The following is a 72,089-nucleotide window of genomic DNA, read 5'->3' as shown; positions in this document are numbered from 1 at the left end:
TTGTAGCATCAAATGTCATATCCTTCGATTCTCTTCCCTTCCGGTTTTCCCACGGTTCATATTTCATTACCATACAAAGGTATGTTTATTTAAATTAGGGCCTATGTTTGATACAAGTGGACTTTTCTGGACCAGGAGTGCCTTTCTTGCCAGTGCTAGTCTACTTTTTATGTAGTTCTTGCTCCGTCCATCATAGATTATTTTTCTGCCTAGGTAGCAAATTCTCTAACTCCATTCCGTGATCCCCAGTTCTGACATTAAGTTTGTCACTTTTCTCATTTCCGCTACTTCCCATTACTGCCTTCTTTTATTTACTATCAATCCATATCCAGCACTCATTAGACTGTTCATTTCATTCAGCAGACATGTAAATCTGCGTCACTTTCACTGCAGTTAGCAATGTCATCAGCTAATCTTATCACTGATGTTCCTTCACCCTATTTTTAATTCCAAGCTTGAACCTTTTTTTTTTATATCTGTCATTGCTTCTCCAGTATATAGACTGAACAGTAGGGGGCCAAAGACTACATCCCTGTCCTACACCCATTCTAATACGAGCACTTCGTTCTTGCTCTTTCAGTCTTATTGTTCCCATTTGGTTCTTGTAAATATTGTATATTAACTGTCTTTACCTGTAGCTTGTCCCTATTTTTTTCAGAATGTCGAACCTTTTCACCATTTTACATTGTCTAAATCTCTTTTCAGGTTAACAAATCCCATGAACGTGTCTTGATTTTTCTTCAATCTTGCTTCCATTTAAAGAGCAACAACTGTTGCTCTGGAGCCTTTACGTTTCCGTAAGACAGACTGATGTTATGTAACAGATACTCAATTTTCTTGTCCATTCTTCTGCTCATTATTCTTGTCGGCAACTTGGATGCACGAGCTGTTAAACTGATTTTGTCGTCATTCTGGCGCTTGTAGTCTCTTCGAAATTCTATGAATTTTACAAACAATCCTGTTGGAAGAACATCCGCAACTGAGCATTATACCAGAGGTTGTAAATACCGCTTCAATTGCAAAATTCTTTTATTATCACGACCGGTTTCGATCTCTCGTAAGCCCATCCTCAGGTGTCACAACTGTGCTGTGGCCACCGAGCGCCGCGGTTGACGTGTACTAGGCGCGCTGTGCTACCTATGTGCGCAGAACAGGGACTTCTTGCACATTGTCCTGTTGTAAACTTTCTTGAGGGTCCAATTTTCTTTCTCTGCATGGACTTGTCCCGTTTTCTCAGTCATTACAATATTGCTGTCATCGGCAAGGAGAAGTTTTTCCCCGTGAAACACTATTGAAGAAGGCATTCATTTATATCAGGGACCAAAATATTCTATGCTGAGGTACTCTTATAATAATGTAGTATGCTTCTGATAAAGGCACTCATTTTACTAAGGTCTGAAGCTCCTCTTCTCGTTCTTCCGTGTTTGCGATTTAAAAACTGAGTTATTTTGGAGATCAACCTTATGCAAACACAATTAGTTTCTTTTTATATTTCCCCAGACATGTTTCGACACCAATATGTCATCTTCTGTGGGTTAATTTTTTATTTTCTGTTAAGTACAATATCACATTTTTAATAATTTAACTACTGTAGGCCTAAGAAATACAGTATTTGTAATTTGCTTCGTTTTCTTTGGACACTCACCTTAAAATTACACCACTAATTGGACTGTATTATTAAACATCGATTTTAGTGCTCGTTTTCGTCTTTTTTTTTTTTTTTTTTTTTTGACAGCATGTCATCTGAAAACTAGCTATGAAGAAAAATTATTGAGCACATGTGGAGAGCTTTTGGAAGTTAGAGGTTATGTACGTTTCTGTACTTACATTTTCCGTCCTGTTTCGTGTTCCTGGTTTCTGTCTCTATCAGCTACTATTTAGTGCATTGCTTTCACTCAGTTCTTCATAAATTTCCGCTCACTACCTCACCTCACAAGCACTTACACAAAATGTGATCTGAGCAGACACTTCTGGCAATACACTCAGTGAGATGTGTCATGTTATTGTCATTGCTCACTTGTTTATCGTTGTCTTATGTCCCATGAACCATGGACCTTGCCGTTGGTGGGGAGGCTTGCGTGCCTCAGCGATACAGATAGCCGTACCGTAGATACAACCACAACGGAGGGGTATCTGTTGAGAGGCCAGACAAACGTGTGGTTCCTGAAGAGGGGCAGCAATCTTTTCAGTAGTTGCAAGGGCAACAGTCTGGATGATTGACTGATCTGGCCTTGTAACAATAACCAAAACGGCCTTGCTGTGCTGGTACTGCGAACGGCTGAAAGCAAGGGGAAACTACGGCCGTAATTTTTCCCGAGGGCATGCAGCTTTACTGTATGATTAAATGATGATGGCGTACTCTTGGGTAAAATATTCCGGAGGTAAAATAGTCCCCCATTCGGATCTCCGGGCGGGGACTACTCAAGAGGACGTCGTTATCAGGAGAAAGAAAACTGGCGTTCTACGGATCGGAGCGTGGAATGTCAGATCACTTAATCGGGCAGGCAGGTTAGAAAATTTAAAAAGGGAAATGGATAGGTTAAAGTTAGATATAGTGGGAATTAGTGAAGTTCGGTGGCAGGAGGAACAAGACTTCTGGTCAGGTGACTACAGGGTTATAAACACAAAGTCAAATAGGGGTAATGCAGGAGTAGGTTTAATAATGAATAGGAAAATAGGAATGCGGGTAAGCTACTACAAACAGCATAGTGAACGCATAATTGTGGCCAAGATAGATACGCAGCCCACACCTACTACAGTAGTACAAGTTTATATGCCAACTAGCTCTGCAGATGACGAAGAAATTGAAGAAATGTATGATGAAATAAAAGCAATTATTCAGATAGTGAAGGGAGACGAAAATTTAATAGTCATGGGTGACTGGAATTCGAGTGTAGGAAAAGGGAGAGAAGGAAACATAGTAGGTGAATATGGATTGGGGCTAAGAAATGAAAGAGGAAGCCGCCTGGTAGAATTTTGCACAGAGCACAACTTAATCATAGCTAACACTTGGTTTAAGAATCACGATAGAAGGTTGTATACATGGAAGAACCCTGGAGATACTAAAAGGTATCAGATAGATTATATAATGGTAAGACAGAGATTTAGGAACCAGGTTTTAAATTGTAAGACATTTCCAGGGGCAGATGTGGACTCTGACCACAATCTATTGGTTATGACCTGTAGATTAAAACTGAAGAAACTGCAAAAAGGTGGGAATTTAAGGAGATGGGACCTGGATAAACTGAAAGAACCAGAGGTTGTACAGAGTTTCAGGGAGAGCATAAGGGAACAATTGACAGGCATGGGGGAAAGAAATACAGTAGAAGAAGAATGGGTAGCTTTGAGGGATGAAGTAGTGAAGGCAGCAGAGGATCAAGTAGGTAAAAAGACGAGGGCTAGTAGAAATCCTTGGGTAACAGAAGAAATATTGAACTTAATTGATGAAAGGAGGAAAATTAAAAATGCAGTAAATGAAGCAGGTAAAAAGGAATACAAACGTCTCAAAAATGAGATCGACAGGAAGTGCAAAATGGCTAAGCAGGGATGGCTAGAGGACAAATGCAAGGATGTAGAGGCTTATCTCAATAGGGGTAAGATAGATACTGCCTACAGGAAAATTAAAGAGACCTTTGGAGATAAGAGAACCACTTGTATGAACATCAAGAGCTCAGATGGAAACCCAGTTCTAAGCAAAGAAGGGAAAGCAGAAAGGTGGAAGGAGTATATAGAGGGTCTATACAAGGGCGATGTACTTGAGGACAATATTATGGAAATGGAAGAGGATGTAGATGAAGATGAAATGGGAGATACGATACTGCGTGAAGAGTTTGACAGAGCACTGAAAGACCTGAGTCGAAACAAGGCCCCTGGAGTAGACAACATTCCATTGGAACTACTGACGGCCTTGGGAGAGCCAGTCCTGACAAAACTCTACCATCTGGTGAGCAAGATGTATGAAACACGCGAAATACCCTCAGACTTCAAGAAGAATATAATAATTCCAATTCCAAAGAAAGCAGGTGTTGACAGATGTGAAAATTACCGAACAATCAGTTTAATAAGTCACAGCTGCAAAATACTAACACGAATTCTTTACAGACGAATGGAAAAACTAGTAGAAGCCGACCTCGGGGAAGATCACTTTGGATTCCGTAGAAATACTGGAACACGTGAGGCAATACTGACCTTACGACTTATCTTAGAAGAAAGATTAAGGAAAGGCAAACCTACGTTTCTAGCATTTGTAGACTTAGAGAAAGCTTTTGACAATGTTCACTGGAATACTCTCTTTCAAATTCTAAAGGTGGCAGGGGTAAAATACAGGGAGCGGAAGGTTATTTACAATTTGTACAGAAACCAGATGGCAGTTATAAGAGTCGAGGGACATGAAAGGGAAGCAGTGGTTGGGAAGGGAGTAAGACAGGGTTGTAGCCTCTCCCCGATGTTATTCAATCTGTATATTGAGCAAGCAGTAAAGGAAACAAAAGAAAAATTCGGAGTAGGTATTAAAATCCATGGAGAAGAAATAAAATCTTTGAGGTTCGCCGATGACATTGTAATTCTGTCAGATACAGCAAAGGACTTGGAAGAGCAGTTGAACGGAATGGACAGTGTCTTGAAAGGAGGATATAAGATGAACATCAACAAAAGCAAAACGAGGATAATGGAATGTAGTCGAATTAAGTCGGGTGATGTTGAGGGTATTAGATTAGGAAATGAGACACTTAAAGTAGTAAAGGAGTTTTGCTATTTGGGGAGCAAAATAACTGATGATGGTCGAAGTAGAGAGGATATAAACTGTAGACTGGCAATGGCAAGGAAAGCGTTTCTGAAGAAGAGAAATTTGTTAACATCGAGTATAGATTTAAGTGTCAGGAAGTCATTTCTGAAAGTATTTGTATGGAGTGTAGCCATGTATGGAAGCGAAACATGGACGATAAATAGTTTGGACAGGAAGAGAATAGAAGCTTTCGAAATGTGGTGCTACAGAAGAATGCTGAAGATTAGATGGCTAGATCACGTAACTAATGAGGAAGTATTGAATAGGATTGGGGAGAAGAGAAGTTTGTGGCACAACTTGACCAGAAGAAGGGATCGGTTGGTAGGACATGTTCTGAGGCATCAAGGGATCACCAATTTAGTATTAGAGGGTAGCGTGGAGGGTAAAAATCGTAGGGGGAGACCAAGAGATGAATACACTAAGCAGATTCAGAAGGATGTAGGATACCGGGAGGTGAAGAAGCTTGCACAGGATAGAGTAGCATGGAGAGCTGCATCAAACCAGTCTCAGGACTGAAGACCACAACAACAACGACATGTGTGTTATGGCACTGATTTTGAATGTGGGTGTGTGTGTGTGTGTGAGAGAGAGAGAGGGGGGGGATATGGAAAGCGGGGTGGGCAGAGAGCCAAGAAAACAGAATTTCCTTTTCCTGTTATGTTTCTTGCAGTGAGTCGCGTTGTATAGTTCATTGAGCGTTCCAAACAGTGTTTTGTTGCACAGTGTTGTATTTTCATTCTGGACTCTCTTTCCGTGTGTTATTGCTTTTTGTATGTGGTAGTTCTCCTCTATTGTGAGTTTTGATAGACACTGTTGGTTTCTCTAAGAATCTTAAGATCAGTCTCCTCGTTTTTTGGGTGGTGGTGTTCTAGTAATAGATGGTCCGCAATAGTGGAGTGTGTACTATCACTTCCTATGGCTCTGAGGTGTTCTACATAGGCCAAACACACAGAAGTTTCAAAACGAGGTAGTCCGAACAGTCTCTGATAAAGGGTTTGACTACACATTTAGCCTTATTTGAAGACCACAGCTGTAAACAATGGTAAACGCTTTTTTGACTGTTTTGAGGAATTGTGCAGTATATTTTTCAATAAATTCTCATAAATAAGATATTGCAAATACACCCGATCCAAATTTTTTCACAAATATATACCGTAACGATATATTTTTAAAATGGTCAAGTCTATCCATAATTTTATTCTTAAAATTTCGACAATGCTTACTTAACATCGTTTACTTGTAAACCCAGTGTACTTATCATCATTTACCATTGACTTACCAGTGTTTACTTCGTGACCTAGTAAAGAAAACATTACCTGCGAAAGCTCCCCAAAACACAAATTTAAAAGCCTTTTTACGATAGTAATTTTTGACTATGAACTACTTTGTAGGTACTCATTTTGCTTATGGCAGCAATTCAGCTGCCATATATTCCTGGAGATGCATTAGTTGTCTTCTTTACTCTCGAAACACGTTTACAGCATTCTCATGGAGGGCTCATTTGTTTTCATACAACAATACCCTCTTGGGCCTGAATGTTCTATATTCCTTTTCTTCGTTTCTCTTTTTCTCCTTATGTTCCTGGAGACCTCCACATTTGATCCTGTTCCAACATGACTGTCCGTTCCGCTCACAGTTCGCTTCAGCTGTTTTTGTTTGCAGAATATGAAGACCTGCCGCATCTTCAGAAGCACTCATTTCTATTATGCTCCTCTGGACTTACAAAAATTCAGAGCTATAAGCTTAACGTACTACACACATCCCAGAATAATTTTGCGCACGAAAGTAAATTCCTGGATCGATAGTTTGTAGTATGCACTGGTTAACTCCCTCATACATACGCCTAACATAAGTATACACCCAACACGTGCCTTACAGGATATATAAATGCCGCAATAACGTGCTTAAGCCGGTAAATATATAACTGACTTTCGCTAGTTTCGTTTTCAGATATAGACGCAACAGTAGACGATGCTTTATAAGATATCAATGCAAGCGCCTCACTACAGAATGTTAACAATGGTAAGGAAGACGCTTAATATGCCTGCCATTGCAGTGTCTCGTAAATAAACAATCGTAAGCGACATGAGTTAACATTGTTCCCAACTTAACGAAATACGCGCAAGTACCTCATTAATAACGCCTTTTGATGAGCATTTCCGTACAGGAACATAAGCAGCATCATTATCGGAATCGTATGAATCCACATCGTCCTCCGGTTCTCACAGATCGTTCCTTTACAGCATATTCTAGCCACGGCCATCGCAGATATTGCAGCTAAAGACAGCCATGTATGTGGCAGTTACCACTATTTACATGAACACATCCTGCCATACACGCCACTTAGTAAAATCTAAATTTCGAGACAGAGCTTCCACCTTTCGTATTATCGTGAAACTTTCAACTAAACGGCTAAAGCACCTCACTTATTATGTTTTGCATGCAACAAGTCAGTTTACCACCGACTATCGCTTACTGCCGAGGTCTTCATCTGAGGTACCCTTTGTACCCTACCTGCTGGGTACTGATGGGAACCAGTCATTAGCTACAAATCCCGGTTTCTCATTCTCAGCTACAGACCCTGAAGCAATGTCTGATGTAGGCCTACTTTAGCGCAGTGAAATAGGACCATTTTCGTTAAGGGGGAACGTTGATGAAAAACACACATTATTTCAAAAATGCTCCAAATCCACAGTTTTGGATATATGACAATGAAATTTTGTACAACGCTTTACATGAAACTAACACATTTACATATAAAATTCCTTGATTATATACACACCTGGAAATGGAAAAAAGAACACATTGACACCGGTGTGTCAGACCCACCATACTTGCTCCGGACACTGCGAGAGGGCTGTACAAGCAATGATCACACGCACGGCACAGCGGACACACCAGGAACCGCGGTGTTGCCCGTCGAATGGCGCTAGCTGCGCAGCATTTGTGCACCGCCACCGTCAGTGTCAGCCAGTTTGCCGTGGCATACGGAGCTCCATCGCAGTCTTTAACACTGGTAGCATGCCGCGACAGCGTGGACGTGAACCGTATGTGCAGTTGACGGACTTTGAGCGAGGGCGTATAGTGGGCATGCGGGAGGCCGGGTGGACGTACCGCCGAATTGCGCAACACGTGGGGCGTGAGGTCTCCACAGTACATCGATGTTGTCGCCAGTGGTCGGCGGAAGGTGCACGTGCCCGTCGACCTGGGACCGGACCGCAGCGACGCACGGATGCACGCCAAGACCGTAGGATCCTACGCAGTGCCGTAGGGGACCGCACCGCCACTTCCCAGCAAATTAGGGACACTGTTGCTCCTGGGGTATCGGCGAGGACCATTCGCAACCGTCTCCATGAAGCTGGGCTACGGTCCCGCACACCGTTAGGCCGTCTTCCGCTGACGCCCCAACATCGTGCAGCCCGCCTCCAGTGGTGTCGCGACAGGCGTGAATGGAGGGACGAATGGAGACGTGTCGTCTTCAGCGATGAGAGTCGCTTCTGCCTTGGTGCCAATGATGGTCGTATGCGTGTTTGGCGCCGTGCAGGTGAGCGCCACAATCAGGACTGCATACGACCGAGGCACACAGGGCCAACACCCGGCATCATGGTGTGGGGAGCGATCTCCTAAACTGGCCGTACACCACTGGTGATCGTCGAGGGGACACTGAATAGTGCACGGTACATCCAAACCGTCATCGAACCCATCGTTCTACCATTCCTAGACCGGCAAGGGAACTTGCTGTTCCAACAGGACAATGCACGTCCGCATGTATCCCGTGCCACCCAACGTGCTCTAGAAGGTCTAAGTCAACTACCCTGGCCAGCAAGATCTCCGGATCTGTCCCCCATTGAGCATGTTTGGGACTGGATGAAGCGTCGTCTCACGCGGTCTGCACGTCCAGCACGAACGCTGGTCCAACTGAGGCGCCAGGTGGAAATGGCATGGCAAGCCGTTCCACAGGACCACATCCAGCATCTCTACGATCGTCTCCATGGGAGAATAGCAGCCTGCATTGCTGCGAAAGGTGGATATACACTGTACTAGTGCCGACATTGTGCATGCTCTGTTGCCTGTGTCTATGTGCCTGTGGTTCTGTCAGTGTGATCATGTGATGTATCTGATCCCAGGAATGTGTCAATAAAGTTTCCCCTTCCTGGGACAATGAATTCACGGTGTTCTTATTTCAATTTCCAGGAGTGTATATTCAACTTTTGAAGATTTATTTTCAAAAATGATATATGTTCCTTTTCCTCACAAAGTATTCAATAGATTTCTACAAAAATTTCTCTGTTTCATCTCTTTATATGTTGTAAGCTTCTCTCATGAGGTTTTTAGAATAGGTCAAATAGAAGAATTTTCATAATTTTTTAATTACGATTCCAGAAGTACGATTTTAAATCCATGCCAAATCCCAAGCACTTTGCCCCATGTCGCAGCTTGCAATCAGAATTTCAAACTTTTGTTTTAGACAACGTTTATTAGGTTTACAGAAATATATGTACAAAATTTCATAATTCTAACATTCGTAGAATCTGAGGAAAAGGTACATAAACTTAAAAAAAAAACTTTTCAGGAAACGCAATTTAAAGTTCAACCTAACTATTTTCCTTATGTCACTTCTTCAGAACGCACCACGTTTGTACTCTGGGTCGTCTTTCGCTTCAAGGTTTCTCTTCTGGTGTCTTGTTGTCTGTCTTCTTTCCTTAACCAGGTCTTCAACTGACTTTTCAGCTGCAGAGACGCGCTGTAAATCTATTTTCCTCAGGATGTCTTGAGTGAAATATCCTATCTTATAGCCCATTCTTTATAATACCTTCATCCTCACGGCGTTCCCATCATTAAATACAATAATTCCATAATAAGTTGCAATTCTGACAACTGTGTTTTTACGGCATCGTTTCCATATGAGTGAATTTAGAGACTCATTTGGATTTTGGGTTTTGCCATGAACACACTTTTCGAGAAGTGCAGGATCGGCCAAAGATGATCTATAAAACCAAAGAGTATGTATCGCAGCCTTCTAGACGTATCCCACACACGTTTGGTTGAACGTAATACGCAGAATCGTCGCTCACTGAGCCGGTACTGAAGTGCTCCTTCAAAACGTGGGCGTGGCAGGGAGGCCGCGTCACACTTTTAATTAATTTTTGGGCAATTCGGATGCGATTTCAACATCGAAACTTTGGGAACTTATTGTCCGTGAGTTGTACTAACAAATAAAAAAATAAATCGAAAATTGACCAAAAATGTCAATTTCATCAACGTCCCCCCTTAAATAATTACTTGACGGACAGTATTAGTTGCACTGTCAGGGTTTTGCAAACAGTAGAGTTGCGTAACATATTAGTATTACTTCCTCCCAGCCTCCCAGATACACTCTAGGAAAAAAAAGGAACATCGACACACGCAAAGGAACTATCTTAATGGGACGGAAATCGGTAAATGTGACATACACGTACCGCCAAACAAATTATTGCAGCTTCCGAAAAATTGGAAGATTTGTTCAAGAGAAAGAGATTCACAAATGGTGCCCGTCAATAACGCGTAAGTCCACCTCTCGCCCTTATGCAAGCAGTTATTAGGTTTGGTACTGATTGAAAAAATTGTAGGGGTGCTCCTGAGGGATAACGTCTCAAACTCTGTCCAATTGGCGAGTTAGATCTTCAAAATCCCTGCTGGAAGGAGGGCCCTGCCCATAATGCTCCAAACGCTCTCGATTCGGGAGAGATTCGACAACCTTGCTGGTTAAAGTAGCATTTGGGAGGCACAAAAACATGCAGTAGACTCTCACGTCGTGTGCGGGCTATTGCTGAGATGGGAGCCCATGATGGTTTGCTATGAAGCACAACAAAACAGGGCGCAGAATATCGTGACTTACGATAGTGATGTAAGGATGCTCCTGATGAACAGAATTGGCACCCCAGACCATCAGCACTGGTTGTCGGGTGGGACGGTGGACGACCAGTCATAGGGGCACAGTTCGAAGCGGCACTCATGACTCAAGACAATTCTGCTGTCGTCAGTGAGATTCCAGACAGAAGACGAGTCTATAGACCTTCAGGACAGTCGTGCGATACCACCCTGACTATTGCCGACCATACTGCCCGACAATCAGACGCGATGATCGTGGATGCCATTTCTTTTCATAGCAGAATTCTCTTAGTTGTCATCTGCAGCACACTCACGGCACAGCAGTATGTCAACGATAATCTAAGCCGCGTTTTGCTACCTTTCATAGCAAGCTGTTCTGGGCTTACATTTCAGCAAGATAATGCCCGCGCATACACGGTGACAGTCTCTACTGCTGGTCTTCGTGCTTGCCAAACAATACCATGGGCAGCAAGGACGCTGGGTCACCCTCAACTAGGAACGTTTGAAGTATTATGGACAGGGCACTCCAATAAGCTCGGGATTTTGAGGTTCTGATGCGCCAGTTGCACAGAATTTGGCACAACATCCTTCAGGAGAACATCCAACAACTTTCCCAATCACTGCAAAGCCAAATAACTACTTGCGTAATCGCCAGATGTGGACCAAGGCGTTATTGATTTGTTCAATTTGTGAGGTTTCTTCTCTTGAACAACAATGTTTCGGCAACGGTACTCATTTGTTAGTACGTGCTTGTGCATCTCAACCACCGATTTCCATCTCATTTGAAAATTTCTACGTGGTGCATCGAATTTATTTATTTATTCTCTTAGAGCGTACATCTTATGAAATTATCACAAGGAGAAAATCCTAGAAAATTAGAGGTAACCCGATAATCGTTTCTCCTACGCGCCTTATGCAAATGAAACAGGGATCGGATGAAAAATGGTGGTTGCAGCACTCCACCACACACTGCAGGCTTGTGTGGTATACATGTAGATGTAGGTGTAGTTTTCTATAAGGAAAAACTTTCTGCTAAAAAACTGACTAGTAACCAGTTATACTTTGGCTAAGCATCGGCCAGGACAGCGGCCGTTGTTCATATCGTTTCCGATGCGCGTATTCTTTATCACCAACAGCCGTGCCTCTGCGGCGACCATGTAGCAAAGACACCAAGCATACTCTACTGAGTTGGAGAAAGTCGCCGCATACCAGACACGAACCTGCTTAGAAAATTTCAAGATGTTTCTTGCCGGGGAGAAACTGCTAATACTCTTCTGTCCCCTATATATCTGTGCCGCAGAGATCATGCAGATAAAATTAGGCAATTAACAGCTCATACAGAGCTGAACAAGCTTTCCTGGAACTTTAGTAACTACACAATAAAAAAAAAATTCTGCCTGGGTCTTCACAGTGCAAACTAAGACGCAACCTTTCAGAGCAAGAAGTTGACGTTTATGACGATGAGGCAATGGGTGAGTTTGTGCTTCTCACTATGAAAATATAAGATACTGGGGATTGCGCCAAAGTTATTTATAACTCATCTGGATTGAGAAAAATGTTTATTCACATGACCGGTTTCGGGTCCTCCATGACGCAACAAGTGAAGTTTGTTGTGTATGGACCGGTTACACCTGTAACTGAAAATGCAGATCTGAAGATCGTTGTAGAGGAACCGAAACCGGTCATGTGAATAAACTTTTTTTGCAGTCAAGACGGATTCTAAATAACATTGGAGAAACCAGTGATTTCGATTACTCTGTTGTTGTTGTTATGGTCTTCAGTCCTGAGACTGGTTTGACGCAGCTCTCCGTGCTACTCTATCCTGTGCAAGCTTCTTCATCTCCACGTACGTACTGCAGCCTACATCCTTCTGAATCTGCTTAGTGTATTCATCTCTTGGTCTCCCTCTACGATTTTTACCCTCCACGCCGTCCTCCAGTGCTAAATTTGTGATCCCTTGATGCCTCAGGACATGTCCTACCAACCGATCCCTTCTTCTAGTCAAGTTGTGCCACAAACTGCTCTTCTCCGCAATTCTATTCAGTACCTCCTCATTAGTTACGTGATCTATCCATCTAATCTTCAGCATTCTTCTGTAGCACCACATTTCGAAAGCTTCTATTCTCTTCTTGTCTAAATTATTTATCGTCCATGTTTCACTTCCATACATGGCTACACTCCATACAAATACTTTCAGTAACGAGTTCCTGACACCTAAACCTATACTCGATGTTAACAAATTTCTCTTGTTCAGAAACGCTTTCCTGGCCATTGCCAGTCTACATTTTATATCCTCTCTACTTCGACCATCATCAGTTATTTTGCTCCCCAAATAGCAAAACTCCTTTACTATAAGTGTCTCATTTCCTAATCTAATTCCCTCAGCATCACCCGACTTAATTCGATTACATTCCATGATCCTCGTTTTCCTTTTGTTGATGTTCATCTTATACCCTCCTTTCAAGACACTGTCCATTCCGTTCAACTGCTCTTCCAAGTCCTTTGCAGTATCTGACAGAATTACAATGTCATCGGCGAACCTCAAAGTTTTTATTTCTTATCCATGGATTTTAATACCTACTCCGAATTTTTCTATTGTTTTCTTTCCTGCTTGCTCAATATGCAGATTGAATAGCATCGGGGAGAGGCTACAACCCTGTCTCACTCCCTTCCCAACCACTGCTTCCCTTTCATGTCCCTCGACTCTTATAACTGCCATCTGATTTCTGTAAATCGCCTTTCGCTCCCTGTATTTTACCCCTGCCACCTTCAGAATTTGAAAGAGTGTATTCCAGTCAACATTGTCAAAAGCTTTCTCTAAGTCTACAAATGCTAAAAACGTAGGTTAGCCTTTCCTTAACCTTTCTTCTAAGATAAGTCGTAGGGTCGGTATTGCCTCACGTGTCAGACATTATGTCTGTTTTTGCAAAGACTGCGGAAAGCTTCTCAGTTGCCAAGTACACGGACGAGCCAAAACTTTATGATCACCTGCTTAATAGCTTGTTTGCGCGTGCTTGAAACGAAATACATCACTGAGTCTGCGTATCTACATCTACATCTACATTTATACTCCGCAAGCCACCCAACGGTGTGTGGCGGAGGGCACTTAACGTGCCATTGTCATTACCTCCCTTTCCTGTTCCAGTCGCGTACGGTTCGCGGGAAGAACGACTGTCTGAAAGCTTCCGTGCGCTCTCTAATCTTTCTAATTTTAGATTCGTGATCTTCTCGGGAGGTATAAGTAGGGGGAAGCTATATATTCGATACCTCATCCAGAAACGCACCCTGTCGAAACCTGGCGAGCAAGCTACACCGCGATGCAGAGCGCCTCTCTTGCAGAGTCTGCCACTTGAATTTGGTAAACATCTCCGTAACGCTATCACGGTTACCAAATAACCCCGTGACGAAACGCTCCGCTCTTCTTTGGATCTTCTCTATCTCCTCTGTCAACCCGATCTGGTACGGATCCCACACTGATGAGCAATACTCAAGTATAGGTCGAACGAGTGTTTTGTAAGCCACCTCCTTTGTTGATGGACTACATTTTCTAAGGACTCTCCCAATGAATCTCAACCTGGTACCCGCCTTACCAACAGTTAATTTTATATGATCATTCCACTTCAAATCGTTCCGCACGCATACACCCAGATATTTTACAGAAGTAACTGCTACCAGTGTTCGTTCCGCTATCATATAACCATACAATAAAGGATCCTTCTTTCTATGTATTCGCAATACATTACATTTGTGTAAGTTAAGGGTCAGTTGCCATTCCCTGCACCAAGTGCCTATCTGCTGCAGATCTTCCTGCATTTCGCTACAATTTTCTAATGCTGCAACTTCTCTGTATACTACAGCATCATCCGCGAAAAGCCGCATGGAACTTCCGACACTATCTACTAGGTCATTTATATATATTGTGAAAAGCAATGGTCCCATAACACTCCCCTGTGGCACGCCAGAGGTTACTTTAACGTCTGTAGACGTCTTTCCGGTGATAACAACATGCTGTGTTCTGTTTGCTAAAAACTCTTCAATCCAGCCACACAGCTGGCTGATATTCCGTAGGCTCTTACTTTGTTTATCAGGCGACAGTGCGGAACTGTATCGAACGCCTTCCGGAAGTCAAGGAAAATAGCATCTACCTGGGAGCCTGTATCTAATATTTTCTGGGTCTCATGAACAAATAAAGCGAGTTGGGTCTCACACGATCGCTGTATCCGGAATCCATGTTGATTCCTACATAGTAGATTCTGAGTTTCCAAAAACGACACGATACTCGAGCAAAAAACATGTTCTAAAATTCTACAACAGATCGACGTCAGAGATATAGGTCTATAGTGTTGCGCATCTGCTCGACGACCCTTCTTGAAGACTGGGACTACCTGTGCCCTTTTCCAATCATTTGGAACCTTCCGTTCCTCTAGAGACTTGCGGTACACGGCTGTTAGGAGGGGGGCAAGTTCTTTCGCGTACTCTGTGTCGAATCGAATTGGTATCCCGTCAGGTCCAGTGGACTTTCCTCTGTTGAGTGATTCCAGGGATCCGTCAGTTTGTTAGAAGGTTTGTGGAGGTATGTGGCATTAGATGTCTATCCATCAGTCTTGTGACTAGCGTAAACAACGGGTCGCTCATCTGGGTACGCGGTGATAGCGCCCGATAACGACCCAGATGGGTTCCATAGGAATTACGTCAGGCAAATTTGGTCCCCTAGACATCGTCAGTTCGCTCTAATGCTCCTCAAGCGACTGTAAGACGGTTCTGGCTCCGAGGCAGGGACCACTTCACTGCTGAAAAATGACGTCGATGTTGCGAAAGAGGTCAAGACTGAAAGGATGCATGTGGTTCGCAGCTGTCAGCGTGTCTTCGATTACTACGACAGGTCCCATGCAAGCGCAGGAGAATGTCTCCCGTAGCCCAACACTGCTCCGACCAGCCTGCATCCGTGGCGCGCTGCACGTTTCGAGCCGCCGTCCACCCCGATGACGGCGTTTGTGGAGACGACCATCGACCTAGTGCAGCAGAAATACGATTTACACGAAGAGCTGACAAGTTTCTGTTCATCGACGGTCGAATCCCGATGGTCTCGTGCCTCCTCCAATCGTAATTGACCAAGTCGTCGGTGAACATGTGATCACGTAGCGGTTTGTCTGCTGCGGAGCTCCATGTTCATCAATGTTCGACAGACAGTGTGCTCCGAAACACATGTGCCTGCACCAGCATTGTGCTCTTTCGGCAGAAACTCCAGAGAGCACCATCTATCCTGCTTACGGAGCTGGAAAGCCTCCGACCACAACGTTCTGTGAAGAGTCGTGGACGTCCAGCCATTTAACGCCTAGTGGAAGTTTCACTGTCCTTCCGACCTCTCTTCGCAGATGCTCGCGACAGTAGCACGTGAACATTCGACCAGCTTCGTCGTTTTTGAAATACTCGTTCACACACTTTACTTAATAACAATCCTCCCTTAGTCAAAGTAAGTCGCTTGTCTCAATGTATTTCCCCATTTGCAGCCCATATCTTGGTTAGTGTGATCCCCACCGTGTCTGCTCCGCTAACATACTTTTGTTACAGCGTGACGTGCTCGCTGCGCCACGATGCGGCATCCAACGTCTCCGTGGGCAGTGGCCATAATGTTTCGGCTGATCACTGTTTCGTAATAGTAACAGTTACTGATCAAGTCAGAAACAGGTTATTGCCTACTATATTATTGATCGAGTCAGAAATTAGTTATTGCATACTAAAACTGATCGAACTATGGCATCTATCATCGGTCAACTGCCTACTGATCCATATCGTAGAAGATGAATCATTGACACCAGAAATGGGATAGTCAGACTAAGCGGGGAATCGAACCATCCGAGGTCGGATTATTAAGATTCTATTGTGGAGAAAACATTTGTCTAATGGTTTACATGTCTTGATATTGTAGTTAAAACTGACTGCCAAAAGAATACCAAACCATATATTTTCACAATACAGCAAAGATTTTTTTCCTCGCGTTCGGTTTTAACAGAAAACCAATACAGTGTTATTTAAAAAAAAAATATGTAGTCAAGTTTGTTTGCGTCGCCATCCTCCACAGCAAGTGCAGAAATATTTGTTTTGTAAATGAAGCCGCCTTTTCTTGCTGCAATTTAATTTATTTTTCCCAGATGCGTTTCGCCTTTTTCTTACTGTAAGGCATCTTCATTGGGATGGTTTGTTGCCATCTGTGTTTACTGTCATCTGGTCTGGAGGTCGCACTATCACCTTATTTTCGAAACATAAGCACACTTTTGTATTCCGAACTTTTTCTTTCACACTGTTCACCATGTTCCTGATGTTCATGATGTACTATTACTCTTTTGCCACCAGTTACAGCAATTTTTCGAACACTTTCCTAAGCTGTAACTAGTTGCGAACAAACTATTCCACTGAAGATGCCTTAGAGTAAGAAAAAGGCGAAAAGCGTCTGGGAAAAATAAATTAAGTTGCAGCAAGAAAAGGCGGTTTTATTTACAAAACAAATAAATATGTAGCATGTATGTATATACCGTACTATAGCTATCGTGTGAAAATTTCGAAATTGTTGCTAAGCATGTTTACTCCTGATATATTACTTATATATATTTAAAAACATGTGTAGTCTCTGGCCGTCCGAGGTTTCAGTAAAGTATCGTGTAAAAATAAATCGGTCAAGAACATTTCGAGATTTTTTATTTATTTGTGAATTTGGCCAGCTATGGGCCGCATACAACTTAAGACTTATGCTGTTTCTTTTTGTTCCGTTCTTCCCAGTACTTCTTCATTTTATCGCCAACCGCTCGTCTCTGCTCATCTGTCCACACTCTCTCGGGCCGAGGTTTTGGCTCATCTTCTTCATAGTTTGCGTTTTCTATCAGTACCCTGAAGTGATTCCTGTCACGTATTATTTCTTCTGAAACACCTATTTTGTTGGCGTCCTTCTTTACTGCTTCTATCCATCCTACAGTTTTTTTTCAGCTTACTAACGCAATTCAAAATTTTCTTTGCAATCCGTGTTTCTTCCATTCTTTTTAAATGTCCATAAAATTTCAGCCGTCTCTTGGCCATTCTATCTGTGATCTTTTCTGTATTTTTGTATAAGTCTTCATTTCTGGAAACAGTTTATCCCTTTTGTATATTATATATTTGTGGTCCGATGGATTAAATATATGTAGTCTATGTCCGTCTGACCGTTTTTTTACAGTATTGTGCTACAGTTTGTAGGAAATCGGTCAAGAACTTTTCGAGATATTTGCTAGAATACGTAGCATATGTGAATTGTAACGTTTGTTAGAGTAACATGTAAAAATTTGAAGTAAATGGGTGAAGAACTTTTCAAGAGTTTTATTGACAAACATTTCAAATTATATGGTATACACACAAACACACACACACACACACACGGAGCTTTTGTACCTCCTATTGTTTATCAGAGTATCATATAAAAATCTGAATTGACTCTGTCGAGAACTTTTCGAGATTATTGGTAACAACATTAAAATATAGTTTTTCTTCATTAAGAATCACAGAAGTTATGTATATGTTCATATACCGGATATATATTAACAACATATATAGTCTATGTATGTCGGATGGTTTATTATAGTATCGTGCAGAAATGTGAATTGAATCGGTCAAAAACTTTCCGACGTTTTCTAAAAATCCTATATACAGTATATAGCACAAACCTATTTATATACCATGAATGTTTAAAGAAATGTATAGTCCATGTCCGCTCGTTCGTTTACTAGAGTAACGTGTAAAATCTTAAGTAAATTGGTCAACACTGTTTCCAGATTTTTGGTAACAACGTTAAGCGACGATTATACAGCAACAAACATTCTGCAGCATTGGTATTCGTGAATATCACACGTTTCGCTATAACTCACGTACTTGTTAATACAGACGTCTGATGAACGTGACACCGGTATTTTGCCCGTACCTCACGTACAGGTGTGAACCAGCACAGAATGCAGGTTCGTCTTGACCAGAGAAGACGTGCGAACAGGTATGCACTTCGCAATTAACGGTTATCAGCATTCAAGGCTTGGCAGTCTTAAGTGGTCGACGACTGGAGAATTTAAAATCACAGTTAACAGAACTCGATGGAAGCAAATCTTCACTCACGCCTGACCCTTGCCAAAGAAAACGAATTTCCGATAAAGAAATCAATATTTGTACAACTAACTGTACTGTCCGTCTTAATTTTTATATTTCTAAAGCACAAAAAGAATAACCCGACAGATTCTACAAGAAATATGAATGCTACGTTCTAGAACAAAATCGATACCAACCTATACCGACTTCCTGATATACCGCGTAGCTCAAATATTGTTTATGGAATATTACCAGATGCGTTTGTAGTCAACTTACTCACATTTGATGAGGGTGTGAAGGAAATGTGACCAGTCATAACTTTATAAATACACCAGTCTAGACGGACAAAAACATCTGTTGTACACCCACTGATTTCGGACCTCCTCCATGACCGACAATACGATAAATCTTGAAAAGCAACATTTGACGCATTGTCTGTCATGGAGGAGGTCCGAAATCAGTGATTGTTCAACAAATGTTATTGTCCGTCTAGACTGAAAAGCAATATTTAATACTATCTTAAACTGAAAGTACCATAAGAGAAACGAACGACTTTTAATAACTTGTCTTGACTACACTTTCATTTTTCAGTAACCTCACGCGTTTCGACTTTCGTAATATAACATCCTTAGATAAGTTGTATCACGTCAACATTCTCGATCACTAGACAGGTGCTACAATTTGTATTTGACTCGTGATCGAGATGTTGACGTGATATAACGTATCTAATGATACTATGTAACTCGTGCAATTACTACCTTCCAAAAACACGGAAAGTCGAAACGGGTAAGGACATTGACAAATAAAAGTGTGGTCAAGGCATAAGTGAAGTTATTAAAATTGCATCGGACTGGCCGCGTCGTCTCGCAGCATTTTCATGCAAATTGCAAAAAACGAACGAACTGCGACACTGGTAGTCCAGCAAAGCTACCTATAAAAGATGAACAGAATAACGGAAAATGTACATGGTGAAGACTAGCTCAGCTACAAAGCCTCTAATGCCAACCGTGGAGAAATTTCGACTCCACACAGTGACATAATTATCATGCTGAGGTACATACAAGGGAACCTCCCCATCGCACCCCCCTCAGATTTAGTTATAATTTCGCACAGTGGAGAGGCCTTGAAAAACTGAACACAGATCAGTCGAGAAAACAGGAAGAAGTTGTGTGGAACTATGATAAAAATAAGCAAAATATACAAACTGAATAGTCCATGGGCAACATAGGCAACATCAAGGATAATATGGGCACGGGGGCGCCGTGGTCCTGTGGTTAGCGTGAGCAGCTGCGGAGCCAGAGGTCCTTGGTTCAAGTCTGCCCTCGAGCGAAAAGTTTACGTACTTTATTTTTGCAAAGTTATGATCTGTCCGTTCGTTCATTGACGTCTCTGTTCACTGTAATATATTTAGTGTCCGTGTTTTGCGACCGCACCGCAAAACCGTGCGATTAGTAGACGAAAGGACGTGCCTCTCCAATGGGAAACGAAAACATTTGATCCAGGAAAACACGTCTGATATTTTCTATACGACACTGGTGACGGCATGTGCGTCACATGACAGGAATATGTTGTCGACCCACCTAACTTGCACACTTGACGAATGGGTAAAAAGATTCTTCTACCTTGCCCGATTTAGGTTTTCTTGTGGATGTGATAATCACTCCCAAAAAAGTGATGAAAACATGAGAGTGTGTCACATAAACTGCAACAAATGAATGCAACAGTTTCACATTAGCACAGTTTTCACTGTGCTCTGTCAAAACATATGTTTTTAATGTTTTCAAATTTTTCCGTGTGTAGACCGTCACATCCTGCATATGTCCAAGCAAATCTGAACATGTCCTGGAATTTTGGAGAGCGAAATTGATTATGTTTGAGTGCCTGAACTCTGATAATAACGTGAAAATAAAATATTAAATTTTTACTGGAGGGAAGAATTGAAGCAAGGACCTCTTTTCCACAGCTGCTCACGCTAACCACGGGACCACGGCGCTCCTGTGCCCACATTATCCTTGATGTTGCCTATGTTGCCCATGGACTACTCAATTTGTATATTCCACACAACTTCTTCCTGTTTCCTCGATTGATCTGTGTTCAGTTTTTCAAGGCCTATCCACTGTGCCAAATTACAACTAAATCTGAGAGGGGTGCGATGGGGAGGTTTCCTTGTTAGAGGAACAATGTGAACGAATGAACTACGGGGAGAAACGAAAGATTTACAATATCTGCAAAAACATTGTGGTGTCTGAATCTACACGGACGTATATATTGGTATCACACAGGCAAGAATTCTGCGTGCGGCAGAGAGTACATTAGAGTCAGGAACGCCACTCTTCTCAATCTATACCATCAGGAGCCGAAAAAAAAAGAAAAATAACGACATTCTGTCTATGGCAAAGAGTAATTGACGTAATATACGCTGCTTTTTGTTCTAGGCATAATCATATTTCTAATATGTTAACAGTCTTTACCGATTTTGATCATAGATTGGCTTTCTAGTAATACAATGCGAAAAGGAAAAGATGTACATTACGAACTGAAAAAATCTGTAAAATTTATTTCTAAATTATGAAAAGTAGAAACAAAAATTCATACGGTTCGTCTCCATACATCACAGATGAGTGTGATGAACGAAACATTCTCATACTTAATCTACGAATTCATGAGGGAATCAAGAAGCAAACATAAAAATGCATAAATGTTCAAGTTAAGCAGAATTAAAAAAGTTTCGTGTCCCTTTGGGTTTGCAGTTAAACTTCTTTTTTCTAATCTAATGTATAAAAAGAATAATGTCCAGCTAGATTTAGTTATAATTTCGCACAGTGGAGAGGCCTTGAAAAACTGAACACAGATCAGTCGAGAAAACAGGAAGAAGTTGTGTGGAACTATGATAAAAATAAGCAAAATATACAAACTGAATAGTCCATGGGCAACATAGGCAACATCAAGGATAATATGGGCACGGGGGCGCCGTGGTCCTGTGGTTAGCGTGAGCAGCTGCGGAGCCAGAGGTCCTTGGTTCAAGTCTGCCCTCGAGCGAAAAGTTTACGTACTTTATTTTTGCAAAGTTATGATCTGTCCGTTCGTTCATTGACGTCTCTGTTCACTGTAATATATTTAGTGTCCGTGTTTTGCGACCGCACCGCAAAACCGTGCGATTAGTAGACGAAAGGACGTGCCTCTCCAATGGGAAACGAAAACATTTGATCCAGGAAAACACGTCTGATATTTTCTATACGACACTGGTGACGGCATGTGCGTCACATGACAGGAATATGTTGTCGACCCACCTAACTTGCACACTTGACGAATGGGTAAAAAGATTCTTCTACCTTGCCCGATTTAGGTTTTCTTGTGGATGTGATAATCACTCCCAAAAAAGTGATGAAAACATGAGAGTGTGTCACATAAACTGCAACAAATGAATGCAACAGTTTCACATTAGCACAGTTTTCACTGTGCTCTGTCAAAACATATGTTTTTAATGTTTTCAAATTTTTCCGTGTGTAGACCGTCACATACTGCATATGCCCAAGCAAATCTGAACATGTCCTGGAATTTTGGAGAGCGAAATTGATTACGTTTGAGTGCCTGAACTCTGATAATAACGTGAAAATAAAATATTAAATTTTTACTGGAGGGAAGAATTGAAGCAAGGACCTCTTTTCCACAGCTGCTCACGCTAACCACGGGACCACGGCGCTCCTGTGCCCACATTATCCTTGATGTTGCCTATGTTGCCCATGGACTACTCAATTTGTATATTTTGCTTATTTTTTCATAGTTCCACACAACTTCTTCCTGTTTCCTCGATTGATCTGTGTTCAGTTTTTCAAGGCCTATCCACTGTGCCAAATTACAACTAAATCTGAGAGGGGTGCGATGGGGAGGTTTCCTTGTTAGAGGAACAATGTGAACGAATGAACTACGGGGAGAAACGAAAGATTTACAATATCTGCAAAAACATTGTGGTGTCTGAATCTACACGGACGTATATGTTGGTATCCCACAGGCAAGAATTCTGCGTGCGGCAGAGAGTACATTAGAGTCAGGAACGCCACTCTTCTCAATCTATACCATCAGGAGCCGAAAAAAAATAAGAAAAATAACGACATTCTGTCTATGGCAAAGAGTAATTGACGTAATATACGCTGCTTTTTGTTCTAGGCATAATCATATTTCTAATATGTTAACAGTCTTTACCGATTTTGATCATAGATTGGCTTTCTAGTAATACAATGCGAAAAGGAAAAGATGTACATTACGAACTGAAAAAATCTGTAAAATTTATTTCTAAATTATGAAAAGTAGAAACAAAAATTCATACGGTTCGTCTCCATACATCACAGATGAGTGTGATGAACGAAACATTCTCATACTTAATCTACGAATTCATGAGGGAATCAAGAAGCAAACATAAAAATGCATAAATGTTCAAGTTAAGCAGAATTAAAAAAGTTTCGTGTCCCTTTGGGTTTGCAGTTAAACTTCTTTTTTCTAATCTAATGTATAAAAAGAATAATGTCCAGCTAGATTTAGTTATAATTTCGCACAGTGGAGAGGCCTTGAAAAACTGAACACAGATCAGTCGAGAAAACAGGAAGAAGTTGTGTGGAACTATGATAAAAATAAGCAAAATATACAAACTGAATAGTCCATGGGCAACATAGGCAACATCAAGGATGATATGGGCACGGGGGCGCCGTGGTCCTGTGGTTAGCGTGAGCAGCTGCGGAGCCAGAGGTCCTTGGTTCAAGTCTGCCCTCGAGCGAAAAGTTTACGTACTTTATTTTTGCAAAGTTATGATCTGTCCGTTCGTTCATTGACGTCTCTGTTCACTGTAATATATTTAGTGTCCGTGTTTTGCGACCGCACCGCAAAACCGTGCGATTAGTAGACGAAAGGACGTGCCTCTCCAATGGGAAACGAAAACATTTGATCCAGGAAAACACGTCTGATATTTTCTATACGACACTGGTGACGGCATGTGCGTCACATGACAGGAATATGTTGTCGACCCACCTAACTTGCACACTTGACGAATGGGTAAAAAGATTCTTCTACCTTGCCCGATTTAGGTTTTCTTGTGGATGTGATAATCACTCCCAAAAAAGTGATGAAAACATGAGAGTGTGTCACATAAACTGCAACAAATGAATGCAACAGTTTCACATTAGCACAGTTTTCACTGTGCTCTGTCAAAACATATGTTTTTAATGTTTTCAAATTTTTCCGTGTGTAGACCGTCACATCCTGCATATGCCCAAGCAAATCTGAACATGTCCTGGAATTTTGGAGAGCGAAATTGATTACGTTTGAGTGCCTGAACTCTGATAATAACGTGAAAATAAAATATTAAATTTTTACTGGAGGGAAGAATTGAAGCAAGGACCTCTTTTCCACAGCTGCTCACGCTAACCACGGGACCACGGCGCTCCTGTGCCCACATTATCCTTGATGTTGCCTATGTTGCCCATGGACTACTCAATTTGTATATTTTGCTTATTTTTTCATAGTTCCACACAACTTCTTCCTGTTTCCTCGATTGATCTGTGTTCAGTTTTTCAAGGCCTATCCACTGTGCCAAATTACAACTAAATCTGAGAGGGGTGCGATGGGGAGGTTTCCTTGTTAGAGGAACAATGTGAACGAATGAACTACGGGGAGAAACGAAAGATTTACAATATCTGCAAAAACATTGTGGTGTCTGAATCTACACGGACGTATATGTTGGTATCCCACAGGCAAGAATTCTGCGTGCGGCAGAGAGTACATTAGAGTCAGGAACGCCACTCTTCTCAATCTATACCATCAGGAGCCGAAAAAAAATAAGAAAAATAACGACATTCTGTCTATGGCAAAGAGTAATTGACGTAATATACGCTGCTTTTTGTTCTAGGCATAATCATATTTCTAATATGTTAACAGTCTTTACCGATTTTGATCATAGATTGGCTTTCTAGTAATACAATGAGAAAAGGAAAAGATGTACATTACGAACTAAAAAAATCTGTAAAATTTATTCCTAAATTATGAAAAGTAGAAACAAAAATTCATACGGTTCGTCTCCATACATCACAGATGAGTGTGATGAACGAAACATTCTCATACTTAATCTACGAATTCATGAGGGAATCAAGAAGCAAACATAAAAATGCATAAATGTTCAAATTAAGCAGAATTAAAAAAGTTTCGTGTCCCTTTGGGTTTGCAGTTAAACTTCTTTTTTCTAATCTAATGTATAAAAAGAATAATGTCCAGCTAGAAGCAAACCGGTTCATATAGCAGCCTAAAACTAATAAAGAAATAAAAGATAATCTCAACGAAAATTAAAAATGAAAGCATATAATACAAAAAATGCCCCACTGGTGTTATATGACGTAGAAACGCTGAGTACCACCAACAGCGACAGAGAACAACTGATGGAGTACGAGAGAAAGATCACGAGAAAGATATTTGGACCAGTGAAGGAACAAACAGAGTAATGGAGATTGAAAAACTGAGAAATATACACTATGATGACCCTGCTTAATATTGTGCGAAAGGCAAATGTTAAGCGACTACAATGCCCCCGACATGTTGTGAGGATGACAGATGATACTCTACCAAAAGTAGCGTTGCTAAGAAGGCCAGAGGCAAAGCGCTCCCAAGGAAGACCACAAACGAGGTGGAAGATCTGTGATAACTAAGATCCACAAGGAACTTTAAGGAAGCTGCACTGGACATGATCTGATGGGGCAGTGTGTAGAGTCGACACATTATCTTCAAGGTCCTTCATCGTCGACTGTAAGTAAAAAATTACGCTGCTAAGTCAAAAAAAAAAGGAAAAAAAAGACAGAAATGATGCACCACGAAGGAATTATCCGAATGGGATGGAAATCGGTGGATACGATATACATGTATGATGTACTTGTACAGGCAAACAAATGATTACATTGGATGAGGAATTCCACCCACACATGTTTCAGCACCTTTTGTGCTACCTTCACTGGGTTTCTTTATTTGCTCTCTGTAAAATTATTTCATATTAACGTTTACAGAAAACATCTGATACGAAAATTTACATCTGTGACTGAAGTGATTGTTCGTTAATATTATACATGCTTTGTTTACAGTTGAGATATCTGTTATTGGGCTGATTCTTGTATGTTGTTTATTATAATATGTCTAAAGTTATAGTTTTATTGCTTATTAGATAAACGGTGGATGTTTGAATCAGTTTACACACCTTACTTGAAGCTATTGAATGTTTATGCTGGTAGCCACGAGTCTGCTATACAATCTAGTATTTGTCATCTGCAAACAGCAAAACGTAATTTTTTATTTTTGTTTATTGTGCATTTTCCGAACGAAAATGAGTATGTATCGCATTATTTTGAGTGTTACTTGCGGCTTTGAGGTTGTGGTGTCTGTCTCCTTTGTTTGTGGTGTGGTGACACGCTGATTTCTACCATTTCTGTCGTTTCACAGGCACGTTATATATATATATATATATATATAGTGTGCGCGTGCGTGAAATACATGTGACACGTGTGTCTGATTAGTATAGGAGTTTCCACTTACAAAAGAAAAAAAGGCTCTGCAACACATGCCGCACACAGATAGTATACAAATAAAATGTAATTAGTCATTGAGAACGCGTCAGTCTAAAAGTATACATAAATGTTTCAGTGCAGTGTATGTTTAAAAATATCCAGTTATAAATGGAAGAACAGTGTAAATGAATATATTTTTTAACCTTTTTTTACTTTTTATATATTATTATATTCACCGCTAGGTTCTCTGGGGCTGTTGTGACATTTAGATGATACAGTTTGATACTGTTTACCTCTCCAAATTCCGCTTGGAGTCTGTAGGAATGAACCACATGTGTATTGATTCTTACTTTATAGTAATTACAAATTGAACTGACGGAAACAGTGTAGATTTTAAGTTAATCAGACACTTTTTCTTTTTATTTTCCTTTTCCTATTTTAGAATCTGAAGATGGTCAATGTATGGGCGAGACCGGTGTTGGTTATTTTCTACTTTTGATTCTGAGTGTGTGTGCAACAGAAACAAAACTGCCTTTGAAGAAAAGGTAAAACAGTCGAATATCTGAAGGTTGAAGTTGGTATGCCTTCGTCTTTCTCCCACCTTTGAACTGACTTACAGAGCGAGCCGTAAGGGAACGTAAGACTCCGAACCATGGTCACAGTGGAATTTTCATATTAGCTAATCATTACCATTTGTGAAAACAACATTTCGAGACAAAAAACGTTCTAGGACGTTCCGACGCTTCACACACAGACGTCCACATTTTCATTCTAACGTTTATCCACTTACGATCTGGAGTATTTGTGGATCAGCAACGTCTATTAATCAGTACAACGAAAAACCAGTCCAAAGTTGCAAATTTCGCTATTTTTGCTCATTCGACGACTAATTTCAGGCCGGGACTCATTTTCAAATCATCGCGACGTAGTCAGAATTAGTATTTCCTAAAATAAAAACATCTGTATGTGCTGTGACTGTTCGTCTGCACGATTTTGACATGGTTTTTGCATATTCGGAAATACCAATTTTGAGTGTTACGATAGTTTGAAAATGGGTCCCGGCCCGACACTAGTTATCGAATGAATAAAAAAAATGAAATTCGCAACTTTGGAATGGGTTTTCGCAGTACTGATGTATCCACTTAGCCGCCGAGGCATACATACACTCCTGGAAATGGAAAAAAGAACACATTGACACCGGTGTGTCAGACCCACCATACTTGCTCCGGACACTGCGAGAGGGCTGTACAAGCAATGATCACACGCACGGCACAGCGGACACACCAGGAACCGCGGTGTTGGCCGTCGAATGGCGCTAGCTGCGCAGCATTTGTGCACCGCCGCCGTCAGTGTCAGCCAGTTTGCCGTGGCATACGGAGCTCCATCGCAGTCTTTAACACTGGTAGCATGCCGCGACAGCGTGGACGTGAACCGTATGTGCAGTTGACGGACTTTGAGCGAGGGCGTATAGTGGGCATGCGGGAAGCCGGGTGGACGTACCGCCGAATTGCTCAACACGTGGGGCGTGAGGTCTCCACAGTACATCGATGTTGTCGCCAGTGGTCGGCGGAAGGTGCACGTGCCCGTCGACCTGGGACCGGACCGCAGCGACGCACGGATGCACGCCAAGACCGTAGGATCCTACGCAGTGCCGTAGGGGACCGCACCGCCACTTCCCAGCAAATTAGGGACACTGTTGCTCCTGGGGTATCGGCGAGGACCATTCGCAACCGTCTCCATGAAGCTGGGCTACGGTCCCGCTCACCGTTAGGCCGTCTTCCGCTCACGCCCCAACATCGTGCAGCCCGCCTCCAGTGGTGTCGCGACAGGCGTGAATGGAGGGACGAATGGAGACGTGTCGTCTTCAGCGATGAGAGTCGCTTCTGCCTTGGTGCCAATGATGGTCGTATGCGTGTTTGGCGCCGTGCAGGTGAGCGCCACAATCAGGACTGCATGCGACCGAGGCACACAGGGCCAACACCCGGCATCATGGTGTGGGGAGCGATCTCCTACACTGGCCGTACACCACTGGTGATCGTCGAGGGGACACTGAATAGTGCACAGTACATCCAAACCGTCATCGAACCCATCGTTCTACCATTCCTAGACCAGCAAGGGAACTTACTGTTCCAACAGGACAATGCACGTCCGCATGTATCCCGTGCCACCCAACGTGCTCTAGAAGGTGTAAGTCAACTACCCTGGCCAGCAAGATCTCCAGATCTGTCCCCCATTGAGCATGTTTGGGACTGGATGAAGCGTCGTCTCACGCGGTCTGCACGTCCAGCACGAACGCTGGTCCAACTGAGGCGCCAGGTGGAAATGGCATGGCAAGCCGTTCCACGGGACTACATCCAGCATCTCTACGATCGTCTCCATGGGAGAATAGCAGCCTGCATTGCTGCGAAAGGTGGATATACACTGTACTAGTGCCGACATTGTGCATGCTCTGTTGCCTGTGTCTATGTGCCTGTGGTTCTGTCAGTGTGATCATGTGATGTATCTGACCCCAGGAATGTGTCAATAAAGTTTCCCCTTCCTGGGACAATGAATTCACGGTGTTCTTATTTCAATTTCCAGGAGTGTAGAAACATGTTATTAATTTTTTTTTTGCCGTTTTAAAAAATTTCGCCTGTCTTTTTTTTCCGTTTCACATCTCAACGTTTCATTATCCTCACCTTTCCTTCAAAAAGTTATGGCTACCCCATTAAGCACTGTATGAAATCGCGTCAGTCAAACAAGGCTCGTCACGCCGCCTTCAGACCACAAGTGTTGCATCGGCGGCCGTGTCATCCTCAGCAGAGGATGCGAATAGGAGGGGCATGTGGTCAGCACACCGCTCTCTCGGTCGTTACGATGGTTTTCTGTGACCGGAGCCGCTACTGTTAGGGTCGAGTAGCTCCTCAATTGGCATCACGAGGCTGAGTGCACCCCGAAAAATGTCAACGGCGCATGGCGGCCCGGATGGTCACCCATCCAAGTGCCGGCCACGCTCGACAGCGCTTAACTTCGGTGATATGACGGGAACCGGAGTATCCACTGCGGCAAGGCCGTTGCCCAAACAAGGCTCCTATGGGGAAAAAAAAATTAAATTAAAAATTAATAAATGTAGTAAATTGCAGTGTCAAGGATCGTCTTGAAATGAAATCCAGTGGACAAACGCAGCTGAATATATGAATGTTTTTTCCCATATTTTGGACGGCTTTACTCACACGTGTTCTGAACAATGGGCTACATGCTTAAAGTACTGTGGCGTAGGGTTAGCGACGTGCACCAAGGCTACAGACATCTTGGAGGGGCGTTCAGTAAGTAATGCAACACGTTTTTTTCCCGGCCAGTTCTTGCTGAAAGAATTGGGAATTTGTTATAGGACATCGTGGAATATTTCCGTTGCAGCATCTACAGTTTCATGACGTTCCGATAAGTGGCAGTGCTGCAGGTGTGCCTCAAAATGGCGCCTTAAAGGGACGTGCTTACCAAGCAGGCAGCTGTCATCGAATTTCTTTTGGTGGAGAACCTGAGTATCACAGACATTCATAGGCACTTGCAGAATGTCTATGTAAACATGGCAGTGAACAAAAACACGCTGACTCAATGGATGAGGCGCGTCTGTCACCATGGCAACAAAATCGCACAAACCTGTCCGATCTTCCTCGTTCCGGCCGGCAGCAGACAGCTGTCACTCCTGCAACGTTGGAACGTGCGGACACTCTCGTTCGAGGTGATCGACCGATCGCCAACAGACACCTCGCTGCCGACACACTCGTCCACCAATTCGGGCACTGAAAGGTGTGTGCCGCCTAATGGAACACCGTAAAGAGCAACGAAGGATCATCTGTGCAGAATTGCTTCTTGCGAGCTGATCCGAAAAATTTTTTGGCGAACATCCTCACTGACGATGAGACATGGGTTCATCACTTCGAGCTGTAAGCAAAACAGCAATCCATGGAGTGACTCCACACCACCTCTTCTACGAAGAAAAAGTTCATAACCGTAGTAGCAGCTGGTGAGGTCATTCGACGGACTTCTGGGACTCTGGAGTTATTCTGTTTGTCCTCCCTCGTGGTGCAGCGATCAAGTCTGAAATGTATTGTGCTACCCTCAGGAAATTGAAGAAACGACACCAACGCGTACTTCGCAAAAAAAAGGGTAACGAACTCCTACTGCGCAACCGAGTGGAGCTCGTAAAAAAACTTCATTGGACGTTCTTCTTCGTTCACCCTACAGGCCGGACATCGCACCTTCCGACCTCCACCTGTTTGGCAGGATGCACTACGCGGAAAACAGTACATGGGTATGTATTTATGTATTCGTGTCTGAAGTACCAGGACACTGTGCTGATTTTAAAAAATACATATTTGTGTAAGTATATCATATATTCAGCTCCGTTCGTCCACTGGATTTCATTTCAAGAGGCTCCTTGACATTGCAGTTTACAACATTTATTAACTTTTAATTTATTTTTTTTCCGTAGGAGCCTTGTTTGGTCAACGGCCTTGCCGCAGTGGATACTCCGGTTCCCGTCATATAACCGAAGTTAAGCGCTGTCGAGCGTGGCCGGCACTTGGATGGGTGACCATCCGGGCCGCCATGGGCTCTTCGCATTTTTCGGGGTGCACTCAGCCTCTTGATGCCAAATGAGGAGCTACTCAACCGTATAGTAGCGGCATCGGTCAACCAAAACCATCATAACGGCCAGGAGAGCGGTGTGCTGACCACACGCCCCTCCTATCCGCATCCTCAGGTGAGGATGACACGGCGGCCGGATTATACCAATGCAGCACTTGTGGCCTGAAGGCAGCGTGAGGAGCCTTGTTGGACTGACGCAATTTTATACAGTGCTTAATGGGATAGCCATAACTTTTTGATGGAAAGGTGAGGATAATGAAACGTTGAGACGTCAAACGGAAAAAAAGACAGGGGGAAAACTTTGAAATGGTAAAAAAAAATTAATAACACGTTTCATGTGTGCACCTCGGAGGCTAAGCGGATAAATCAGTACTACGAAAAACCAATCTAAAGTCTCAAATTTCGCATTTCTTATTCATTCGATAACTAGTGTCGGGCCGGGACCCATTTTCAGATCATCGTAACAGTCAAAATTGGTATTTCCATAAATGCAGAAACAATGTCAAAATCGTGAAAACGGTTACAGCACATACAGATATTGGCATTTTCGGAAATGCCAATTTTGACTACGTTACGATGGTCTGAAAATAGGGAAAGAAGAGTAAAAAATCAATATTTACATAATGCACACAATAGTAAGAAATCAATATTTACATAATACGCTCAGGAGTAAGAAATCAATTATCACACAATAAACACATTTACACGTGTCCAGTATTTGGCAACATTGACTGCATTGCTATAAACCAAGGCCAGTACAAAAAAAAAAAAAAAAAAAAAAAAAAAAAAGAAATTGGTTCAAATGGCTCTGAGCACTGTGGGGCTTAACATCTGAGGTCATCAATCACCTAGAACTTCGAACTACTTAAGCCTAACTAACCTAAGGACATCACACATATCCATGCCCGAGGCAGGATTCGAACCTGCGACCGTAGCGGTCGCGCTGTTCCAGACTGAAGCGCCTAGAACCGCTCGGCCACAGAGGCCGTCGCCAGTTCCAGTCCTGTACAAGAGTATGGGCAGAGACGACACTTCAGAAGATGCCTTGCAGTTTGTTCATCTCCACACTCACACAACGTGTCTCTGTCCTGTGCGATGCCCCATTTCTTCTGGTTGTTCATCGTTCTTGCAACGCCGGAGCGCCGTCTGTTCAAGGACTTCCATGTGCACCATCCTTCTTGGTGACCAGGTGGCAGAGTTCCTTCAATTACGTCTCGCTCTGAATGGACAGGATGTCTTTTGTTCCACAGTTCAACGCTGGCTACACTTTGATTTCTGTCAATTGGGGCAGAAAATTGTAGAGAGTTCTTCTTGGACTTCAGTCGACGTGGTGGTGGCTCATGTTCGTGTAAGGGGTGTGTCGGGCTATTTCAGACCTTTTGCCTCTCGTTGCTAGCAGATATCTCGCGTCTACTATCGGGTGGAGACCCTGCAAGTGTATACAGCTTCTTTATTGGTGTTAGCTTCAACCTGTCATCAGCCTGCAGGTTTCATTCAGGGCGGTGTCCACTTTTTTTTGCACGTGCAGAATTGCACCACACTGGAGCGACATATTCGGCAGCGGAGTATCAGAGTACCAGGGCAGGTGTTACTGTCTGGGGGTGGGCACCCCATCCGGAACCAGTCACCTTGCGCAGTAGGCAATTTCGCGATGAAACCTTGGCTTTAAGGTTGGAGTACGTGGGTGATGGTGAGGTTACTGGTGCAGCAAGACGTTGGCTTCACCGTTGACCAGTAGAGGGTAGCTTGCGGGTATACAGACCCTCCCAGTAAGTTGTCGTAGGGCCGTCGCATTTAACAGAAATTACACTAAAAATAAAGGTTTGTAGCCAAAAGAGTGGGGAATAATGTGGTGCAATGGAATCCTGAATAAAACCAACCCACTTTCAGGAAATATGTGTTGCATTAGTTATTGAAAGCTTCTCGTACCTACAAATAAACAATATTTCCTTGAGAGGCTACTTAAGGGGGGGGGGGGGGGGTAGGACGTCAAACGGGCCGACTTGGAGCAGGGGAGGCACCACAGGACATTTTATTTTCTACTGTCTATACTTTTACAAATAAATTCATAAAACTTTGTCAGCGTGACCAGGGAAGATTCAGGATTCACACTCATAGCAGTGGAAGTGCAAAAACATAACAAAATAATTTTTTTTTAGATATGAAATTTCATCATTTTTTCGTTGCTATAGGTACATTTTTTTTCACAAGTAAGAGAGATTCTTTGATGAATTTTGCACATCATAGAAACCATACGTACAGCTGTATGTAACTCTAGAATTTTCCAAATCTATTAAAAACTATCTTAAAAAATGAGATGGTAAACTACAAAATTTGATTTTTTCTAAACATAAAGTTTAAAACGTTACAGCTCATTCATTTTTTCATAAATTAAATAGATTCTAGCGTTTCAGACACCTGTAAGTATGGTTTGTATGCTGTGCAAAATTAATCGAACAGTCTCTCTTACTTATGAAGAAGACTGTACCTTTAGCAACAAATGCAGCCAATAGTAAGTGAAAATCAAAAATGGTTCAAATGGCTCTGAGCACTATGCGACTTAACTTCTGAGGTCATCAGTCGCCTAGAACTTAGAACTAATTAAACCTACCGAACCTAAGGACATCACACACATCCATGCCTAAGGCAGGATTCGAACCTGCGACCGTAGTGGTCACGCGGTTCCAGACTGAAGCGCCTAGAACCTCACGGACACACCGGCCGGCAGTAAATGAAAAAATGATGAAATTTCACCTGTAAAAAAAATTATTTTGCTATGTTTTTGAAATTCCGCTGCTACGTGTGTGGATCCTGAATCCTTCCTGGTGATGCTGACAAAGTTTTATGAATTTACTTGTAAAAGTATAGACAGTGGAAATTAAAATGTCCCGTGGTGCCTCTCCTGCTCCAAGTCGGCCCGTTTGAAGTCCTTCCCTCCTTAACACTCTATGAGCAGCCCTCCTAAGACTACCTCTCACTGCGCACTTTGTCTATGCGACCTAAAAGGTCCCCTGTTTCGTAACTAGTTTCATCAGATAATAACTCTAGCGAACGAAGTACTCTATAATTTTACTCCATTTGTACACGGATGTGGTTTGAGATTCTCAAGAACCCTGAAAGGCGAACCTGGAGTCTGAGTCGTTAGAGCGAAACGAACATCTTGGCAGTCTAGCGCCGTGCAAGAAGTTTGAATAATGCTAAAGACATTTATTGCTTCAGTAAATCAAATTTTGATTTCCCACATCTGCCCTCCCGGAACTTCTGCTTAGAGGCGCTTTGCATGTGGCGTATCACTCCCGCTATTAGTACGAAATAGCGCGTAGTGAACGATAAAAATTGGCACATCTGTTCCGCCTTACTGTCGAGAGGGAAGAATATAAAAAGAGCAAGCTAGGCGGAAGCGCAGTCGCCGCTAGATCATAGAGGCCAAACGTTTATTGCGTATTATTAACAGCGTGTGGCGCCACGCGTATCTGTGCGTGATATTTTCAAACGCGTGACGGCGGACCGTGGAGAAACTGGTCGCTAAGTCGTTAATGAGTGGTGCGGCGCGGACTGGGCCGGAGGGGGGTTACGCATGTGCGTAGAGCGGTCGCCAGTCCCACGCAGCGGCGGCAGGCGTGCGTGGGCCAGCGACACGCACTGGTTGCGGCTGCGGGACACGCGTGTGCGTGTGTGTGTGTGAGTGTGTGTGGGTGCGTGAGCTGTGAGTGGGAGGAGGAAGTGAAGGGATGGAGTGCTGATGGAAGCTACTGGCCGCGTGTGGATATACTCGGGTGCGCAGCTCTGGAGAACACGCTTGCCAAACACTCAGACCGTCCTCACACGAGACTAGTTAGCTCACGTTGACGTGGAAATGAGCCAGTTCCGTGACGTCTATTTCTGTTGTTTCACGATGGGGAGACACGTAGTTCTGCAGAATTTCAGCGACGTGATACGGAACAATGAAGCAATACGAGGCAAGATTGCTTTTCATGTCACAAGCAGAAGTTAAGAGATGGCGTACTTGACTTCGTCGTTTATGAAATCTTCAGATGGCTCTGAGCACTATGGGACTTAACATCTGAGGTCGTCAGTCCCCTAAAACTTGGAACTACTTAAACCTAACTAACGTAAGGACATCACACATATCCATGGCCGAGGCAGGATTCGAACCTACGACCGTAGCGGTCGCACGGTTCCAGACTGTAGCGCCTAGAACCGCTCGGCCACACCGGTCGGCCGTCGTTTAGACCTGGAATCCATATTTGGTGGGCTTACACACTCACGAAAAAAAAATCGCACCACCAAAAAATAATTAACTCAGAGTAATGAAATTTCGGGACTACATTTGTCCAGGTAACATATATTAGTGGTTGACGTTGTAGGATCCCAGCGCGAGATATGCCATTACAATTGTGTAATGCTGCTACCTCAGCGGCCAGAATGTTGAATGCAAGCATCCAAACGTGCATGCATTGTGTTGTACAGACCGAGCGAGTTGGCACAGCGGACTCGCATTCGGAAGAGAACGGTTCAAACCCACGTCCAGCCATCCAGATTTAGGTTTTCCGTGATTTCCCTAAATCGCTCCTGGCAAATTCTGATATCGTTCCTTTGAATGCGCAAGGCAGATTTCCTTCCCCATCCTTGACACAATCCGAGCTTGTGCTCCGTCTCTAACGACCTACATGTCGATGGGTATTTAAACCCAGTCTTCCTTCAAATGGTACAAATGGCTCTGAGCACTATGGAACTTAACATCTGAGGTCCTCAGTCCCCTAGACTTAGAACTACTTAAACGTAACTAACCTAAGGACATCACGCACATCCATGCCCGAGGCAGGATTCGAACCTGCGACCGTAGCAGCAGCTCGCTTCAGGACAGAAGCACCTAGAACCGCTCGGCCACAGCGGGCGGCCAACATATGTTAGTGATTAACGTTGTAGGACCACAAATCACACTACTGGCCATTAAAACTGCTACACCACGAAGATGACGTGCCACAGACGCGAAATTTAACCTACAGGAAGAAGGCGTGTGATACGCAAATGATTAGCTTTCCAGAGCATTCACACAAGTTTGGCGCCAATGCCGACACTTACAACGTGCTGAGGAAAGTTTCCAACCGATTTCTCAAACACGCCCGCATCTCGTGGTCGTGCGGTAGCGTTCTCGCTTCCCACGCCCGGGTTCCCGGGTTCGATTCCCGGCGGGGTCAGGGATTTTCTCTGCCTCGTGATGGCTGGGTGTTGTGTGCTGTCCTTAGGTTAGTTAGGTTTAAGTAGTTCTAAGTTCTAGGGGACTGATGACCATAGATGTTGAGTCCCATAGTGCTCAGAGCCATTTGAACCCCCGATTTCTCAAACACAAACAGCAGTTGACTGACGTTGCCTGGTGAAAGGTTGTTGTGATACCTAGTGTAAGGAGGAGAAATTCGTACCATCACGTTTCCGACTTTGATACAGGTCGAATTGTAGCCTATAGCGATTGCGGTTTATCGTATCGCGACATTGCTGCTCGCGTTGGTCGAGATCCAATGAGTGTTAGCACAATATGGAATCGGTGGATTCAGGAGGGTAATAAGGAACGCCGTCTTGGATCCAACGGCCTCGTATCGCTACCAGTCGAGATGACATGCATCTTATCCTCATGGCTGTAACGGATCGTGCAGCCACGTCTCGACCCCTGAGTCAACAGATGGGGACGTTTGCAAGACGACAACCATCTGCACAAACATTTCGACGACGTTTGCAGCACCATGGACTATCAGCTCGGAGACCATGGCTGCAGTTACCCTTGACGCTGCATCACAGACAGGAGCGCGCGCGATGGTGTACTCAACGACGAACCTGGGAGCAAGAATGGCTAAATGTAATTTTTTCTAATGAATCCAGGTTCTGCTTACAGCATTATGATGGTCGCATCCGTGTTTGGCGACATCGCGGTGAACGCACATTGGAAGCGTGTATTCGTCATCGCCATACTGGCGTATCACCCGGCGTGATGTATGGGGTGCCATTGGTTACAAGTCTTGGTCACCTTTTGTTCGCACTGACGGCACTTTTAACATTGGACGTTGCATTTCAGATGTGTTACCACCCGTAGGTCTACCCTTCATTCGATCCCTGTGAAACCCTACATTTCAGCAGGACCGCATGTTGCATGTCGTGTGTGGGCCTTTCTGGATACAGAAAGTGTTCGACTACTGCCCTGGTCAGCACATTCTCCAGATCTCTCACCAACTGAAAACGTCTGGTCAATGGTGGACGAGCAACTGGCTCGTCACAATACGTCAGTCACTACTCTTGAACTGCGGTATCGTGCTGAAGCTGCATGGGCAGCTGTACCTGTACACGCCATCCAAGCTCTGTTTGACTCAATGCCCAGGCGTATCAAGGCCGTTATTACGGCCAGAGGTGATTGTTCTGGGTACTGATTTCTCAGGATCTGTGCGTGAAAATGTAATCACATGTCAGGTCTAGTATAATATATTTGCCCAATGAATACCCGTTTATCATCTGCGTTTCTTCTTGGTGTAGCAATTTTAATGGCCAGTAGTGTACTATAAGTGCAAGATAAGCCATTACAAAGGTGCAATTCTGCTACGTTAATAACTGGTACAGCTGCCAGAATGTTGAATGCAAGCATCGAAACGTACGTGCATAGTCTTGTACAGAGCGAGCGAGGTTAAGCAGTGGTTAGCACACTGTACTCGCATTCGGAAGGACGGCGGTTCATACCGGTCTCCGACCATCCAGATTTACGATTTCCGTGATTTCTCTAAATCGCTCCAGGAAAATTCAAGGGTTGTTCCTTTGAAAAGAGACGGTTGATTCCTTTCACACTACTTACACAACCCGAGCTTGTGTTCAGTTTCTAATGACGTCGATGTCGATGGGACATTAAACCCTATCTTTCCTTCCTTTCCTTTGTGGTACAGGTGCCGAATGTTAGTTTGTGGGATGGAGTTCTAAACTTGGTGGTAGTCAAGGGAAGGCAGGATTCGGTTACGATTGTGGACGGGGCCGTAATCAGTTGCCTTTTACAATTACACACAATTTATTTTAAAACAGTGATTCCAGACTCAACAATAAATAAAAAATACCACTCGTTATTAACGAAGGAATCAACAGCGGTGTAAATAATATTGTTTTTAGTGAGTTACAATTTTTCCAATCACCATTAAATACAGATACAGCAGGTAATGTTTTAAAAGCAAGCATCTGTGATCTGGGCAAAACGACTTACACGCCAGGAATGGCAATAAATTAAGAATTGTGTAAAACTCGCTGCAACTTCCAAATTACAGGTATTTAAATATTGAAGGCAAGTCGCCACAAATACAGCAGAAGGCATCAGACGCCAGGAGTTGCAGTAAATAAGGTATTAAAGACTAAAATACAAATACCAAATTAGAATTTTAAGACAAACGACCACAATCATAGCTAAAGGCCTTGTTGTTGTTGTTGTTGTTGTGGTGGTGGTGGTCTTCAGTCCTGAGACTGGTTTGATGCAGCTCTCCATGCTACTCTTTCCTGTGCAAGCTTCTTCATCTCCCAGTACCTACTGCAGCCTACATCCTTCTCAATCTGCTTAGTGTATTCATCTCTTGGTCTCCCTCTACGATTTTTACCCTCCTCGCTGCCCGCCAATACTAAATTGGTGATCCCTCGATGTCTCAGAACATGACCTACCAACCGATCCCTTCTTCTAGTCAAGTTGTGCCACAAGCTCCTCTTCTCCCCAATTCTATTCTATACCTCCTCATTAGTTATGTGATCTACCCATCTAATCTTCAGCATTCTTCTGTAGCACCACATTTCGAAAGCTTCTATTCTCTCCTTGTCTAAACTATTTATCGTCCATGTTTCAGTTCCGTACATGACTACATTCCATACAAATACTTTCAGAAACGACTTCCTGACACCTACATCTATACTCGATGTTAACAAATTGCTCTTCTTCAGAAACGCTTTCCTTGCCATTGCCAGTCTACATTTTATATCCTCTCTACTTCGACCATCATCAGTTATTTTGCTCCCCAAATAGCAAAACTCCTTTACTACTTCAAACGTCTCATTTCCTAATCTAATTCCCTCAGCATCACCCGATTTAATTTGACTACATTCCATTATTCTCGTGTTGCTTTTGTAGATGTTCATCTTATATCCTCGTTTCAAGACACTGTCCATTCCGTTCAACTGCTCTTCCAAATCCTTTGCTGTCTCTGACAGAATTACAATGTCATCGGCGAACCTCAAGGTTTTTATTTCTTCTCCGTGGATTTTAATACCTACTCCGAATTTTTCTTTTGTTTCCTTTACTGCTTGCTCAATATACAGATTGAATAACATCGGGGATAGGCTACAACCCTGTCTCACTCCCTTTCCAACAACTGCTTCCCTTTCATACCCCTCGACTCCTATAACTGCCATCTGTTTTCTGTATAAATTGTAAATAGCCTCTCGCTCCATGTATTTTACTCCTGCCACCTTCAGAATTTGAAGGAGAGTATTCCAATCAGCATTGTCAAAAGCTTTCCCTAATTCTACAAATGCTAGAAACGTACGTTTGCCTTTCCTTAATCTTTCTTCTAAAATAAGTCGTAGGGTCAGTATTGCCTCACGTGGTCCAACATTTCTACGGAATCCAAAGTGATCTTCCCCGAGGTCGGCTTCTATCAGTTTTTCCATTCGTCTGTAAAGAATTCGCGATAGTATTTTGCAGCTGTGACTTATTAAACTGATAGTTCGGTAACTGGCCTTACACGCCAGCAACGGCAATAACACAAAAAATTAGAAACCTGCTGTAAAACAGCAAAGACTATAGCAAAATGTAATTAAAAAACAGGCAACTGATCTAAATGGTGCTCCAGGAACCGACCTTTGAGAAGGTGAGCCAAAGAACACTTTCGCGAGCGATGAGATAGGCAGCCAAGAGTTGCACTCACTTCACAAGATCGTAATGCAGACTAGTGGCAGTCTAACGAAACACTAATGATAATCTTGCTGAAGCTACCCGACGTCCGATAAACCAAGTGCAACGATGGAACAATACGCCAAAGCCGGAACCGGCGATCTGCACTACATCCAGAATACTGTGTTTAGAGCGCCCGGAATGAGAAAGGAACCACTATCACCAGAGTAGAAGAATCATCCACCGGCCTACAATCAAGAAAGCTGTCAAAACTACACGTCTTACCGGACAGCAGCGGCAAGGCGAGGAAAAGGTACACTGCCGTTACATACACTATCCCCCAGGGCAGGTGACTGGGGCGTTAGCGGCCACCAGCTAAGTAATAAGAAGTCGAGGAAAGTTAGTCAGATCCGCCTTCCCCAAGCACTCCACTCGCCGCTCTTCGCCTCGGCGACACTACGAGCAGCAACACGAACCCAAGTGACTGGAGAATCGCAAGATGTCAACATGGTGGTGGTTACTCTACTTGAATTGAAATGCACTCGTCTTAAAACTTGCTGGTTCCGGTTTACGACGAGGTCGTGCACCCTCGTGACCACAGCCCTTCCATGCGGCAGTCCGTGTGTGCCGCCAGCGGTCCCGGCGTGTTTTCGCACCGCGCGGGCCTGCCTTCTCCTCAGTCCCCAACCGAACTCGCCACTCACACGAACCGGCAAAACAACGATGTCGCCCCAAAGATAGGGCAACAGTTACTACTTATCGATAACCGCACCTGCTGCCACTACCTGACAGGCAACGCTTTCGAAACAGAGTGGCGCCAGTCAACACGAGCAGAAGACATACAACCGCAACCATGCCAACTAAACGATACGGTCTGGCCTCCAACAGACGCCGGAAACCTATAAACAGCCGAAGCTCGGCTCAGAGTTCCTCGTCTTTTGCACTTGTTCAGACAATACGGGGACGGCTAATGTAGATTGTGGATTACGATGGAGTTGTCGTCCGATGATGTCTCATCTGTACTAGATTGGAGACAGATCTGGTGATGGATCAGGCCAAGGAAACAGAGCTTGTTAGGTTAGAACAGCGCTATTTGGGCGATCGTTATCCTGCTGGAAGTCACCTCCTGAAGAGTGCTCCTCATGTCATACGATATCCTACCCGAGACCATAACTCCAGGTGTGGGTTCAGTGTGTCTAACAAGCACACAGTTTGCTTGTAGGCCTTGAACTGGGCGATCGTTATCCTGCTGGAAGTCACCTCCTGAAGAGTGCTCCTCATGTCATACGATATCGTACCCGAGACCATAACTCCAGGTGTGGGTTCAGTGTGTCTAACCTGCCTCGAGATGACTGGGTGTTTGTGTTGTCCTCATCATTTCATCATCATCCAGGAAAGTGGCGAAATTGGACTGAGCAAAGATTGGATAATTGTACGGGCGCTGATAACCACGCAGTTGAGCGCCCCACAAACCAAACATCATCATCATCATCAGTGTGTCTAGCAAGCTCACAATTTGCTTGTAGGCCTTGAAATGGCCTCCTTCTGACCAACACACGGACATTCCAGGCTCTGAGGCAGGACCAACTTTCATCAGACAACACAACAGACCTCCATCCTCCAATGAGCTGTGGCTTGACACCAGCTCACGAATGGCGTTGACTTGGGGTCAGTGGAATGCACGGTACAGAGCGTCTAGCTCCGAGCTGTTCTTGAAGTAACCAACTTCTGGCGGTTCGTTGTGTCACTGTGGTGCCACCTGCGTCTCATATTGCTGCTGCAGATGCTGTACGATCGGCCAGAGCCATAAACCAAACAGGATCGTCTTTCCCCTCGGCCGTCCAACGTGGCCGTCCGGAACCCTGTCTTCACGCGACCGTACATTCTCGTGATCACCGCTGGCAGCAATCACGTACAGTAACTCCGCAATAACGCAAGAGGAACATCCAGCTTCTCGTAGCACTATTATACGACCTCGCTCAAACGCAGTGAGGTGTTCATAAAGGCATCTTCGTCGCCTGAAATGCATTCTTGACCAACATCAATACACCACGTCCAGTCTTAAAGATAACAAACATTCACCACCGTTACAGCGTATATTTAAATTTGGCATCCTCACAGTGGCTCTACTAGCACCACTCTTACGCGACTGGCGCGAAATTTAAACAGGCATCACCTTTCAAATGCAGAAACACGCCTACCAACTTTCGTTTATGTCGCACAACTCCTTGTTGCTGTTCCGACTTCTTTTTCCGTCGTCAAAAAAAAAAAAAAAAAATGGTTCAAATGGCTCTGAGCACTATGGGACTCAACATCTGAGGTCATCAGTCCCCTAGAACTTAGAACTACTTAAACCTAACTAACCTAAGGACGGCACACATATCATTGCCCGAGGCAGGATTCGAACCTGCGACCGTAGCGGTCGCGCGGTTCCAGACTGAAGCGCCTATAACCGCTCGGTCACTTTTCCGTCGTCGTTTTGTAAAGTACGATCTCTCGAAAACGCGTCGTCGTTGATACGATTTGTCGTAATAAAAATGACGGGAAACGTCGTACTGGTTATTTATGAATTTTCGTATTTAGTTATTTTGTTATTATAAATTGCTTCCTAAGAAAGTATTTCATGCTGAAATAATTGACAGCATGACACAGCGGTATTTACGTAAGGGCTGCTTGTGCTGTACACAGTATTATTATTGTTAGTGGCTGTGATCGGACAGAAAGTATTATGAGCCAGAAATCTTCCAATTTCTGCCAGTTAAGAAGTAAGGAGTGCAGCAATCAAGTGATTTACGAACATTAAGTATGGTGCACACATTTCAACTTGGTTGATTTTAAATGGGGCTACAGTGAGCAGGTGAAGCAAGTGCCACAACGGAGAGGAGTAATGGAAGGGAAGCATGTTTTGTAGCAAGTTTTCACCCTCGCTGTTGATAGTCTGCATTCTTTTCTGAAAAGGAGTTGTGGGTAGCACTTGGGATGCATCACGTATTCCTTCATCGTTCATTCCAACATATAGAAACACGCACGCACGCACACACACACTCACACACTCACACACACACACACACACACACACAAAATTTCATTCATTTTTCATTATTTTCAAAATAAAAGTGTTCTGAAAAAAGCTATCACTCTACACTTTAGTTAGTTGTTAAAGTTGGTGATAATGTGGCGAAGAGGGGAGGGGGCAACAGATGGGTGGGGAGGGGGTTAATAGGTAATGTCAATGTCTGATAGCGTTCAGGGTTAATCGTCTAGGGAATATTAGGAACCACCACTCTAAATGTTCAGCAGTTACGCTGAAACATAAGCTTAACCACGCTCACACACACACACAAGTCCAGAATGAAATTTTCACTTTGCAGCTGAGTGTGCGCATATATTAAACTTCCTGGCAGAATATAACTGTGTGCCGAAATGAGAGTAGAGGGGTAGGAGATGTACTGGCGCAAGAGTAGCTTTGAGTCCTGCGTGGGTAGCTCAAATGGTAGAGCACTTGCCCACAAGGCAAAAGGTTCCGAGTTCGAGTCTCGGTCCAGCACACAGTTTTAATCTGCTAGGTAGTTTGACACACACACACACACACACACACACACATTCTATGACCTGTGCCACGGAGCAGAAAATGTAATTAATTCTCCATTCAACACGTCACGTGCAAGGCTGTAGAGATGTTTTGGGGTGACAGGAAATTAGCTCCAATTAACTTAATGTAGGTATCTGGGTGAAAAAATCAGACAGAAAAATTTTTAAACACCACCCGTGTAATGAGTTTCAGAGCCTACGTTATTTGTCAGTGCCTCAAGCAAAACCTAATTTAATGGCGGTTTGGAGATATTGTCTAAATTTGTCTCTTCGAGGTCACACTAATTAAATAACGTTTGCTTTACATTCTCGACTTTCAGGCACGGAACTCGGTGTCTCTTCCCGTGTTTTTCGTAATGAAACTATTCCAGCAGGTGTCCAGGAAGTGTTATCTCTGCTACCTTCCGTCTATAGGATTCCAGACTGCGGCTGATACAATACGGCAGTGATCGCGCGAAGAGGAGCGTGTGGTGCTGATCGTTCGCAGTGTTAAACCTCACACGGGATGAGTTTCCCATAGTGAAGAACACAAAATGTGGTTTCCAAAGTGGTTGGTGCCCGTCCAGAGACGAGCTGGTGCACCACACGGAACGTGCTCGTCAACGTGATTTGCAACCACAACGCTGTCCAACGGCAGTTGTCGGCAACATCTGTCTCCTAACCATAAAGTTTCTATTCTTCACGATATAATTCAGCCCTCAGTTGATAATACGTTTTCATTACGCTTTACTGGTTTCGACAAATTAATTAGTCATCTCAGAAGCCTCCAAAATTAGAGATACTATAAGCAGTTAGACCGTGACTCTACATTAACGTGAAGTACAACAAGTATATTACAGAGGATTACTTTGTATTGGTTTATATACTTATTTATTTTTTCTTCTACCATTTACAAATGACCTACCACCTCCAAGACAGCTCATATGAAGGGCTTATTTCAATAGTGGTACAAGTCCATTACCTCCACTTTGCTATCTATAATGCTTCTGACATTAACGATCTAAACAAAGAGAAAGAAAGGTTCATCTCTAGCAAGAAACTATATTTTTAATTCTAATTTGATAATTCATGTGTATAGGCATGTGTACAGGCATGTGTTGTATTGCTTTTGTAGTTCCTCATTACAGCATTTTCGTTACAGGTGTTTTTTTACCTAACCTTAATAAACAATTATATAATTTACATTTCAAGGCGTTTCTTCATATACTAAAATGACAATTGATCCATTTCTGTGTTTCTTAACTTACTCTTCTCATACATCTAGGTCTGAATATTAATCTCACTCCAGAGTGAAATTTTCACTCTGCAGCAGAGTGTGCGCTGATATGCAACTTCCTGGCAGATTAAAACTGTGTGGCCGACCGAGACTCGAACTCGGGACCTTTGCCTTTCGCGGGCAAGTGCTCTACCATCTGAGCTACCGAAGCACTACTCACGTCCGGTACTCACAACTTTACTTCTGCCAGTATCTCGTCTCCTACCTTCCAAACTTTACAGAAGCTTTCAGGAGTGCTAGGTCTACAAGTTTCGCAGGAAAGCTTCTGTAAAGTTTGGAAGGTAGGAGACGAGATACTGGCAGAAGTAAAGCTGTGAGTAGCGGACGTAAGTCGTGCTTCGGTAGCTCAGGTGGTAGAGCACTTGCCCGCGAAAGGCAAAGGTCCCGAGTTCGAGTCTCGGTCGGGCGCACAGTTTTAATCTGCCAGGAAGTTTTATTAATCTCACTGTTTGCTTCTGTTTCATCGCCTAAACCTGTTTCAGTGTTCGTGTCTGTGTCTCTGTCATTCCAAGTATTCTGTTCCCGTGTTTGGGTGATTACTCTTATTAGTGTATGTGTTTGTTCTTGTTTGCATAATTCGTGTAACGTACCTTACACAACATCGGTTATGTCATTTAGTACGGTCCAATAATCCGGCTGGCGTAAGATTCGCAGTACGTTGTCATACTCAGTTCGGGGTCGTATGTGTGACAACCTGTTACAGTGTAAAGCGACACGTTCAGCAGTTCCCAGTTCTCCGCAATATTGAAAAGAGTACTGGAAAACGAGGAAAAGAACATAGTGGCGTAACGAATACGTACAGGGACACAGGTACACATTAGCGTTGCTTCCAGTGTCTTTTGCATCTGGATGTAATGTGGGAGGTCTTTCCGGAGCAGGGCTCCCGCCACTAAAATGGACTTCAAGAAATCGCCTGAGTGGTGTGGTGGTGGAGAAAGGATTTTGCTCTGATGGGAACGGGTGATCCTGTCATGTTGTTCAGACAAGAGCATTAAGGTCGGGGAGAGAGATGTCGATAAGATCACTGCACTTGTCTGCACAACGCCGGGGTAACTTTTAGCTTTACACACACACTGCTCCTTTTTCACTGCGTGTATTAATGCGCTCATCTACTCCATTGTCGGCATGCTAGCTGTGTCCGTGGTGAATTGCGAGGGTCCAGTCTGTTAGCGATATTGCTGTTCATTAGCCCACGTTCCCTGAATCACAACACTGAACAAACTCACGCCTAAGCGAAGAGCGCTTTTATTGAGCCATAAATCGCATATTCCATAACAACTATTAAATTAGTGAGAAGGCCCCTGATTCTTTGAGAAAACATGAGGGTGAATAAAAAAGCATGTACAGGTCTTATTACACAAAACTGCCGGCCGGTGTGGCCATGCGGTTCTATGCGCTTCAGTCTGGAACCGTGCGGCCACTACGGTCGCAGGTTCGAATCCTGCCTCGGGCATGGATGTGTGTGACGTCCTTAGGTTAGTTAGGTTTAACTAGTTCTAAGTTCTAGGGGACTGATGACCTCAGATGTTAAGTCCCATAGTGCTCAGAGCCATTTGAACCATTTTTTTGACACGAAACTGCCTCAGTCCACTATACTACGGCATGTTTGTAATGTTACGGTTTCGAAAAGGCTTTAAACGCTAAAATGTCGCCACCTGAAATTTCACGATAACAAATCGTACCACAAACGATGTCCGGTTAATCTTCAATGTATTGGTGCCTTTCATAGGATGTAAGTTGTAATACGAAAAGTGCCAAATACAAAAGTACTTTAAACAGAAATACGTCGTTTCCCGTCTTTCTACTGTAAAATGTCGTATTAAAAATGACGCGTTTTCGAGAAATCCTAAACGACCTGGCGCCCTAAAGAAGCATAACATCGTTACCGCGTGGAAGCGCTACAACAAATATGTATGCAAAGGATGCACGCAGATGGCTATTTGGCGGAGTCTTGGTGCTTGGTTCCTATTTGAGCTAGTAACATGGGGTAAACAGCTTTCGGTTTTTGCCGTACCAGTAGCTATTTATAAATCCATTCGAATACTTGTATTACTGTAGCTATGTTACAGTACATTGAGCAACGTTCCAACGACGAACTGGAGCTGGTGCCCTGGGAAATTGTACGAATCAATTAATTCCTGTTGCAAAAGAGTTTAGTTTGGTTGAAATTAATGCTCAGCTAATGACATCGTTTGTATGTGCACCGTTCGGATTTTACGTGCAAAACAGTCACCCTCAAATAATTCCGGACTGGAGAGTGCCTCATGGTTCAAATTTGGTCCATTGATCTACCGGACCTTGATGTAAGGTAATTTTTAATCGGCTGAAAAAATCTTGAATTCTTTTGGTTTTACGTGCAAAGAACACCTTTCTCCAGGAGGTTTTTGAAGCGTGCCACATCTACACTTTAAACTTCTACGAATAGGCTCAGTCTTCACACTAAGGTAGATAAATGGATGAAATAAAAATAATTTTTTTATCGAATAATCTTTATCCGTCATCGTGATACCGTGATTAAAAGTCGAGCTAAATCCATCACGTAAAATTCGTTCTTGCGTGAATTGAATGCTCGGAAACTGTTTAAAGAGAATCAGATGAAAAAAAATGCTTTCTTAGGATAGGATCGAAGACTCGCTTTCAAAAATTCAGCATCGTCCAGATTTTACGTGTAAAAAAAAAAAGAATCTTCATTTTTTAGTTTTTTCCCGTGCACCACTTCTATGTTTCAAACTTGATCGAGTTGCCTGAAAACTTTGTAACACGATAGACAAATAAATGTAATTAATGGTTTATCCATTGCCACAATATAAGCAAAATGGTTCAAAAGCCAGTAAGAAACCTATGCGGGATCAGTCGACGCCCGCGTCAACAAAAAGCTACATAGATAGTTTCCCAAGCTACGGTGATCTAATGTCATCTTCATGGCAGAGTAAAAGTTTGGAATCAGAATGAAAAATGCTTCTCCTACTACAACATTAAAAAGGTAAATATGTTCTGGGAGAGTTAGAGACGTAAAAGAAGGGAATTAACTCTTCGACTATTTTGGCAGCTTCAAAGGCATTTACATCTAAAAATCTTGACGCATTCACACATTTTTACGAATTACTCTGTTTGCCCAGTGCAGTGATCTCTCTCGGCTACAATGCGTTGGCACACCTGCATCTTGCAATTTATACTCTTAAGTCTCCGATCCTACGCTCAAAATTCTGAAGATTTGTCAGCCATAGTGAACAATACCTAACATCACTTGGCTGAAGATCACACATGTAATAGCTAAAAAAGTTTTTCTCGGGGGACAGAACTTGCGTCTGCTTCTTGAGAATGGGGCGCATCTAAGATAGGAAGTATTGCAGAGTGGGGATGTATGCATCCTAAAATTTAATGACACGTTGTGTCATGTTGCACGACATAACAAATGTCATGTTGGATGAAATGATAGCATGTGTCATGTATTACGACACCACATCATGTATCATGTTACTTTGCTTGGCATGATGCATTACATTACATGACATGGGCGCTAATATTAACAAGGATAAAAGCAGGAATAATATCAATATTTTATGATGTAAATGCGAAGCAACCCACTCAAAAGTAATGCTTTGTCAATCACCACAAAGATGAAGATATACAACACTATCATCTGCCCCACAGTACTTTACGGTTCAGAAAGCTGGACGCTCACAAAGAATGAAAGAGAAAAACTGAAGGTTTTCGAAACAAAAGTAATGAGAAAAATCTCGGGACTTGTGTTGGAGAATGGTGTATGGAGAATTCGAAAGAACAATGAAATTTATCAGTTAATGAAGCAACCTACTATCATACAGAAATTAAACAGTAGGAGACTGCAATGGTCTGGACATGTGGCTAGAATGGGAAACAACAGAATCACCAAGAAAGCATTTGAAGGAACTCTCCAGGCAATAAGACCATTGGGCCGACGTCGTACAAGGTGGAAAGATGACATAGAGAAGGACATCGCAGCGTAAGGAATTTCCGCAGGGTGGAGAGAGGCTGCGAGAGATAGAAGGCGGTGGAAGCAGATAGTTGATGCAGCGCGTGGTGTACAGGGCCTGTGACCGCTGAGAAGAGAGAGAGAGAGAGAGAGAGAGAGAGAGAGAGAGAGAGAAATGCGAAGCAGCCACATAATTAGAAAAGCTAGCTCCCTTCTTTTACAGCCCTAACTCTGCCTTATTTATATTAATCTTTTTTTGTAGCCGGCCGGTGTGGCCAAGCGGTTCTAGGCGCTTCAGTCTCGAACCGCGCGACCGCTACGGCCGCAGGTTCGAATCCTGCCTCGGGCATGGATGTGTGTGATGTCCTTAGGTTAGTTAGGTTTAAGTAGTTCTAAGTTCTAGGGGACTGAAGACCTCAGATGTTAAGTCCCATAGTGCTCAGAGCCATTTGAACCTTTTTTGTGCTACAATAGGAGGATCTTTAATTCTGGTTAGCAATAAATAAGGTATAGTCGAAAACTACCGCGCAGTCAGCAGTGCATTAAATTTGCTGGCAGGACTAATGTAGGGAAGAATGGGAAAGAAAGTTGAGGATCTGTTGGATGGTGATCAGTTTCGCTTTACGAAAGGTGTAAAGGCACCAGAGGGGCTATTCTGACGGTGAGATTGATAATGGAAGCAAGACTGAAGGAAAATCAAGCTTTCTTCATAGGATTTATAGACATAGAAGCATTCGACAACGTAAAATAGCGCAAGACCTTCTAAAAAAATGTGTAAGCTATAGTAAGATGCAACAGTAATAAAGGAAGACCTCACGAAGTGGTCAGAATAAGAAGAGTGTAAGACAAGAATGCAACGTTTTCCCTTAATATTCAGTCCGTGCTTCAAACAAGAAATGACGAAAATAAATGATGGGTTCAGTAGTGGAATTAAAATTTAAGGAAGAATATTATGAACGATAAGATTTGCTGATGACGTTGCTATCCTCAATGGGAACGAGAAAGGAATGTAGGACTTACTGAAGGAAATGAGCAGAGAACATATTAGGTTGCTTCTTAAGTTCAAAGTGTTTTTGTTTTGCACGTTGGGAATCCGATTAGTATGGGTTTATCAGTCGAGTGTCATTTTTTTATTTCTAGTTCACTGCTAAATAGCAACAGGGAACTAGAAATAAAAAATGACTCTCGACATCTTCTCACTTTGTCTTATGGAGCAAGCCGCGGTGGCCGAGCGGTTCTAGACGCTTCAGTCCGGAACCGCGCGACTGCTACGGTCGCAGGTTCGAATCCTGCCTCGGGCACGGATGTGTGTGATGTCCTTAGGTTAGTTAGGTTTAAGTAGTTCTAAGTTCTAGGCGACTGATGACCTCAGATGTTAAGTCCCATAGTGCTCAGAGCCATTTGAACCATTTTTTGTCTTTTGGAGACGGCGAGTGGAGCTGTGGACGCTAGAGAAGGGAGTGCCAAGTGGAGAAATCAGAACATTTCCGACGTACCCTTCTGTTTGAGTTCAATAAAGGGGGGACAGCAGCGGAGACAGCCAGAAACAGTTTCGCCGTGTATGGGGGGAATGCCACTGCACAGAGCATAGAGAGAAAATGGTGTTCTGGTTTTAAGGAGAATCGGTTCGATGTTAGTGACCTTTCACATCCAGAAAGACCTTCGGGGTTCGATGAAAATCGCTTAACCGCATAAATGCACAATGATCCACGTGTCTGTATTGGAGAACTGAAAAATGTAGTGACCTGCGATCATTCCACGATCGTGGGACATTTAGATGGAATGGAGAAGGTTCAAAAATGGGGCGTATGGGTCCACAGGCTCTAAGCCAAAATCACAAAGAGCTGCGGATGGCCATATGTGCATCTCTACTTTGGCCGCGCGGAATGGCCGCGCGGTTTGAGGTGTCCTGTCACGGACTGCGCGGCCCCTGGCGCCGAGTCCTCCCTCGGGCATGGGGTGAGTGTGTTGTTCTTAGCATAAGTTAGTGCAAATAGTGTGTAAGTCTAGGGACCGATGACCTAAGCAGTTTGGTCCCTTAGGAATTCACACACATGCATCTCTGCTTGCTCGTCGTAAATTGGCTAGTGAACAACACCGACCATTCCTACACCCTGTTGTTACTGGTGGCGAAGTATGGTAGCTTTATGCCAACACAAGGAGAAGAAAGGGATGGTTGAGTCCAAACAAAGCAGCAACTCCCCGTGACATCCACAGAAGATAGTGTTATGGCGGAACAGCGAATTGCTTCCCCGAGATGCAACCATCACGGCTGACATCTATTGTCAACAACTGAGGCGTGCCGGCCGAAGTGGACGTGCGGTTCTGCCGCTGCAGTCTGGAACCGCGAGACCGCTACGGTCGCAGGTTCGAATCGTGCCTCGGGCATGGATGTGTGTGATGTCCTTAGGTTAGTTAGGTTCAACTAGTTCTAAGTTCTAGGGGACTAATGACCTCAGAAGTTGAGTCCCATAGCGCTCAGAGCCATTTTTGAACTGAGGTGTCTTGCTGACGCAATCCAAGAACAACAACCAGGAAGACTGCGGGAAGTGATGTTACCCCACGACAACGTTCGGCCGTCTTGTGATAGACTTACCAAAACAATAGACAGTAGTTGGATTGGGAAGTCATTCAGCACTCACATTATTCCCCTCATTTTGCACCTTCAGATATTCACTTCTTTTTACTCTCTATTGAACAACCTCCAAAAAACTTCCTTTCCGAATGAAAGTGCTCTCCGAACATGACGAGTTCTTCGCCTCAAAACAGCGCCGTGGAATCGAAAAGTTACGCCAGCGCTGGCTGACTTTGTAAGTAAAGAAGGAGAATACATTCAAGGATTTAAGTATCGGTATGTGTATCTGTTCTGTTTATTAAACTAATGGAAAAACACTACGAAATGATGCACCAACCAATCCATTCCGCGATTACTGGAAGCTGTTTTGAATTCCAAAGGTTTTCTTACGTCGTATTAGTTATGAAAACTTGTTGTATATTTTGGGTTTCCACATTTTTTCACCCTCAGTATACGGGATGTCTGCTGGAGATACGTGGGTGAGGGTACCTGATGTTCTTGTGAGCTCGCATTTACGACATAAACGCCGCGCTTAATCTGTTTAGTAATCTTGCAGCAAAGTAAATTTATTTATGTATTTCCAGAATGAGATTTTCACTCTGCAGCGGAGTGTGCGCTGATATGAAACTTCCTGGCAGATTAAAACTGTGTGCCCGACCGAAACTCAAACTCGGGACCTTTACCTTTCGCGGGCAAGTGCTCTACCAACTGAGCTACCGAAGCACGACTCACGTCCGGTACTCACAGCTGTACTTCTGCCAGTATCTCGTCTCCTACCCTCCAAACTTTACAGAAGCTCTCCTGCGAACCTTGCAGAGTGAGAATTTCATTCTGGAAACATCCCCCAGGCTGTGGCTAAGCCATGTCTCCGCAATATCCTTTCTTTCAGGAGTGCTAGTTCTGCAAGGTTCGCAGGAGAGCTTCTGTAAAGTTTGGAAGGTAGGAGACGAGATACTGGCAGAAGTAAAGCTGTGAGTACCGGACGTGAGTCGTGCTTCGGTAGCTCAGTTGGTAGAGCACTTGCCCGCGTAAGGCAAAGGTCCCGAGTTCGAGTCTCGGTCGGGCACACAGTTTTAATCTGCCAGGAAGTTTCATATCAGCGCACACTCCGCTGCAGAGTGAAAATCTCATTCTGGAAACATCCCCCAGGCTGTGGCTAAGCCATGTCTCCGCTATATCCTTTCTTTCAGTAGTGCTAGTTCTGCAAGGTTCGCAGGAGAGCTTCTGTAAAGTTTGGAAGGTAGGAGACGAGATACTGGCAGAAGTAAAGCTGTGAGTACCGGACATGAGTCGTGCTTCGGTAACTCAGTTGGTAGAGCACTTGCCCGCGAAAGGCAAAGGTCCCGAGTTCGAGTCTCGGTCGGGCACACGGTTTTAATCTGCCAGGAAGTTTCATTTATGTATTTACTTGCTTATTTAGCCTAGCCGGATTAGGGCCTTAAGGCCCTCTCTAACATCTGACCAGGAACAACACATACAGATATAGTACCAAAACATTCATGAAAATGATGATCATAGAGATGATAATAAGCTAATAATAATAATAATAATAATAATAATGATTATATATCACAATAATGAAAGTAAGGATAAATGGCAATAATAACAATAATAGTAAACCAAAGTGCATTAAAATAATATAGACTAGAACAACTTAAGTCATGTTTAGTACTGTCAGAAAAAAAAATGAAGAACAAGAAAATTGGAATGACAGTAATAGTGGCTGCTAGGAGAGGACTTGATTTAAGTAAATGTAAGAGAGGAGAAGGGAAAAATTGTAGGGGGAGGGGGGATTGAAGAATGTGCGCTGCAGACCAGTATGTGGGAGAGATAGCTATTGCGAGAGAAAGCTGCTTTTTGAAGCCTGGAGGTGATTTAATTTCTCTAATATTTTGAGGAAGATTGTTCCAAAGTCAGGTTCCGGACACAGAAAATGATCTAGAAAACATGACGGTGTTGTGTGGTGGTACTGAGAGGATCTTACTTTATTGAGATCGAGTATTTCTTCTGTGCTGTTCAGACAGTAATGTAATGGCTGAGGACAAGTAAGAGGGAGACTGATGATTGAGAAGACTATGGAGTACACATAAAGTGTGGTGGTCCCTACGTTTATCAGCACGTGGCCACGATAATTATTCATAGGCTGCAGTGATATGATCGTAATAACGACGTCACAAATACACTCCCGGAAATTGAAATAAGAACACCGTGAATTCATTGTCCCAGGAAGGGGAAACTTTATTGACACATTCCTGGGGTCAGATACATCACATGATCACACTGACAGAACCACAGGCACATAAACACAGGCAACAGAGCATGCACAATGTCGGCACTAGTACAGTGTATATCCACCTTTCGCAGCAATGCAGGCTGCTATTCTCCCATGGAGACGATCGTAGAGATGCTGGATGTAGTCCTGTGGAACGGCTTGCCATGCCATTTCCACCTGGCGCCTCAGTTGGACCAGCGTTCGTGCTGGACGTGCAGACCGCGTGAGACGACGCTTCATCCAGTCCCAAACATGCTCAATGGGGGACAGATCCGGAGATCTTGCTGGCCAGGGTAGTTGACTTACACCTTTAGAGCACGTGGGTGGCACGGGATACATGCGGACGTGCATTGTCCTGTTGGAACAGCAAGTTCCCTTGCCGGTCTAGGAATGGTAGAACGATGGGTTCGATGACGGTTTGGATGTACCGTGCACTATTCAGTGTCCCCTCGACGATCACCAGTGGTGTACGGCCAGTGTAGGAGATCGCTCCCCACACCATGATGCCGGGTGTTGGCCCTGTGTGCCTCGGTCGTATGCAGTCCTGATTGTGGCGCTCACCTGCACGGCGCCAAACACGCATACGACCATCATTGGCACCAAGGCAGAAGCGACTCTCATCGCTGAAGACGACACGTCTCCATTCGTCCCTCCATTCACGCCTGTCGCGACACCACTGGAGGCGGGCTGCACGATGTTGGGGCGTGAGCGGAAGACGGCCTAACGGTGTGCGGGACCGTAGCCCAGCTTCATGGAGACGGTTGCGAATGGTCCTCGCCGATACCCCAGGAGCAACAGTGTCCCTAATTTGCTGGGAAGTGGCGGTGCGGTCCCCTACGGCACTGCGTAGGATCCTACGGTCTTGGCGTGCATCCGTGCGTCGCTGCGGTCCGGTCCCAGGTCGACGGGCACGTGCACCTTCCGCCGACCACTGGCGACAACATCGATGTACTGTGGAGACCTCACGCCCCACGTGTTGAGCAATTCGGCGGTACGTCCACCCGGCCTCCCGCATGCCCACTATACGCCCTCGCTCAAAGTCCGTCAACTGCACATACGGTTCACGTCCACGCTGTCGCGGCATGCTACCAGTGTTAAAGACTGCGATGGAGCTCCGTATGCCACGGCAAACTGGCTGACACTGACGGCGGCGGTGCACAAATGCTGCGCAGCTAGCGCCATTCGACGGCCAACACCGTGGTTCCTGGTGTGTCCGCTGTGCCGTGCGTGTGATCATTGCTTGTACAGCCCTCTCGCAGTGTCCGGAGCAAGTATGGTGGGTCTGACACACCGGTGTCAATGTGTTCTTTTTTCCATTTCCAGGAGTGTATATAGGACGCAAGCATTCATTGCCAGTTCAACCCTTCGGGAGTTTTCCTACGAAAGTCCTTGAAGAATAGCAACGCCATAGTCGAGAACAGGGAGTGTTAGAGATTCTACGATTTCCTTCTTAAGCTCGAGTGGAAACGCTTCTTCATATTTCTGTAGACAATGAAGGGATGAAGAAACTTTTTTGCAGACTGCAGCAGTGCGTCCAGTCCAGTCTGAGTAGTGGTCCAAGATTATACCAAAGTTCTTTGCAGAAGGAGAAAAGGTTATTTCGGTGCCATCTAAAATTAAGCATGGAAGAGATTCTCTGTGCTGTGTTGTAATAAGTAAATGGATGTTAGTTGAAAAGAAACCCTGGTCAAAACATGTCCCTAGTGATTAATGGTAGTAAAATCGGGAAAGTAACCAAATTTAAAGAGCTAGGACCTGTGATAAAGTCGACACTTGATTGTGATGATGAAATTAAGATTCGCTGTGGGATTGGCAAAAAACACTAAGAAATGTGCTGATATACACAGACATGCCGCTTCATCTGGAAAATAAGGGTGATGCAATGCTATGCTATCCCTGCCCTACTCTATGGAGCAGAAACTTGGTCAATTAAAGCAGCTTCAGTAAAGAGATTAGAAGCAACAGAAATGTGGTTCTTGCGCCAATTACTAAAAATACCATGGATTGAGAAAGTGAGTAATGCTGAAGTGCAGAGAACTAACGGGGACAATTGAAAGAACAGACACATCGTACCTGGGGCACATTATGAGAGGAAAAAATATAATTTTAGAAGGCAGAATATAAGGAAAGCGCCCACCAGGTAGAAGGAAGCAATCATGGTCACAGAATACCAATACATGGACTGGCATCAACAACTTTGAAGAGCTGGTTCAAGAAACAAGGGAACGCTGTCTGTGAGCAGCCGATGCATGTGTATGGCATCAAGAAGAAAAAGAAGAAGAAGAGAGCAAAGTAGTTTTAGAAATTCTAATATCCTGTAGGATCAATATTTTAGCCGAACATGTGTACATTTGCAAAACTGTTTACTGTGGCTGATTAATGTCTTCGTTCTTACTCACAGCGAAACTATAATTTTCGGTCCCGAAAAGAGAGATGTTCGGAATATCAAAACAGCGATTGTGAATATTTTTTCTGCGGCGTCGCGTAAGAAATGGCGTTACATGACGTGACAGGTGTAGGCCGGAGTTGTACGCAGTGGTTGGCTGTGCGGCCATTAATTACGCATTCCGTGGACGCCGTACACCTGCTCTCGAGGCGCCCGACAAACCCCGTGCCAGAGTAATGCCGAACGGGCAGGTGCGACTACTTTCTCCCTGCTCGCTCTCGTCGAGGGGCAGGTAAGTGGGACTCGTAAATTCCGCGCCTAAGTACCTGAAACGGGCGGCAGCACATTTGTTTGGTAATATTTAGAATGTATCGATTAGTTAGGCTCCACAAATTTGTTTTACAAGTGGTTTCGAGGCGATGTGTTTTGTAACTGCCTGACAAATAAGAGAATCACCCAGGAGGCAAACATGATCGAATGTCGAATTACGTACACGCTCACATCATCGACGGGTAAGTACAAGACCCGAAGAAAAATGCTCCAACAAAAAACGCGAATATGCTCGTGTTTATAAGACTGACCGAAAAGTGGGGTGCCAGCATTGTACCTTCCACAACACCTTTAAAAATTCTTCCAAAAATTTTGGCATGCGAAAGTATTCGCTCTCTTTTTAACGTCCAACTCACTTCCCATTCCTACAAGCTCTCCTAATTGTAACTCACTCACATCCACGAGTCCATCGCTGTAAGTCGCTTATATCCATCCACTCCCACTCGCCCATTCTCATTCACTCATTCACCCCAACTCACTATTACTTTGTGTCCCTCTGACTGCCTCACAGCCATAGTCTCCTTCCTACTGTCCTACTAATACTCTCTCCTCTCATAGCCACTGTATCCCTCTTGCCCTCTCTCACTGCTACTATATCATTCATTCGGTCCCACTGTTGCAGTCTCTTTTCACTTTCACTATCTCTCTCTTCCTCGTTCTCAATGTCGCAGACTTTCGTTATCACTGGTTTTCACACACTTCCACTTTCTTCTTCTATTTATTCCTCTTCCAGTGTCCCTCTCTCCCGTCCCACTGTTGCTGTCTCTTTTCATTTTCACTATAACTCTCTTCCTCGTTGTCTTTGTCGTAGACTTTCGTTATCACTGGTTTTCACACCTCTTCCTCCTTCTATTTATTCCTCTTCCAGTGGCCCTCTCTCCCTCACTTTCTTCCTACGAGTATTCTATCACTGTCAACTATGTCCCACTGACAGTATGTCTTTCACACAGCCATTGTCTCGTTCGCTCTTTCTATAACACAACCGCTGTCTACTATCTTCCACTGTTTATTATCTTTCAGTCTCTTTCACACTCCCGCTGTCTCTTTCTCTCAGCACAGAAAAGCGCGACTATGTGGTCTTACCAAAATTTTTGGCAAAATTTTTTAAATGAAGATAGTAACTGTACTCGAAAGAACAGATACCATTGATGAACGTGCAGCTTCTCTAGAATAAATAATTACTTGAAACCCTCAGCTCCTGACGGGTGTTGTTGACATACCTTGATGGGGAACGCTGAAAAATGTGTGCCCCGACCGGGACTCGAACCCGGGATCTCCTGCTTACATGGCAGACGCGAGTAACGAGTGGATGGGCAAAGTAATTGTAAGGAACATTACGTATGTGGATTGTGGACAGTTGGGAATGTGCATCTCATGGGAAACGTGCAAGGGATAAGTCCCTGCAGTCGCGCTATTCATCTGTGGCCTCGGTGCCTCAGATGGATAGAGCGTCTGCCATGTAAGCTGGAGATCCCGGGTTCGAGTCAAGGTCGGGGCACACATTTTCAGCTGTCCCCATCAAGGTATGTCAACAACACCTGACAGCAGCTGAGGGTTTCAATTAATTATCATTTTAATGATATAGGAGAAGACAGAATGAGGATGCTGGTACCCCAATTTTCAGTCAGAGTCTTTTAAATGGACAGAAATATATTCACATTTTTTTATGCTCCGATAGGAACATTTTTCCGCTTGATCCTTTCTTTTCTCTGCTGCAGCACGGTATGTAACTCATATGAAAAGCAATGTGTTGGTCAGTAAAATTTAGGTAGTTTACCTGTGTGAAACTGCCATAACACAAAACCAATTTTACACCACAGACCGGATTTTACGTGCAAAAAACTTGTTCATGTGCTTCAGAAAAATATTGGTTCCCAGATGATATCGGAGACACTTACCAAGAGTATTTCTCCATGCTACGTCACTTTATAAACTACGTTTTCGCCCCACACCAAATTTTAGTACATCTTTTACGTGTACAAGTAGGGAAATTTTCGACCTCTGTACCTCGTAAACGAATAAAGATATGAAGAGAATTTTCAAGGATGTTTGACATGGGGATCTTAGCAATACGTCATAAAAATTTTAACCATTTGCTGTGAATAGTCGTACCGGCATCCTCGGCTGGGTTTTCGTCCGCAGGAACGGCGAAAGTATGGTAAAGAAAGCTCTTTTTTCTGAGGAAATGCCCATGAAGTAATGGTGCCTCCATAAGTCCCACAAGCCCACCGTAGACCACATAAAATGCAAAAATAACGAAACGATTTGCTCCATTTGCCTAAACAGGAGAGTGACACTGACTTGATCCTTCTCCTGGTACACAAATGGGCCCTAGCCCAAGAGCTGTGTAAAACACAAGGCCCTACCTTTTTATCACCAATAGTACCCGAGGTACTACCACCGGAAAATCCCGTATTTATTCGCGATGTTTTGGAACATATTAGATACGCATGTTGTCTCATGCATACTGACTAAATGCTATGGCGCAAGTTAATTTTTAATATACACTGCTGGCAATTGAAGTCGCTATACCAAGAAGAAATGCAGATGATAAACGGGTATTCATTGGATAAATACATTACACTAGAATTAACATGTGATTACATTTTCAAGCAATTTGGGTGCATAGATCCTGAGAAATCAGTAGCCAGAACAACCACCTCTGGCCGGAATAACGGCCTGGGCAGTGAGTCAAACAGAGCTTGGATGGCGTGTATAGGTACAGCTCCCCATTCAGCTTCAACACGATACCACAGTTCATCAAAAGTAGTGAATGCCGTATTGTGACGTGCCAGTTGCTCGGCCACCATTGACCAGACGTTTTCAGTTGGTGAGAGATCTGGAGAATGTGCTGGCCACGGCTACAGTCGAACATGTTCTGTATCCAGGAAGGCCCGTACAGGACCTGCAACGTGCGGTCATGCATTATCCTGCTGAAATGTAGGGTTTTGCAGGGATCGAATTAAGGGTAGAGCCACGGGTCGTAACAAATCTGAAATGTAACGTCCATTATTCAAAGTGGCGTCAATGCGAGCAAGAGGTGACCGAGACGTGTAACCAATGGCACCCCATACCGTCACGCCGGGTGATACGCCAGTATGGCGATGACGAATATACACTTCCAATGTGCGTTCACCGCGATGTCGCCAAACACGGACGCGACCATCGTGATGCTGTAAACAGAACCTGGATTCATCCGAAAAAATGACTTTTTGCCATTCGTGCACCCAAGTTCGTCGTTGAGTACACCATCGCAGGCGCTCCTCTCTGTGATGCCGCGTCAAGGGTAACCGCAGCCACGGTCTCCGAGCTGATAGTCCATGCTGCTGCAAACGTCGTCGAACTGTTCATGCAGATGGTTGTTGTCTTCCAAACGTCCCCATCTGTTGACTCAGGGATCGACACGTGGCAGCACGATCCGTTACAGCCATGCGGGTAAGATGCCTCCCATCTCGACTGCTAGTGATACGAGGCCGTTGGGATCCAGCACGGCGTTCTGTATTACGCTCCTGAATCCACCGATACCATATTCTGCTAACAGTCATTGGATCTCGACCAACGCGAGCAGCGATGTCGCGATACGATAAACCGCCATCGCGATCCGACCATTATCAAAGTCGGAAACGTGATGGTACGCATTTCTCCTCCTTGCACGAGGCATCTCAAAAACGTTTCGCCAGCCAGCGCCAGTCAACTGCTGTTGAGAGATCGGTTGGAAACTTTCCTCATAGCACGTTGTAGGTGTCGCCACTGGCGCCAACCTTGTGTGAATGCTCTGAAAAGCTAATCATTTGCATATCACAGCATCTTCTTGCTGTCGGTCAAATTTCGTGTCTGTAGCACGTCATCTTCGTCGAGTAGCAATTTTAATGGCCAATAGTGTCGTATACAGTCCTTTACAGGTTTATTTGGTACACGTTGATTCGTGCGACATCCCTGAATACATCTTATGTACGCAATGCGCTGAATGAATGACTAAATGAGTGAATGGATGTGAATTATTCTTGTCTATATAACCTAACATGCAACAGTTTGTGGAGCAGTACTCTAGATAGGCTGTAGCGCAAACGACAATAGAACGTTATGCTTTAGACTTAATAGCATCTGCTGAGCGGCTTCGAAAGCCCCCATTTTTTCCCGCCGGCCAGTGGAAGAGACCCGGTCGCGAATCGCCTCTGACACTCTGTGCCCCCGGTCCGGGCTGGACATCAATCAAACGCGGGTATTCCACCTTTTAACGCGATTCAAATCCGAGGTGGTTTTATTGAATATGCATAAATAAATTTGGGGCGCGCGCCGCGGCCATTACGCGGGTGATTTGTGGCGGTTTTAAACACTGCGCCGGGCGCGCCGTGATCCTTCGTCACGGCTGTATTAGCAGACCGGCCGGCCTCTCCCTTCGGCCCGTCGGCCGTGATTAACGGCGAATCGAGTGCCCGCCGGCGCACCTAGCGTAATTTATGAAGCGTGCCGCCAGCAGGCTCGACGCGCGTCGTCCCCGCCTGGTCCTTACGGGGACCGATTCGTGATCTTCCGCTCGCTGTGACGGCGCCTGTTTCTTCTACACGTCGGCGGAGAGACTCCCACTAGAGATCAGAAATGATGCCTGTATACTCGCTTTAAACTCGCCGGCGGGTCCTGTGACGCTTTCAGAAAGCGTCCTGCAGTCATGGACTGTGCGGCTCGTTCTGGCGGAGGTTCGAATTCTCCCTCGGGCGTGGGTGTGTGTGTTTGTACTTAGGATAATTTACGTTAAGTAGTGTGTAAGCTTAGGGACTGATGACCTTATCAGTTAAGTCCCATAACATTTCACACACACTTGAATATTCAGAAAGCGTCCCTGGTGCGAAATCCCCTTTTCTCACAAGAGATCCTGCAAACCGTGAATTAAGGCCGACAGGTGGACTCTATATTCCTAGGAAAGAATTTGACACGATGCCAAAATTCCGAGTTGGGAGGTGAAACAGCATTGCTCGTATATTTTTTGTTTCATTATCCGCAAAATCGATTTTCGGTCACTTAGTGACCATCCTCAGTGCTGTAATATACAATTAAAATTGGTAGGCACTGGTATCAACAAGCTTAGAGCGATCACACAGAAGTTTATGTGATCGCTCTAAGCTTGTTGATACCAGTGCCTACCAATTTTAATTGTATATTACAGCACTGAGGATGGTCACTAAGTGATAGCTCTAACCTTGTTGATACCAGTGCCTACCAATTTTAATTGTATATCACAGCACTGAGGATGGTCACTAAGTGATCGCTCTAAGCTTGTTGATACCAGTGCCTACCAATTTTAATTGTATATCACAGCACTGAGGATGGTCACTAAGTGATCGCTCTAAGCTTGTTGACACCAGTGCCTACCAATTTTAATTGTATATTACAGCACTGAGGATGGTCACTAAGTGATCGCTCTAAGCTTGTTGATACCAGTGCCTACCAATTTTAATTGTATATAACAGCACTGAGGATGGTCACTAAGTGATCGCTCTAAGCTTGTTGATACCAGTGCCTACCAATTTTAATTGTATATCACAGCACTGAGGATGGTCACTAAGTGATCGCTCTAAGCTTGTTGATACCAGTGCCTACCAATTTTAATTGTATATCACAGCACTGAGGATGGTCACTAAGTGATCGCTCTAAGCTTGTTGATACCAGTGCCTACCAATTTTAATTGTATATTACAGCACTGAGGATGGCCACTAAGTGACCGAAAAACGATTTTTCGCATAAGAAAACAAAAAAAAAATACGACCAATGCTGTTTCTCCTTCCAATTATATTCATTATCTGGTCGTGGTGCACATAACACTCCATGGAGTCCCCAATCAATAAAATTCCGAGTGTTAACGTAGGTACAAGCGTACGGAATAGCTTCCCAGATATGTGAGTGGCTCGAAGACTTTTTGACTAAGAGAACGCAAAAAATGGTTCAAATGGCTCTGAGCACTATGGGACTTAACTTCTATGGTCATCAGTCCCCTAGAACGTATAACTACTTAAACCTAACTAACCTAAGGACGTCACACACATTCATGCCCGGGGCAGGATTCGAACCTGTGACCGTAGTTGTTCCGCGGTTACAGACTGTAGCGCCTAGAACCGCTCGGTCACTCCGGCCGGCTTAAGAGAACGCAGTATGTTATCCTCGACAGCGAGTGTTCAACAGAGACAAGTGTTACGAGTGCCCCAGGGAAACGTGATACGATCTCTGTAATTTTCTATACACATAAATGATATGGCGGACAGGATGGGCAGGAATCTGCGGTTGTCTGCTGACGATGCTGTGGTGTACGGTAAGGTGATGTCACTGAGGAATTCTAGGAGGATACAACATGGTTTAGACAACATTTCTTGTTGGTCTGATGAATGGCAGCTACTTCTAAATGTAGAAAAATGTAAGTTAGTGCAGATGAGTGGTGAAAACAACCCACAATGTTCGATTACATTATTAGTAGTGTCCTACTTAACACAGTCAAGTCGATTAAATATCTAGGTGTAGCGTTGCAAAGCAATAGTCTAGAGGACTGATGACCTCGGCAGTTAAGTCCCATAGTGCTCAGAGCCAGCCAGCTGCATTGCAATAGATGGCAATCATATCGAGCACATGTTGTCAAAAGGACGCCAGAGACATGGTGATCACTGACAGTAGTGCAGTAGAGCTTGTAGATCGTAACTCCGAAAATACAACCAGTGATAATAGGAACTTTTCTCCTTTCCTTGCATATCACATTCTCTATAAATACTGGTACCATTTATTCGGGCGCGCACACACACACACACACACACACACACACACACACACACACATATATATATATATATATATATATATATATATATATATATATGACCAGGCCAAATATCTCACGAAATAAGCGTCAAACGCAAATTACAAAGAACTAAACTTGTCTAGGTTGAAGGGGGAATCCAGATGGCGCTATGGTTGGCCCGCTAGATGGCGCTGTCATAGGTCAAACTGCGTTTTTTTAAAATAGGAACCCCCATTTTTATTACATATTCGTGTAGTACGTAAAGAAATATGAATGTTTTAGTTAGACCACATTTTTCGCTTGGTGATAGAGGGCTCTGTAATAGTCACAAACATATGGCTCACAATTTTAGCCGGACAGTTGGTAACAGGTAGGATTTTTAAATTAAAATACAGAAAGTAGGTACGTTTGAACATCTTATTTCGGTTGTTCCAGTGTGATACCTGGACTTTTCTAAACTTATTATTCCCGAGAACGCATGCTGTTACAGCGTGATTACCTGTAAATACCACATTAATGCAATAAACGCTCAAAATGATGTCCGTCAATCTCAATGCATTTGGCAATACGTGTAACGACATTCCTCTCAACAGCGAGTAGTTCGCCTTCCGTAATGTTCCCACATGCATTGACAGTGCGCTGACGCATGTTGTCAGGCGTTGTCGGTGGATCACGATGGCAAATATCCTTCAACTCTCCCCACTGAAAGAAATCCGGGGACGTCAGATCGGGCGAACGTGCGGGCCATGGTATGGTGCTTCGACGACCAATCCACCTGTCATGAAATATGCTATTCAATACCGCTTCAACCGCACGCGAGCTATGTGCCGGACATCCGTCATGTTGAAAGTACATCGCCATTCTGTCATGTAGTGAAACATCTTGTAGCAGTAACATTGGTAGAACATTACGTAGGAAATCAGCATACATAGAACCATTTAGAATCCCATAGATAAAACGGGGGCCAAATATCCTTACTCCCATAATGTCGCACCATACGTTAAGGTCGCTGATGTTCCACTTGTCGCAGCCATCGTGGATTTTCCGTTGAGCAATAGTGCATATTATGTCGGTTTACATTACCGCTGTTGGTGAATGACTCTTCGTCGCTAAGTAGAACGCGTGCAAAAAATTTGTCATCGTCCCGTAATTTCTCTTGTGCCCAGAGGCAGAACTGAACACGCCGTTCAAAGTCGTCGCCATCCAATTCCTGGTGCATAGAAATATGGTACTGGTGCAATCGATTTTGATGTAGCATTCTCAACACCGACGTTTTTGCGATTCCTGATAGGGGCCTCCCGGCCAACGATGCCATACGCTCAATTCATTTTTTTCCTCCTACAGCCTGGTCATCCCGATGACCTGATCTTCATCGTGTGATTCCTGGCTGTGGGGCTATCCGAAAAATGTGTTCAGTGTTCTGGTTTCAAACTTAGTCGTATTGAAGGCACGCATTGCGCAGCACATTCTGAACGTGACCCCGATCAGTTGTAGAACATACTGTTTCTCGATTTCAACTTGTTGTAGAAAACGGTGGACAGCATATTGAACATGTTTTGCGCCAGTCACACGGAAATTAATAATCCGATATGATTTTGATTGATGCTTTTTATGCGGTTTTTGGTCTCAGGACAACTAAAAATCGATTTTTCCCACCCGATGGGAAATGACGTTGTCATGGTGGATGGGCTTATGTAACTAAGAGTATCACACCTGTACACCCATGCACACTGAGTGGTACAGTTTAGTTAATGTCAAACGTACACCTTAGGCATTGTTGTATGATTCATTTGCCATTTGTAGACGGCCAATATTAAATTATGATGTTTACAGCGCCATCTATTGCTACATTTTGTAACTATTTCTTTTTCTTCTGCCATACGTTTTCGTCTACTCCGATAATATTCCGTTGGCGTTTTTCTACAGAGTTTTGAAACTTTACTTATAATCACCCTATATATGTATCCAGGGTGAGTCACCTAACATTACCGCTGGATATATTTCGTAAACCACATCAAATACTGACGAATCGATTCCACAGACCGAACGTGAGGAGAGGGGCTAGTGTAATTGGTTATTACAAACCATAAAAAAATGCACGGAAGTATGTTTTTTAACACAAACCTACGTTTTTTAAATGGAACCCCGTTAGTTTTGTTGGCACATCTGAACATATAAACAAATACGTAATCAGTGCCGTTTGTTTCATTGTAAAATGTTAATTACATCCGGAGATATTGTAACCTAAAGTTGACGCTTGAGTACCACTCCTCCGCTGTTCGATCGTGTGTATCGTAGGCATCCAAAGGGAACGGTGATGGACCTTAGGTACAGAAGAGACTGGAACAGCACATTACGTCCACAGGCTAACACCTTTTTATTGGTCTCTTTCACTGACGCACATGTACACTCTTTGACATAAAACTTGACCGGCGGCCGGCCGCTTCAGAGGCTAAGTCCGCGCCGATCGCGACATGGGACAAAGAAACTGGCCAACTCGCTAATTCTCTAAGTCCGGTTATCTGCACAATCTGGCAACACTGTAGACTGCGGCACTTCCTGGAGGAAAACTTGTCCCAAGATAGAGAGACTCTAGGCTGATTACGCCTGTGGTCTAGCGGTAGCGTGCGTTGTTTCTGTTCATAATGTCAGTGGATCGAGAGCAGCTGGCATAAAATATTTTTATAGCCTCTTCTGTCTGAATGCTGAAGACGTGAATGTAATGGTAGCGCAGATTCAATCTATTTCGCTTTGTGACACACCGATATCAAAATTTTATCTAGTAACGATTTTGCGGCAGATTTCCTGCAGACTGTCCTCCTCTGGACGCCGTATGCGGCAAAGCTCCGGGATCCATTTGCTGGCTACTGGCAGCGGCCGTGGCGACAGCAGCGGCGCTGCACTCCCCCGTTCTTTATCGAAAGCGCCTGCTACCGCTCATCGCTTTTGATGATTTGAAACGCTTTATTATTAAATGTTGCTCCACAGAAAATTTCTACAATTTCCATTCACGCTCAAAAGCAACGGAGACAGACGCCCTGATTAGTAGGCGGGTAATCGGCAAGAGCTGAGTATGGCCCGAAATTAATTTTATAGACTGGGACGAAATTAAACCACCTCACTACATTCGATGAATTTATAAATGCTTCATACCTCGTTTCTTTTCCTTTCAAACTTAATTATTTGTGCAACTTTTGGTCAATGATTGGATGTTTTCGTCAAGCCAGAGTGAGCGTCTGTGGTGTAAAATGTATTACAGTTCTTGTTTCATTCCTTATGGTAAGTCTATGCGATAAACTGTGTGAATACCTTGCAATGCATGCTCTGTAGCAGTGCAGGCACACTGCACATTTGGAGTTCCATGTATGGGTTCATGAAGTATTTATTGTTGATCGGAAGTGATAGTTAAGGTCATTAGATTTAATCCAGATAAATTTGTCGTTTTGAAGGTTTCAGAGAACGGAAAGGAATTGCTAACGCCGGTGTTAGAAAACGTCTACAGTTAAATGCTATTGCAAAAATTTAGAAGATGTGAACTATATTAATGAACATGTGCACTTCATAAACAACCTTCTGACATGTTAGACCTATATGACGAACAAAGCTCAAATTTATATCGTTGACAGTCGGTTTGAATCTTTTCAGGACCAATTTTACAGTGAAGCACCTTGGAATTTGCAAAGCAGAAATCCATGATATTAACTTAATTTACTAAGTCGAAATCGGACGAAGATTGATGTTTAAAGGCATTCTTCAGATTTCGCATAAGAAATGTTTACTAGCAGTTTGCAACTCCATTAATTAAAATGGAAAATAAAATGTTTTAGTCAGCGGCTTCTACCGTGATTCGAACTTATAGTACAAGCACTGCAACGCACAAGGGAACCTCTGAGCTAACGACACACTGGCGGCCAGAGGCGGACTATAGTCACTGCGATGTTGCCTGAGCCTCAAAACGCAACCTTAAACACAGAAACAGAGGAGGTGGAGATTACTGTTTTAACGTCCCGTCGACAACGATGTCATTAGAGACGGATCACAAGCTCGGATTAGGGAAGGATGGGGAAGGAAATCGGCCGTGCCCTTCCTAAGGAACCATCCCGGCATTTGCCTGAAGCGATTTAGGGAAATCATTGAAAACCTAAATCAGGATGGCCGGGCGCGGGATTGCACCATCGTCCTCCCGAATGCACACACAAACAGGTGTTACTTATGTGAAGAACGCCGTTCTTGGAGTCCAGAAATTAAATATACTTTCTAATTGTGTCATCTTGCAGTGGATTATATCGTACGAGTCTTCGATGTGGAAAACGAATGTTAAGTGAATTTAGCGAGGTAACGCCGACCTACACCCGGAAGTAAATGCACTATCAGAGTGTTGACAAATACTTGCTACGACGCTGCCATTTCTCGGCTCTCTGACGAGGCAGCTCTTCAGCGAAATGCTTGCCGTGATTCTCCGATACGGTTCTTCAGAGTGGAGACGCGCGCGCACGTTTGGTTTTTATGCGGCGTTCTCCCCTGGTGGTTTCTGACGTCGCCTTGTGGGCTATGTATACATATGAGACATTCAATTATCATTAATCCAGAATGATACAAGTTTCAGCTTCCGGCGTGGAAGAAGGCTGTTGACGCCGACATTATATCATTTCAACGTAGGGAAAGCAAAACGGATCATTCAATGTTTCTCATTCAACATAAAGCATGTGAGATAAATTTCCGTAACGTTCATAATCATCTAAAAATACAAACGAAGTAAAAATACACCGGAATCTTATTCGAATTGAATATAATGTAAGATACCAAACGCTTTGCACCTCGATGTCGAATTTGTCCACTTGCAATCGTTTGCAGCATGCACATAGATTGTCATGATTACCACGAGAATGAAGAAATATGTTGGTAAGGATGGAAGCAAGAAGAGACGCAGTCAACAAATATTCTATTCCTCATGGCATTCATTTCATTTGACACGTAAGAAGAGGTAAAGCGGGAATTTACTTTCGTTAACACGAAAGATATGCCGCACATATTGATAACGAGGAAGTCTGCGTCTTCATACGTTTCCTCCTTGAAATCTGTATGCTCTATTATATACTAAGTAGCCCGATCATTGTTTCAGTAATGTTACCCTCTTGTTTGACCCCGTAACGATGAACAGATTCCAAATGCATGTCTCTGCGTGAAAGTAGCTGTTCGAACCCTTCCTGGGTTGTTTTTTGTGTTTTATTGCTTGGAATTCCTGAAGCAGACCACTGTGCCTTCCCCCCTCGTGGGTTAGGTCTCAAAACTAAACCGCTTTGTGTCCAATGGCATAATTTATTCATACAGCATCAGCATAAGACTCTTGCGAGTGAGAGAATGACAATAACAATCGTAACAAGAACAAGCAAATAATGAATGATGTTTATTCCAACGCAGAACGAGAATGGCTTTAAATATAAAAATCTATATCTATATCCATATCTATTGATCTTTGAGTTGGCACAATGAAAATATATTCTTAGCATTTAGTTACTGAATTTAGTTCTGGATGTTTGCAGAGAAAAGGAAAAGTCGGTACTTCTCGCTAGTGTAATATAATGTGAACCAGCAACTACCCTTTCCTTAGAACACGACTCAAGCAGGTCCTCAAGTAGGCACTGCTGCACTCTGTTCCCTGACATTGCTCTGATGACGGTTAATGCAGATAGTTCCGATTATGAAATACAAAACGTATTGCAGGTTAGTTCCTAGGATAGTAACATTAAATTTGCGTTGTAGACGGCACATGAACGTGACGACTATCCATATTACTCATCAATATAAAAAGACAGTATTTTGGGAATTTAGCAGGATTACTCAAAATGAATTCTGAAATTGGGTGACTGACCGCACAGGTGCTAAACGTCGTCAAGAGTATACGATGTCCTAATCGCATTAGGAATATGAAGATCGTCTTCGACAGCTCGCAACTTTCACATAGCTAACCCCACCCTACTCCAGACAGCTCTCGGTGGAGTTGCACTACGTTGCCGATGTTATGGAAGGCCTTCAAACCGACAACAGACCACATATTGAAAAATACAAGCGAATTCTCTTGCAGCGTAAGCTTATTGTAACTAATCTAAAAATTATTGGAGAGGAACATTGTCCTATTCAAAAAAGTAAAATGTTACACACTGTTGACGTCGAACGGACATTATCTATGTCCTGTCTTGTGTCCTACTCATCTATAATATCAAGTGTACTATGAAAATGATTATATATAATGGATTATAAGGTAATGCATTGATACCAGATGGTGGGGGCCGGCCGATGTGGCCGTGCGGTTCTAGGCGCTTCAGTCTGGAACCACGTGACCGCTACGGTCGCAGGTTCGAATCCTGTCTCGGGCATGGATGTGTGTGATGTCCTTAGGTTAGTTAGGTTTAAGTAGTTCTAAGTTCTAGGGGACTGATGACCTTAGAAGTTAAGTCCCATGGTGCTCAGAGCCATTTGATCTATTTACCACAAAATGACATTAAAAATTTAAGTTATTCACGAGCAGCTAGTTGAGAATATGTATGAACATTAAATGACACGACGAACCGTCATGTTCTGCATATGGATTCAAACCCAGCTCATGCAGACTAAGCAAAGATTTCGTGACTGACGGAAACTAACAGTCATTCCTGATTAGGCGTACAGAGAGTGATATACCTCGATTTTAGACAGTATCAGTTAGCAAATATCAACTTTAAATTGCATAACGCAAACATTTTTAACAGACGCGAATTCCTACCCAGCATCTATTGTCCCTGTTAACGAACTACGAGAGATGTTAAATATTGCTTCTTCACAAGTAACTTACTTGAAATGCCGTGAGGTAAAGCTGTGTGTTGGACACGGATTCGAACCCGGAACCTAATCGGATTGCTATCGAAGCACAGTCAAATGTGACATATCGGAATTTCGCGGCAGTAACTAGATGTTATAACTGAAATGACGAGACGAAAAATTAATTTTTTCCTTCCCAGGACTCCAACCCGGCACCTATCGCTGTTATATTCTAGAGAAAACTAACGTTAAATATGGGTTTGTTGCACCAGCAGTGACATGTGAGCATGTTTGAACTGAAATAATATGACGAAGAGTTCAGCGCTCACTGGGAATAGAGCCCCACACATATCGTTGTTGACTACACACAAAGAGACGTCAGCTACCGAATTTTTCTCCACCAGCTGCTCAGAATAGCATCTTGAACTTACAGTCATCTCGCAAATAGTTCTGTGTCTCACTGGGAGTTAAAAACGTCAGATATCGTTAGTGTGACAGCGAATGAAAATACATTAAAAATCAAAATTATTATCCACCAGCAGACAGGTGTTCTCATGCTAGAGCTTGATAATACATAATTAAATCTTTAGTGCCGGGCCAGGATTCGATCCCATTCACGCATAATATGTGAAGGTGTTGAGGAATCTGCAGTTTTGAACAAACAACAAATTGTAGCCGAGCTGTATTGCCACGAAGGGATCAAATTCCGCGTTAAGGGCGGTCTGAGTTGCATTCCCAGTTCAGAACCAATTTTATCGACATACAGAAGCTCAAATAAAAGATGGAATAAGTGTCCTGTGACCATACATAGCGTTTGTGTCGTCACTTGAAATAAATAACTAGTATAAGAAAGGTTACTGGTGGTAGAGTTTCTACATGTCGCCACTCCAGACTTTATTGTGGTTCAACCTACCGTCTACTTGGTAAAGAAGGAATATCATCTTTAATGTGAATTTTCTGACCACGCAGCCATTATATCTCCTTCACTTGGTGTAGCCAGGAGAGAATGGAATCTGTCTCTCCCTATCTAAAATCTTTGACAGAAGTGGGAATCGAACCCAGACCATAGGTATAACAACCTACCATCCGTCCAACAGACCACGAAATCCTCTTCTCTGCGAGTCATTTTTCTATCGTAACGCAGTTACGCCACACTGGATGAGAATTCTGACACACAGGCTCCCTGTAGTAATTTGCAGCATGTTCAGTAAATTCATTTACTTGGTTGACAGAATCACCATGAACTGGCTGCCTCGGCTACCCAGTGCATACATTCGACTATTTTGTAATCACAGAAATAAAATCACGTTACTGCCACCTACACACAACTGCCAACATTGTAGGAAGCAGAAGTTTAAATAAGAAGTGTTCCTTTTCACTTGAGCTATTCTATTGCGCTATCTGTTACTAGAAAACGTCGTTCAGTCCAAAAGAAAAGCTGTAACTGTTTGTCTCTCAGAAATCAAGGCATGGCCATATGCATAATCTCACAGTGCTGTGGAATCCAAAAGTTCTGGAGGAATAGTTGCCGAGCTCTGGAGCTGTTGTAGTTCCGTGTCAGCTTGTAGCATAGATAAGATGTCGCGAGTTCGAATACATTCAGTGCTACATTTTTTAAAACGCAATTCTGCTCTCTGCTGAAGTTATCAATCTAATGGAACTTTGAACAAATTCCCTTCACTTCTCAACCCAAAGTAGTCGCATGTGGAAAAAGGACTAACTACTGTGACTTTTGTCCTATTCAGGTTTAATAGACAGCAGGCAGCAGATGCATCTCGAAGATGTGCAGGGAGAGCGCATCGTGCCATAATATGTCAGAAAAGTATTTTCTACATTAGCCGTCGTGTGGTAGTGATATTTTATTCTTCTTCAAACTTTGATTGACAGCTTTAACTCAGAACAAATTTTCTACATGCATGTAATCAATAAACTGCATGTGCATTGTCAGACTGTCATAGGTAACATCAGAGAATTCGCATATATCGTTGATGATTAATTTCTCTCTCATGTTTACTATTGTTTTAACAACACTAAAGGAAACCTTACGAAAATTGTGCACTGTATTATAAGAAATGAAATAAAACTAACGATGATAACCTTACGACGAAAGTATCTGTACACAAGCATGCCTCTATCGACACGAATTAGTAAAATACTACTCACTTAGATTTTGATAGGGTCTGTGTTTAATTGGTATGCTGTGTCATACTCAAGAGGTATGCAAATGTGGCATTTCATAAATATAGTTACGTATTCCTAGAAACCCAAAATTCGCTTGTCAGCAGCGGAAAGAGGCGATACCTGTTGT

General features: G+C 43.5%; 1 non-coding gene across 1 annotated transcript; it reads left to right on the top strand.

The window, feature by feature from the left end:
• The first annotated feature begins 52,206 nt into the window (after positions 1-52,206).
• On the top strand, positions 52,207-52,281 carry Trnat-cgu (transfer RNA threonine (anticodon CGU)). Its single transcript has one exon. It is a non-coding gene; the product is annotated as a tRNA-Thr (tRNA).
• The last annotated feature ends 19,808 nt before the right edge of the window (positions 52,282-72,089 follow it).

The sequence above is a fragment of the Schistocerca cancellata genome, chromosome 12 (assembly GCF_023864275.1).
Source record: "Schistocerca cancellata isolate TAMUIC-IGC-003103 chromosome 12, iqSchCanc2.1, whole genome shotgun sequence".
In the NCBI taxonomy this organism is placed as follows: Eukaryota; Metazoa; Arthropoda; class Insecta; order Orthoptera; family Acrididae; genus Schistocerca; species Schistocerca cancellata.
This window is presented reverse-complemented; position numbering and strand designations above follow the sequence as displayed.